We start from the raw sequence: 72,089 nt of genomic DNA on the forward strand, positions 1-72,089 counted from the left end.
CAGATAAGCTGCAAAGCTTGGCTGAGAGTTGGCAAATGAAGTTTAATGTGGAAAAGTGTGAGGTGATTCACTTTGGAAGGAGTAACATGACTAAAGAGTACTGGGCTAATGGTAAGATTCTTGATAGTGTAGATGAGCAAAGAGATCTCGGTCTCCATGTACATAGATCCTTGAAAGTTGCCACCCAGGTTGATAGGGTTGTTAAGAAAGCATACAGTGTGTTAGCTTTTATTGGTACAGGGATTGAATTTCGGAACCATGAGGTCATGCTGCAAATGTACAAACGGCCGCACTTGGAGTATTGCATACCTCATGGTTCTGAAATTCAAACCCTGTACCAATAAAATCTTAACATACTGTATGCCTTATTAACAACCCTATCAGCCTGGGTGGCAACATGGACACCGAGATCTCTCTGCTCATCTCCATAAGCAAGAATCTTACCATTAGCCCAGTACTCTTTACTCATGTTACTCACTGCATTATAGGAATGATGTGGAAGCTTTGGAAAGGGGTCAGAGGAGATTTACTAGGATGTTGCCTGGTATGGAGGGAAGGTCTTATCAGGAAAGGCTGAGGGACTTGAGGCTGTTTTCATAAGAGAAAAGAAGGTTGAGAGGTGACTTAATTGAGACATATAAGATAATCAGAGGGTTAGATATGGTGGACATTGGGAGCCTTTCTCCTTGGATGGTGATGGCTAGCAAGAGGGGACATGGAGAGGTGATAGATATAGGACAGATGTCAGAGGTAGTTTCTTTACTCAGAGAGTAGTAGGGGCCTGCAACAGTAGTACACTTGCCAACTTTAAGAGCATTTAAGTGGTTATGGGATGGCATATGGATGAAAATGGAATAGTGTAGGCTAGATCGGCTTCAGATTAGTTGCACATGTTGGTGCAACATCGCGGGCCAAAGGGCCTTTACTCTGCTGTAATGTTCTATGTTCTATTTAGGGCAATATGATATTTAGAAACATTGTGAACTGTGAGGAGGACAGTGTAGAACTTCAAGAGTTCATACACAAGGTTATAGAATGGGTAGACAAATTGTAGATACAATTTAAAGCAGAGAATGGAGAATGAATTCATTTTGTAGGAGGACAATGGAAATCAGCATAAAATAAAGGGTATGATTCCAAAGGGGATGCAGGTCCAGAGGGACCTGTATGTTTATGTGCATAAGTCAATAAAAGTGACAGGACATGTTGAGAGAATGGTTAATAAAGCATAATTATCCTAGACTTTAATAACAGCTACCTGTGGCCTCAGTTGATGCATTGCATCTAGTTCAGGACATTTTAGAAAGGTTACAAAGGCATTAGAGAGTTTTTCCTCTTATGGCAGAGACTCGAGCTAGGAGGCTTAGTTTAAGAATAAGAGGTCTCCCTTTTAAGCGTTTCTTTTGCTTTTGGTGGTTCATTATTATGTGGAATCTCTTCCACAGACAGCAGTGGAGGTGAGGTCACTGAATTTATTCATGGAAAAATTGATTTTTGATTGCCTGGTGAGCCAAGCATTATGAGGGTGGACAGGAAAGTGGAGTCAGGGCCACAACCAGATGAACCATGATCTTATTAAATGGTGAAGCAGGCTTAAACGGCAAAATAGCCTACTTCTGCTTCTAAGTCCTGTGTTTCTAGAGTGCAGGAAAGTTTCATGAGAATGGTTCCAGGGATAAGGAACTTTAGTTGCATAGACAGACTGAAAACGTTGTGACTGTTTTCCTTGAGAGGTGGAGGTTAAGAGGAGAACTGATAGAAGTGGTCAAATTCATAAGGTGTTGAGGCAAAATAGATAGATCTGTTCTGCAGAATAGATCTGTTGCCATTGGTGGATCTGTAGCTGGTGGAGTACTACAGGGATCAGTGCTGGGGCCACAATTATTTATAACATATATGAATGACTTGGACAAGAAATTGATTGTATTATAGCCAAGTTTATAGAAAATACAAAAATAGGTGAGAAGAGGAATGTTGAGGATGACACAAAGAGTATACAGAGGGATATAGCAAGGTTAAATGATGGGACAAACATTTGGCAGATGGAATACAATGTAGGAAAATGTGAGGTCATGTACTTTGGAAGAATAGAGGAGCTAAGTGTTATTTAAGAGAAAGCTGCAGGGCAGACGGATTCAGGGGTCTTTGTGCCAGAATCACATAAAGCTCATATCTAGTTTCAGTGGGTAATAAGGATGGCAAATGGAAAGTTGGCCTATATTTTAAAGGAAATCATGTATGCAAGTAGGGAAGGTTTTGCAAAATTTGTAAGGCACTAGTTAGACAGCAGCTGGAACACTATGAACAGGTTTCCCATTTTTCTAAGATACTGACATTTGAGGCAGTCCAGAGAAGGTTGTAAAGGGATCTTTGGACTTCCCTGTCCCAGAGGGTTGTGGTCTCTGAGGGAAGCAAACGACAGGGAAAGTGGATGGGAAAGTGAAATTGTGATCAACCAGAAGCATACTGAAAGGTTGGAGAGACCCAACGTTCTATTTCTGAAATGTTTATGTCTCAGAGGTGATTGTGCCCACTGAGTCAGTGTTGACACTGACCATTAAATAAACTGAATAAGCCGAATAGTCTTTTTTCAATCTTAATTATTAATTTGGCTTTAATGAATATTTCAACGTGTTTTACACTGGTTTGGAGACAGTGTAATAGTTGAAATATTGTGCTGTGATTACTGGCTTGAAGTAACTCAGTAATCAGTGTTGTTGCTGACTCAATAGCTCGAAAGGAGGTAAGACATGACAGGAAGGAAAGGTGACTCGAATCGTTAAAAAAAAAGTAATTTTCCACTGGGTGCAGGGCAACATTTTCCATATCGATAGTGACTAAAGATTATAATTCACATCTTTAAATGGACGTTTATACTGCAGCTACCAATCTGTGTGAAGTTCTTCCAGTGTAAATATTTGAAGAGTGCAGCCACCATGGTAACACCTTTAAATAACGTCACGCAAGTTTGTCGAGTTTTAAACCCTGTTTGATCCGACACTGGTTGAGAGAACAAATTGATACAATGTCAGATTAGTGAGTAAAAAGTGAGGTCTGCAGATGCTGGAGATCAGAGCTGAAAATGTGTTGCTGGTTAAAGCACAGCAGGTTAGGCAGCATCCAAGGAACAGGAAATTCGACGTTTCGGGCCAGAGCTCTTCATCAGGAATGAGATGAAGGGCTTTGGCCCGAAACATCGAATTTCCTGTTTCTTGGATGCTGCCTAACCTGCTGTGCTTTAACCAGAAACACATTTTCAACAATGTCAGATTAGCCTTCTCCAGGGAGTCTCTGACTGAATCTTTCTAGAGTTTGAACTCTGGATCTATCCTACAGTTTCAGCAAGATGGCAACATGACACAAAATGTTCAGTGTAAATACAGCTTAAGCTACCAAGGCAGGCAGAGCAAACTGCTTATCAATGCTTGTCAGAGCAAGACCACATCAGGCACCTGTTGTGTCACAATTTTGCCTTTGTAGGATTTCTGTTTTTTTTTCAGATAATCTTAAAGGTTGGAGCGCATTGACTATTATCAAGAATTCAATCAAAACTTTCTATAATGTGGCAGGTAACTCATAAATTTAATAAATGACTTTCGAAAATACTTAAATCTGAAATATCATTACCTCAAAATATATTTTTGTATTCTTCTGTGAAAAGGTTAAAAATTAGGTGGCATAGTGGCACAGTGGTTAGGACTGCTGCCTCATAGCACCAGGGACCTGGGTTTGATTCCTGCCTTGGGCAACTGTCCATGTGGAGTTTGCACATTATCTGTATGGGTTTGCTCCCACAGTCCAAAGATTTGCAGGTTAGGTGGCTTAGCCATGGTTTTTAACAAAAACCCATGAGGGGTTATGGGGATGGGTTTGGGTGGGATGCTCTTTGGAAGATTGGTGCGGACTCAGTTGGCCAAATGACCTCTTTCTGCACTGTAGGGATTCTATGAAAGTGTGGAAACACTTCCATTCATGAGTGTGTCACGAGCTTGAATTAAATACTATGAAGGGAGAGTCTATTGAGTTGAACTGTAGTGCTTTGTATTTATTTACATGTTAAAGCACAACAATACACTTCACAATAATAAGCATACTCTGGATATTATTTGGCAGCGGTGTGTCATTCAACACAAATGAAATAGAGAACAGACTGTGGGGAAGTGAAATATGCAGTAAGTTCCATAAATCAAGAAGACAGTTCACGGTATTTATCCGGCTTATGTAATGTTACCAACTCTGGTTGGATGTATTCCATGAAGTTTCATCATTGCCCATAATCAGCCTCCATGCCATCGGTTGGTTAGCACATTGAAACTCACATTGTATCTATTGCACTTAAATAGAAAACAAATCATTAACGAATTGGATAATTCCGAACTATTAGTCAAACAGCCATTATACCCATCATCAGTATTTTCATAATTAGTAAACCATTAAAAACAAACAAGAAAGTTTTAAAACACTGTTCATTTTGATGCCAATGTGCATTTTCTGTTGGGGTATTTATTGTAATGATTTGGAGAGTCATATTTAATTCCTGGAGTCTGCTCAGAAATGTCAATGTCCTTAGTTTTATGCATTACCTTTAGCTTAGTAGCAGAAGGGAATCACTTTATGAAGAATATAGCAGCAGAACTTCCCGACTCAGGTGACTGACTGTGTGGAGTTTGCACGTTCTCCCCGTGTCTGCGTGGGTTTCCTCCGGGTGCTCCGGTTTCCTCCCACAGTCCAAAGATGTGCAAGTTAGGTGAATTGGCCATGCTAAATTGCCCGTAGTGTTAGGTAAGGGGTAAATGTAGGAGAATGGGTGGGTTGCGCTTCGGCGGGTCGGTGTGGACTTGTTGGGCCGAAGGGCCTGTTTCCACACTGTAAGTAATCTAATCTTAAAAACTTTTTTATAAAATTTGTTCAAGAGAATATGAACTTTTCTGGTGAGGCTAGCATTTATTTTCCATCTTGAATTGCCCCAGAGAAGGTGATGGTAAACTGTCTTCTTAAACTGCAGCAGTACTTATGGTGTAGGTACATCCACAGTGCTGTTAGCAAGGGAGTTCCAGAGTTTTTGTTTTACCCAGCAACAATGAAAGGATTGTAGTATAGCTCCAAGTCAGGATGGTGTGTGACTTGGAGGGGAACATGTAGATGGTGTACTGTCATGAATCTGCTGCTGTTGTTCAGTTAGGTGATAGAAGTCATCAGTACAGAAGAAATTATAAATGGAGCTATGATGATTTGCTGCAGTGCATTATGTAGATAGTACAGCATGCTACCACTGTGCATTAGTGATGGAAGGAGTGAATGTTGAATGTAGCAGATAGGTTGCCAATCAAGTGAGCTGATTTGTCTGGTGCCAAGATTCTTGAGTGTTGTTGGAGCTGCACCTATCCAGGCAAATGGCGAGTACTCCACTGCATTCCTGACTTGTGTCTGATAGTGGATACACTTCGGGGTGGTTGAAGATGAGATATTTATGATTATTTAAATGGCTAGTCCAATTCAGTTTCTGGTCAACAGTTAACTCCTAGGAAGATGATAGGGCAGGATTTAGTGATGGTATTTCTTTTAAAAAATCATTCATATGATGTCAGTATTGCTGGGCAGGCCAACATTTATTGCACATCCCTAATTGCCCAGAGTGCATTTGAGTCATCGTCATAGAGATGTACAGCATGGAAACAGACCCTTCCATGTCGACTAGATATCCCAACCTAATCTAGTCCCACCTGCCAGCACCCGGCCCATATCCCTCCAAACCCTTCCTATTCATATACCCATCTAAATGCCTCTTAAATGTTGCAATTGTACCAGCCTCTACCACATCCTCTGGCAGCTCATTCCATACACGTACCACCCTCTGCGTGAAAAAGTTGCCCCTTTGGTCTCTTTTATATCTTTCCCCTCTCACCTTAAACCTATGCCCTCTAGTTCTGATCTGCCCAACGCCAGGGAAAAGACTTTGTCTATTTATCCTATCCATGCCCTCATAATTTTGTAAACCTCTACAAGGTCTCCCCTCAGCCTCCGACACTCCAGCCCCAGCCTGTTCTGCTTCTCCCTGTAGCTCAGATCCTCCAAACCTGGCAACATCCTTCTTAATCTTTTCTGAAGTTTCAAAACATATTTCCGATAGGAAGGAGACCAGAATTGCACGCAATATTCCAACAATGGCCTAACCAATGTCCTGTACAGACACAACATGACCTCCCAACTCCCGTACTCAATACTCTGACCAATAAAGGAAAGCATACCAAATGCCTTCTTCACTATCTTATCTAACTGCGACTCCACTTTCAAGGAGCTATGAACCTGCACTCCAAGGTCTCTTTGCTCAGCAACACTCCATAGGACCTTACCATTAAGTATATAAGTCCTGCTAAGAGTTGCTTTCTCAAAATGCAGCACCTCGCATTTATCGCAATTAAACTCCATCTGCCACTTCTCAGCCCATTGGCCCATCTGGTCCAGATCCTGTTCTAATCTGAGGTAACCCTCTTCGCTGCCCACTATACCTCCAATTTTGGTGTCATCTGCAAACTTACTAATTGTACCTCTTATGCTTGCATCCAAATCATTTTTGTAAATGACAAAAAGTAAAGGGCCCAGCATCAATCCTTGTGGCACTCCACTGGTCACAGGCCTCCACCAACACCCTGTCTTCTACCTTTGAGCCAGTTGTGTATCCAAATGGCTAGTTCTCCCTGTATTCCATGAGATCTAACCTTGCTAATCAGTCTCTCATGGGGAACCTTGTTGAATGCCTTACTGAAGTCCATATAGATCACATCTACTGCTCTACCCTCATCAATCTTCTTTGTTACTTCTTCAAAAATCTCAATCAAGTTTGTGAGACATGACTTCCCATGCCCAAAACCATGTTGACTATCCCGAATCAGTCCTTGCCTTTCCGAATACACGTACATCCTGTCCCTCAGGATTCCCTCCAACAACTTGCCCACCACTGAGGTTAGGCTCACCGATCTATAGTTCCCTCGCTTGTCTTGTCTTTACTGCACTTCTTAACAACATTGCTGTGAGTCTGAAGTTGAGAGTGTGGTGCTTGAAAAGCATAGCTGGTCAGGCAGCATCCAAGGAGCAGGAGAATCGACATTTCGGGCATAAGCCCTTCATCAGAATGAGGTTTGTGGGCTGGAGGAGCTGAGAGATAAATGGGAGGGTGGTTTGGGGTTGCGGGGAAGGTAGCTGAGAATACGATAGGTAGATGAAGCTGAGGGAAAAGGTAATAGTTCGGAGAGGATGGTGGAGTGGATAGATGGAAACATGATGGGCAGGTCAGGAGAGTGGTGCCACTTTGGGGCGTGGGTCTGGAATAATGTTGGGGGAGGGAAAATGAGGAAACTGGTGAGTCTAGAGTCACATATAGACCAGACCAGGTAAAGACAGTTTCCTTACTTAAATTGCATTAGCAACCTAGAAGTCTTTTCTTTCTCTGTGACAATTGATTATCCAAGAGGGATGGTAGGATTCTCTTTTGGTGGGAATGGTTATTGCCTGGCACTTTCTGCTACATGTCAATCTTGGATGTTATACAGGTCTAATAACTATTTGAAGGGTACCTGAAGGGTCATGAATGGTGCTGAACATAGTGCAGTCATCAATGAATATCCCCGCCTCTGATCTTACAATGCTAAGAAGATAATTGATTAAATGGTGGAAGATGGCTGGGCCAAGGATACTACCCCAAGGAACTCCTGCAGTGATTAGCCAAGTTGAATATAATGGGGCATATCCATCAAGATTCAGAATACTTGGAAGAGGATTACCTCAATCAATAAGATGTTGAATCTGCAACAATGTACACTGCTTTGGCTTATATGTATGAGCAAATGTAAATTAATATCTTGCCACCTTTGAATTGCACAGAAAAAAAGTGAATTTCTCCTACTATTTAAATATTGTACCATGTTGTAGATTGTAGATTCTACAACACTTGTAGATTCTCCATAGTACCCAAGCTTTGCTTACCTTTAGGCACCAATGCCAAGTGGACAATCTATCTCAGCCTCCTCCAATGATTCCCAGTGTCACACATACCAGCCAATTCAATTCACTTCGCGTGATATCAAGAAATGGATGGAGGCACTGGATACTGCACTGACTAGGGGCCATAAGAACATTCCAAAATAGTACTGAAGGTTTGTGCTCCAAAACTTGCTGCTCCCCTAGCCAAGCTCTTCCAGTCCAGTTACAATGCTGGCATCCAACCAGCAGTGTTGAAAATTGCCCAGGTATGTCCTGTACACAAAAAGGAAAAATCCAACTCAGCTAAATACCACGCCATCATCTCTAAAGCAATGAAATGTGTCATCAGCATTGTTAACAAGCAGAGCTTGCTCAGCAATAACCTGTTCACTGATGCCTGGTTTAGATTCCACCAGGGCCACTCAGCTCCTGACCTCATTACAGCCTTGGTTCAAACGTGGACACAGTCAAAAGGTGTGGCACTGGAAACACACAGCAGCTCAGGCAGCATCCGAGCAGCAGCATGCCCAAAGTGTCGACTTTCTTGTCCTTAGATGCTACCTTGAGCTGCTGTGCTTTTCCAGTGCCACATGTCTCGACTCTGACTTTCCAGCATCTACAGTCCTCATTTTCTCCTGGACAAAAGAGCTGAATTCCACTAGTAAAGTGAGAGTGACAGCCTTCAACATCAAGGCTGCATTTGGCCAAGTGTGGCTTCAAGGAGCCCTAGAAAAACTGGAATCAATGGGTATCAGGGGCAAAACTTTCACTGGTTATACTCATACCTGACACATAGGCAGATGGTCATGGTTGTTGGAGGTCAAACATCTCAGCTTTTGGACATCTCAGCAGGAGTTCTTCAGGGTAGTGTCCTAGACCCAACCACCATCAACTGTTTCATCAATGACCTTTCCTCCAACATAAAATCTGAAATAGGGATGTACAACAATGATTGCACAATGTTCAGCACCATTCACAACTCCTCAGATACTGAAGCAGTTCATGTTCAAAAGCAATAAGATCTGGATAATATCCAGGCTTTACTGACAAGTGGCAAGGGAGAAGTGGGCACTGCAGATGCTGGAGATTAGAGTCTAGATTAGAGTGGTGCTGGAAAAGCACAGCAGGTCAGGCAGCATCCAAGGAGCAGGAAAATTGTTGATTTGGGCAAAAGCCCTTCATCAGGAATGATTCCTGATGAAGGGCTTCCTTCATCAGGAATGATTCCTGATGAAGGGCTTTTGCCCAAAATGTCGATTTTCCTGCTCCTCAGATGCTGCCTGACCTGCTGTGCTTTTCCAGCATCACTCTCATCCTGACAAGTGGCAAGTAACATTCACACTGCACAAATACCAGGCAATAACCATCACCAATAAGAGACAATTTAACCACTGTCCCTTGACATTCAATGGTGATACCATCACTGAATCCCCCATGATCAACATCCTGGGGATTACCATTGACCAGAAATTTAACTGGACTTGCCATAAACGCAGTGCCTACAAAAGCAGGTCAGAGGCAAGGAATACTGCAGTGAGTAACTCACCTCCTGACTCGCCAAAGCCTGTCCACCATCCACAAGGCACAAGTCAGGAATGTGATGGAATACTCCCCACTTGCCTGGATGTGCAGCTCCAACAACTCTCAGGAAGTTTGAATCTAACCAGGATGAAGCTGTCCACTTGATAGGCACCACATTCACAAGCATCCAACCCTCCACCACTGATGCTCAGTCGCAGCAGTGTGTACCATCTCCAAGATGCACTACAGAAATTTACCAAAAACAGCAACTTCCAAACATGATTACAAGGGTAAGCAGACTCATGGGATCACCATGACCTGTAAGTTCCTCTCGAAGTCAATCACCATCCTAACCTGGAAATGTATTGCTATTCCCACAGTGTCCCTGGTTCAGAATCCCGGAATTCCCTGCCTTAAGGCTGTTGTGGGTCAACCAGCTCACTATCTCCTTCTCAAAAGCAACTCCGGACAGACAATAAATACTGGCCAGCCAGCAACACCCAAGTCCCACGAGTGAATAAAAACGTCTCGATTTTAAAAGCTTTGTTGTTCCCTCATTAAACCCGGCAAGTACAGCATTCTCCCTCATTAACCCGCACTGACCGGGTGACTATTCATTCTGCAGGCGACAATTTAAGGAGGCTGAAATGAAATTCTCTCCACAGATGCTCTCGCAATTTCTGTTTTAATTTGAGGAAGCTGCTTAAAGAGTAAGAGGATTCACACATTTATCCCACCTCCCACTGACCGAACCTGTATTACATGGTCGCAATAAGGACACGCAATCCAATAAAACCAACCAGTAACCCCTCTCCCGGATTTATCCAGCAAGTGGCGACCCTGGCTTCCACAGTAACAGGATTGCATGTTATATTGACCAGCGTCAGTGCGCGGCGAGGACAGGACCTTTGCTGCTCACACGCGTGTGAAGGTGGGTGGCGCTCTATTTACTTGATAAGGCTTTGACCAGAATTCCTTATTCCGCCGTGCAGTTATCAGCACCGACCCCCAGCAACCAGTCTCCATATTTCGCAATGTCCCCTCATCCTGTTTGATTTACGTCCCCCCCCCCGTACTTCGAGGAAATTGGAAAGGTTTTCTTGAAAGCGAAAGGTGGAGGAACGAGAATTGCTACAGAAATGATAGACAGCCAATTCCCGCGATGAAAGAGAGAGAGAGCTGTAAACGCGAGCCAATGCCATCAGGACCTAGGTACACCATGGTCACTATCGACGGCAATCAGTCCGTTATTGACACTCATTGAGCAAGCGAAAGTGGGTACTGCAGATGCTGGGACTCATTGAGCGCGGGCTAGGGGTGTGACCTCATTTTTTACTTACAGCCTGAAGAATCATTCAGTTTGTCAGTCTTCATGAACCGAGGCAGGAGGAGCTAAAACCCCTCGACATTTACGTTCAGAGCTGCCCAAGGCGATCACCACCAGGTCACCTGTGTGAGGAAGTAGTACCGATCGCGTCCTGCTTGTAAAAACCTCAACGTTGACCCACGTGTACATTGTCTTTTTCTGAAAAGTGCCAGGGTTAAGTAGCTCTGATTTGATTTCCCTTTGCTGTCGCCTCTCTAGACCGCTGCAGGGCAAGGGGACATGTTTGCATTGACCAGAATTGACTTTATGGGAGATCGTGGCTGGAATCAAAGGGCATGTCATCCCATGTAATAGTGCGTGGTGATTCTAAACTGCACTGCACTGCACTCAGCGTTACTCAAATACAAACCACAACCAAAACGCTATCGATTTTCAATCAGAAACTGTTTATTCGATATCGACCGAGACATTAGCTCTATTTCTGAGCAAAATACTACAATTTAAAACATCTGACTAGGGGAAACTAAGGCAAGGTCCCAGGGACTGCCGAGGTTCCCGAGTAGTTTTTACACACACAACCCCACAAGTAAGTTTCAACTGAAGCTTCTAAGTTTTGCAAGACACATTCTGGAATAGAAAGAGTTAGGAAACCTGGCGTCGTCCTCCAAATTAGGTAACCCAAATCCTTTATTTTGTTTTGGAGCGTGAGCGTTTGAATAACATCCCCAAACGTCGAAAGGAGACAAACACCACACAAAATAAAACCAATCTCTCGTGAAATCTCGCACACCGTTCGCTCCCCTCGTCCGTCAAGGTTGGAGCTCACCTAAACAGAAATTGCTAGAGAAATTCAGCAAAAAAAAGGCATCTGGACGGGTACGGAAAGGGTTTAGAGGGATATGAGCCAAATGCTGGCAAATGGGACTAGATTTATATTGGATATGTGGTCGGCACGGACGAGATTGGACCGAAGGGTCTGTTTCCATGCTGTATATCCCAATGACCCTAAGCCTGTGAAGAGAGGGACAGAGTTAACTTTTTGGGTTAATTTGAAAGATCATTGGACATGCTGAATTTCTCCAGCGCATTTTCTTTTAGATTTCCAGCCTCTGCAGTTCTTTATTTTATTTCAGATTGCTGTGAGTTGTTGGGGCTATTTTTGCTTAATTGATGTTTTGGAAACCCGAATCCCCTTTTGTTTTTGGTTTGGTTTCGGGCGTTATGGGGGGGGGGGGGGTGCGGAGGGGAACCCGATTGGAAATACTCTTCCCAAGGGAGTAACTGTGCCCAGGAGTGTTCGGTTGATCCCTCGCTTGTCTCTGGAGCGAGTCAGTTCATAGGTGGAACTGCCCACGTGGTGCTGCCGTTTGTATAAAAGTTTGCTGCTAGTGACTGGAATGTCGTTATCGCTGGCAGCGCCGCCTGGGAGCGGGGAGTGTTCCTGCTGCTGAACTTAGGGAAATGCAGTCAGCGCCACGGTCACTTGAACTGCCTTAACGCCGGTGGAGGCCCAGGATCATAACGCAAAGTGACCCATGCTGGAGTACTACTTTAAAGACAAGGGGAACTCCTGTCCTGGCCAACCATAGCTATTTTTTTTTACAAACAAAATCCTCTCTTGCCCACTCTTTTTGTCCACCCCACCCTCCCCCTTGCGCTTCCAACTGGATACTTGGCATCTCTCTTATAAATCTCTCTATACTGGGCCGCTAGAATGGCTTAAAGTTGGGACTGGCAGAGATGGAATGTTACAGCGTGCAGATTAACTTCGAGCAAGCTCGAAACGGCGTTCAAAAGTGAAATAAAAGAGTTAGAGCTTTTCAGTGTGGATGCTAATTTTTTTTTGGTATCCCAGTGGCCCTTCAGTTTTGTTTCTGGGGTGAAGGGGGGGAGGGGGGGGGGGTGGGGGAGAAAACGAAACGTTATTTATCGCAAGGAGCTTGATGCTATCTGAACACCTTCCCAGTCGAAAGCAGGTTCCTGTCTGCTGATATAATGCTAACCGAGGCGCTACCGCAATACAGTGGCGACCCCAGAACGAATATTCAGCCACTTCTAAGTCACATTTGATAGGGGATTTTTTTTCCCTCTGTGAGGGGGGGTGGGGGGGGGGGAGGGAGGGGAGGGGGGGGGGCTGGGGGAGAGATCTCGTTGGCCCTGAAAAGATGAGCGTCTTTTGCCTGAGCGGAGCGTGGCTGCTGGCGATCGTGGTGTGTGGCGGCGGCACGCCAGCCCCGGCCGCCGAGGGCTCCCTCCCGATCACCGGCGCCAGCTCCTGCGCGACCTGCGGGCTGGCCCGGCCGGACGAGCCCGGCCAGACCGACGCCCTGCTCCTGGAAGCCGTCAAGAAGCACATCCTGAGCCGCCTGCAGATGCGGGAGAGGCCCAACATCACTCACCCGGTGCCCAAAGCGGCGATGGTGACCGCCCTGAGGAAGTTGCACTCCGGCAAGATGAGGGAAGACGGCAGGCTGGAGATCCCACACCTGGATGGCCATGCGACCAGCTACAACAGGAAGGAACTGCAGGAGCAGACCTCGGAGATCATCAGTTTCGCTGAGAGAGGTCGGTAAACTTTCACGGATACCAAAGTCCCAACAATGAGAGTAAAATCATTGGAATAAATTGGAAAGAACCCCCCTCCCCTCCCTTTAGTAATACTGTCAGTGACTTTACTCCAGTCCACTCAGTACCTAATGCCTGGGTTTAAAAGACTTCCCCAAATTTCGCGTTTGACTGAATATTGGGAACAGCTCCCGACCAGAGCTTTCGATTAGAACGGCTAGGATAATACACGAGTTAGAATCTCCCTTTCGCCAGTATACAAAGTTAACTGTAACGCAGCTCAGACACCACTAGAACTGAAACCTAGTCCCAAAGCATATGACAGCCTTAGAGGTGGAAGGGGTGTTTAGATTGCATTCCGTAAGTCTCACCTCCGATGTGAGAGCAGTTTACCAGGCACTACAGCCACCGCTAAAGGTGAACACTGTAGTTGTTGTATGACTGTAACATGTGCAGAATCAAACCTAAAAAGCAGAATTGCGGGGAAAAAAGACAGCTTGGAAAGGGTTCCGGTCAAAAGGGACGTGGGAGAGAATTATATTGGGCTCAGTTATGTGGCGACCAGTGTTATTCAGCAGTGTCTGTGTGTGTGTGTGTGTGTGAGAGAGAGAGCAGTTCCAATTTATACCCAATACCCGAGAAAAGTAGTTTGATGTCACGTTTGATCACAAAAAGTACCTGGCAAAAGCAGGTACTCTCTCGCAGCAGTTTGATGGTGTGTACACACACCAGCAATAAACAAAGCGTGAACTGATTGGACAGTTCAACTGAGGTGTTCAAAGTGTGATCTAACAGAAAACCAAACCAGGGAACTTCTGGATAAAGAAGGATTCCTGATTTTGTTTATGCGATTGGTTAAGGGAGATGTGTAACAAATCGGTAAAGGGATAGCAGTTATTCAGGATGTACTGTAGTGTAAGGGAAATCTGAGTATGGTGGCTCAATGGTTAGCACTGCTACCATGAAGCGCCGGGGACCCGGGTTCGATCCCAACTTCGGGCGACTGTGTAGTGTTTGCACATTCTCCCCGTGTGTCTGCGTGGGGTTCCCGTCGGTGATCTGGTTTCCTCCCAGAGTCCGAAGACGCGCAGGTTAGATGGATTGGCCGTATTGGCTATGGGAAATGTAGGGTCCCAGGGATTGGTTGGGATGCTCTTCAGAAGGTTGGTGTGGACTCGATGGGGCGAATGGCCTGCTTCCACACTGTAGGGATTCAATGAAATCGTTAGATCTATTCGGAGGCGATATTTGATACAGTATAGTGTTAAAGATAACCATAATAAACGCACGATTCCTGATACGTATGGGAGGCGGTCTCCTTTCAAAGGAAGCAAGTTCTCGGGATTAAACCTAAAATGGTGTTTTCCTGCCGGGTTACAGCGTGGCTATAACTTTCCTTTTCGAATAAGACCCATTGGTTTGGCAGCTTCATGAGGAAAGTAAGGATCAGAGAGTGCCAGCGTTTCATAGTTTGTATCGTGCGCACACTTTCCTGATTACTTTCCTTGCAAGTTAGGTGAAGGACCTCCCTCCCAGAGAGCTCCCGACAGCCGGCAGGTCTTTGAAAAGAAAATGTTGCATCCCAGTCTGCAGTCAACTCCACAATAGCGGCGCGAATGTGGTTTTCAGGGCCTTGGAATAACGCGCTACCACTTTTTACAGCAGCCTCTGTGCGGCTGCTGTGTGTGGCAGAGTCCCAGTTGCTTCTCCTGCCGTGACAATACGAAGTATTTGAAACCTGTCGGCCTAAACCATACCATCTTTACATCAGCCGACTGTCTTTTCTGCTCGGAAACGTATTGATAGCAAAAATGCTTCATTCACCCCAGGCAAGAATCTCGATACAATCTCCTCAACAAGTTATAATCCAGACATTCAATTCTAACTTCAACCGAGTCTGTGCACAAAAGTGCATTTGGGGATTGATGATCTGGGCAGGGTCAGCTTGTAGAAATGAAAGGTTTTGATCATCCAATCTGTCGCATCCAGCTGGATTCACTTGCACATGGCGACTGAACGCTTTTGCCAATGTGTAAGTGTGCCAGTATTATAGGGGTGAAAATGTGTTGCTGGAAAAGCGCAGCAGGTCAGGCAGCATTCAAGGAACAGGAGAATCGACGTTTCGGGCATAAGCCCTTCTTCAGGAATCAGGATTCCTGAAGAAGGGCTTATGCCCAAAACATCGATTCTCCTGCTCCTTGGATGCTGCCTGACCTGCTGCGCTTTTCCAGCAACACATTTTCAGCTCTGATCTCCAGCATCTGCAGTCCTCACTTTCTCCTCCAGTATTATAGGGAGTAAACTGTAAAGCTGTGCTTGAATGAGCCAGTCACATTGAAATGTACTGAATCCTGCAGTATTTCTGGCAGATCGTGATAATGATGCGCGAGAACGCATATCAAAGTGTGCCCCGAAGACCAAGCGTAGAAAAGGAAAGTTCTTTTTTTATTCTCATGTTTCAGTCTAAACGCGCGTAAAACAAATATCCCGCCAGGGCTTTGCCATTGACATGACCATTGACTCTGTACCGGAGTGAAGGTCGCGAATTTCCCTGGATTAACCTGAACAAGCCTTCTCTGGCCATCGTGATTCCCAGAAATAGAGAGATAGAGTGTGGTCTTTTCAAGTGAGGACGACAGATGCTGGCGATCAGAGTCGAAAAGTGTGGCGCTGGAAAAACACAGCAGGTTAGACATTATCGGAGGGACAGGAGAATCGACGTTTAGGGCATAGGCCCATCAGTTAAGAATGTGTAGAGGTTGGGGTGGGGGGGAGGGGGCTGAGAGATGAATAGGTGCTTGGGGGTGAGGTAGCTGGGAAGGTGATAGGTAGATGCAGGTGAGGGGGTGATGGTGATAGTTCGGAGGGGAGGGAGGGGAAGAAGATGGACGGGTAGGACAGTTCAAGAGGGCGGTGCTGAGTTGGAGAGTTGGAACTGGGATAAGGTGGGGGAGGGGAGATGAGGAAACTGGTGACGTCTATGTTGATGACCTGTGATTGGAGGGTCCCAAGGTGGAAGATGAGGCATTCTTCCTACAGGCATTGGATGGCTTAGATTTGGTAGAGGAGGAGGCCCAGGACTTGAATGTCCTTGGCGGAGTGGGAGAGGGAGTGATCAGCCAGAGGGTGATGGGGTTGTTAGGTGTGTGTGTCCCAGAGATGGTCTCTGACATGTTTGAGTTGGTGTCCTGTCTCCCCAATGCAAAGGAGGCCACTTTGAGAGCAATGGATGCACCACCTCAACTCCCCTTCCCACTCTGCCAAGGATATGCAAGTCCTGGGCCTCCTCCACTGTCAAATCCAAGCCACCTGACGCCTGGGAGTAGAGTGTCTCATCTTCCACCTTGGGACCCTCCAAACATACAGCATCAACATCAACTTTCCCAGTTTCCTCATCTCTCCTGCCCCCACCTCATCACAGATCCAACCCTCCAATTCTGCACAGCCCTCTTGACCTAAGTTACCTGTCCATCCTCCTTCCCACTTATCCAGTCCACCATCCCCTCAGACCTGCCACCATCACCCACACCTTCCCAGCTACCTCACCCACACCCCTATCCTCCTATTTATCTCTCAGCCCCCCCCCCCACCCCCCAACATTCCTGATGAAGGACTTATGCCTAAAACATCGATTTTCCTGTTCCTCAGATGCTGCCTGACGTGTTGTGCTTCCAGCACCACACTTTTTGACATTTTTCAATATCAGCCCATCCCTGATGGCATGTGTGGATATCTCTGAATGTGACACAGTGTGACTTCCAGCCTGCAGCACCAATGTGTGAAGCTGATGGGGAGGCTTTTGAGCCATTTCTTTCATCTGTTTATTTGGAAGAGGTGTTTTCTGTTTTAATGAGAGGTGCTTGTTAACAAAGTTCCCAAGGCTTATTGGTGTGAAGTTACAGAGAGACATATTCCGAAAGCCCCCACACCCGTTAATCCTGAGTTAGTGTGTCCCCCAGTGTTAATCCCGAATTAGTGTGCACCCCCCGCCATGTTAAACCTGTGTTAGTGTGCCCCCTGGTGTTAATCCTGAATTAATGTGCCCCTCCATGTTAAAGCTAAGTTAGTGAGCCCGTGTTAATCCTCAATTAGTGTGCACCCCATGTTACACCTGAGTTAGTGTGCACCCCTATCTGTGTTAATCCTCCATTAGTGTGCCTCCCACTCCGTGTTAATTGTGAGTTATTGTGTCCCCCCTTTTTAATCCTCAGTTAGTGTGCTCCTCTCAGTGTTAAACTTGAGTTAGTGTGGCCCCCTCTCCGTGTTACGCCTGAGTTAGCGTGACCCTTTCTGCGTTAAACCTGAGTTAGATTACATACTTACACTGTGGAAACAGGTCGTTCGGCCCAACAAGTCCACACCAACCCGCTGAAGCGCAACCCACCCAGTCCCATTACCCTACATTTACCCCTTCACCGAACACCACGGGCAATTTAGCATGGCCAATTCACCTAACCTGCACATTTTTTTTGGATTGTGGGAGGAAACCGGAGCAACCAGAGGAAACCCACGCAGACACGGGGAGAATGTGCAAATTCCTCACAGAGAGTCGCATGAGGCGGGAATTGAACCCGGGTCTCTGGCGTTGTGAGGCAGCAGCACTGTGCCACCATGCTACCCTAAAGTTAGTGTGGCCCCTTCTCTGTGTTAATCCTGAGTTAATGTGCCTCCTCTCTGTATTAAACCTGAGTTAGTGTACCCCCCTCTCTGTGTTAAATCTGAGTTAGTGTACCCCCTCTCCGTGTTAAATCTGAGTTAGTATACACCCCTCTCTGTGTTAGACCTGAGTTAGTGTACCTCCCTTTCTGTGTTGGACCTGAGTTAGTGTATCCCTCTGCCTGTGTTAATCTTGAGTTAATGTGGCCCCTTCTCTGTGTTAATCCTGAGTTAGTGTGCCCCCCTGTCCATGTTAAATCTGAGTTAATGTGCCCCCTCTCTGTGTTAAACCTGAGTTAGTGTACCCCAGTGTCCTTGTTAATCCTGAGTTAGTGTGCACCCTCCCATGTTCGACCTGAGTTAGTGTGTGCCCCCATGTCAGACCTGAGTTAGTGTACCCCCCCGTGTTAAACCTGTGTTAGTGTGCCCCCCTCGCTGTGTTAAACCTGAGTTAATATGTCCCTACTCCCTGTAAAACCTGAGTTAGTGGGCCCCCTCACTATGTTAAACCTGAATCAGTGTGCCACCTCCCCTGTGTTAAACCTGAGTTAGTGCATCCCCTCTAGAATAACTCTGCAGAGGTTGGTATACCCCATCACCAAATCACCCTTTATTTCCACGTGAATAGTAGTTGACACAGGTTTGACTTCCTCACAGCCAGCTCTCAGAGTGAATAGGATGTCCAACACTCCTGTTATATCTGTCAGCCAGAGCTCCCTGTTTGCATCAGTTTAGCTTCCCCAATCAGAAAACTCATATTCTGTAAGGTCCACCTGGTTGACCTCATTACAATCACTCCACTTCTCCCACTCTAAGCGCTGCTGCATCTCCTGGGGCATTTTTGTATCAGGTTCAGCTCTTTTGACTTGGCCAAATTGTAGCCTCCCTCTTGTGCCTGAAGCATCTTGCAAAAAATTCATCCTCTTCTTCAGGTGGAAAACGTTTTGAGGCTCTAACATCTGATGTGTTTATCTCAGTCTCCAAGCTTTCTTTGATGCAAGACAGGGGGTAAGCAGCCATGGATTTTGACAGCCTTCTAGCTGTTCTGTGGGACTGAGTAAGATTTGCTTGTGCCCTGGTTGAGAATTTGCAGCTTTCATGTGGTCCTCGTGCTTGTTCAGTCCCACCTTACCTACCTGAATTTTGTATATCATAGGACCTGATCGCAAGTCAACCATGCCTCTTAGTTATGCAGGGTCATTTTTGTGGTTTTGGCACTAAATTTCTGTTTCCTGAGATAAACTGTCTCTCTTGTGTAGAGGAGTCTTGTGCCCAGCATTCCTGATGCCATTTCAATGCCCTTCACCTACCCAGGTCTGGGGAGGTCAGATTTAACCTGGAGTCTTCTCCCCATTAGCAACTCTGCTGGAGCGATCCCTCGAGCTGCATGAGGGGTGGTCCAAAAATCAAATCGGAACCGGAACAGTTGTTGTGTAGTGTAGCTGCAGGCTGTTTCTTTAAGCTTACCTTCAAAGTTTGGACTGTGCTCTCCACCAGACCATTGTATGACTGTTGGTTGGAGCTGTCCTTATTCTGAATGCTAATTCAACTTTAAGAAATATTTGAATTCCCTGCTGGTAAACAATGACCCCTTGTCTGCAGGCTGCTGCATTTTGGTAAGGCAAATCAGGGAAGGATTTATACACTTAATGGTAAGGGTGTGGGGTGTGTTGCTGAAAAAAAGACCTTGTGATGCAGGTTCATCCTTGAAAGTGGAATCACAGGTGGACAGGGTAGTGAAGAAGATGTTTGGTATCCGTGTCTTTGTTAGTCAGTGCATTGAATGTAGGAATTGGGAGGTCATGTTGCAGCTGTACAGGACATTCGTTAGGCCACTTTTGGAATACTGCATTCATTTCAGGTCTCCCTGTTATAGGAATGATGTTGTGAGATTTGAAATGCTTAGAAAAGATTTCCAAGGATAATGCCAGGGTTGGAGGGTTTGAGCTATTGGAAGGTGGCTGAATAGGCTGAGGCTGTTTTCTCTGGAGTGTCAGACACTGAGCAGTGACTTATATGAGGTTTATAAATTCATGAGGGTCATGGATAGGATGAATAGCAAATAGCCAAGGTCTTTTCCCCACGGTAGGGGAGTCCAAAACTAGAGGGCATAGATTTAAGGCAAGAGGGGAAGGATTTAAAAGGGATCTAAGTGGAAACATTTTCACACAGAGTGTGGTGCTTGGATGGAATGAGCTTTCAGAGGAAGTGGAGGTGCTGGAGGCTGGTACAATTAAAACAGTTAAAAAAGCATTGGAATGGGTACATGGATAGAAAGGGTTTAGAGGGATATGGGCCAAATGCTAGCGAATTGGGGTAATTTATTTAGAATATCAGGTGAGCATGAATGAAATGGACTGTTCCCATGCTGTACATCTCCATGACTCTATAATACTTCTGGGAGCCCATGTATCACAAAAGATGCTTGCAGCTTTTCTGTTGTCATCCCCTATTCAATGAATGAACTCAATGCATGCCCAACCATTTTGACTGGGTATCCACAATGACGAAGAATGTTGAGTGCATAAAAGGGCTGGCACAGTTGATGTTTAACCAAGTCCAGGATGTACCCAATCATTTCTATAAATGGGGGGGAGCTGCTGGAGGTAATTTTTGTCATTGTTGGCACTCTGCACACTGCCCCACAAACATGGCTATGTCCAATCCTGGTCCCCAGAGATAACTTATCACCATCTTCATTTTGGAAACCCATGGATGACTCTAGGTGGAGTTAAGTAGGCAAAAGTGTGGACTGCAGATGCTGGAGATCAGAGTCGAGATTAGAGTGGTGCTGGAAAAGCACAGCAGGTCTGGCAGTATCTGAGGTGCAGGAAAATCGCCGTTTCGGGCAGGAGCCTCCTGATGATGGACTTTTGCCTGAAATGTTGATTTTCCTGCTCCTCGGATGCTGCCTAATCTGTTGTGCTTTTCCAGCACTATTCTAAGAGTCTAGTGGAGTTAAGTCAGCATTTGATGGCGATCTTTGTTTGGGACAATCACTCTTGCTCCCTGTAATAAAACATCGTCCTCCATGGTGATCTGGTCTCTCCAGGTCCAAAAATGTTTCAGTTCTGGTTGTGATGGCCCTTTTGTTTCCCCCATCATCACCAGCTGTTTTAATTTTGCCAGGACCAGATCTTTTTATGTCCACAGTTTCATATTGTCAGCATTGACAGGAAGGGTGTTCAGAAAGTTTAAAAGCAGTATGGACTCTCCCAGTGTCGGCATCAATGGTGGTGTATCTGCTAGCAGGAGGCAGCTCAAGGCATCCTCATTTGCTACTTAGCCTCCTGGACAATGTTCCAACTTGCAATTGTAAGCACTTAGAATGAGAGTCCACTGTTGAACTTGACCTGAAACTATGGGTTGCATGATCTTGTCCTCTCTGAGCAGCCCTAGCAGGGGTTTGTGGTCTGTTACTATTACAAATTTACATCTTTATAGGTATTGGTGGAACTTTTCCACACCAAAGATTACCGCCAAACCTTCCTTCTCTATCTGGATGTATTTGCGCTGTGCATCAGCCAAAGGCCAGGAAGCATAAGCTATTGGTCATTCCTGCCCATTGGGCATCTGTGAGCCAACACTATTCCGATACCTTACAGGGAGAAATTGCATGTCAGCACCAGATCTTGCACGGGATCATAGTGTTTCAACACCTTAGATGATGAAAGATGTTTCATTACTGCCCTAAAGGCTATGCCTTGACTTTGAGACAATTTCCAAGGCTAACCCTTTTTCAATAGCAGACGGAAGGGTTCCAGGATAAAGGCCAGGTTACTTATGAACTTTCTGCAATAATTCACCAATCCAAAGAAAATCCTAAGCTCCAGTTCAGACATGAGAGCCAGAACACTTTGATCACCCTCACTTTATCTTCCAATAAGTGTAAACTGGTCTTGTCGAATCTGTAGCCCAAGTAGGTCACTGGGATGCCTGGAACACACACTTTTCCCTTCTAAGGCATAGATCTGCCTTCAGGAAATATCTAAGGACTATGTCCAAGTTCTCTAAGTGCTCTTTATTGGTCTTCCCTGTTATTTGCATATCAACCAGATAAATGATGACCTGGGGTTGATCTTATAAAATGTTCTCCATTGTTTACTGAAAAATCACAGGCTCATGATGTCCCAAAAGGCAGTCTCATATATTGTTACAAAGCCTTATGGGTATTAATTGAAGCATACTTCTGGGAATTCTCAGCAAGTGCATGTCCAGCTTCATAAAGGACAGCTCTCCACTCCCCCACCCTCGCCAGCTTTGTGTATAAGTTCTCTATGCAAGGAATTGGGTATTTTTCCAGTTGCGAGAAGTGGTTTACTGTTCATTTGAAATCCCCACAAATGCGAACTGATCCATCAGACTTCACAATTGGTACAGCAGGTACTGCCCATTCCTCAAACTGGGCTGGTTTGATGATTCGTTCGTTTTCCAGCCTCCTGATTTCTGCCTCTGCTTTTGCACAATAGGCAAATGGTACTGAGCAGCCTTGCAGAATTGCTTCCTGGTCAACATGTAAAGTGGCCTTGGCTCCTTTGAAAGTTCCCAGAGTTTCTTGAAAAACCTCCTGTTATTTAATCAGTACTTTACTCAGGCACCCAGTTTCTAATCATAGGATGTTGAGCCAGTTAAGGTGAATCTTTCTTAACCAATTTCATCCCATCAGGCTTGAGCTTGAGCCTTTTACTACAATCAGTGGTAAATGAATCAGTGCTGCTTCTTATGAGGCAGGAGCTGAAGTTGTACCCTTAATCAGTAGGGCTTTCCTGGTATAGGTACTCAGTTTAGCTGAGGTCTTACACAAACCTAAGGGTTGGGAGTCCAAAGCTAATTTGTTGAAGATTGATTCTGCACTGACTGATTTAGCTTGTTGGTATCAACCTACATTAAAATCAAGTGACTATTTAACCAGACGTTTATTTTGATTGGTTCTGATTTGGGTGTTACTGAGCAATTTAACTGACCCAAATCAAATGTAGGTGGGCTGTCCTGATTATTGGCCTATGAGTTTGCTTGCTCAACTCAGGCCTAGTGGGATTCTTTTCCTACTTGGAGTCTGCATACCAGCAGCAAGTACAATGGCTTGCTGGCTGGACACTGAAAATGTTAACCATTCGGCCAAGGCTTTGGCTTCATTTTGGAGTTTTGTCGTGGACTGATCTAGAGTCTGTCTGTTCAGGATGTCATGTGAGACTATGCACTTGCTTTAGCTTAAGTAGTAATCCCCAAGCTTAGTTGGCTTGGTGAGGGTGTCCACTTCCATCGACATACCCTCTAACTCATATTTTCTTCTTGCTAAATTTTTAATGATAAGGCCTTTTGTAGTGCGTGTTTGAAGTCCAGTTGATTCAGGTAGTAGGAATTCTGCATGGTCATATCATTAAATCCACATACCAAGGTTTAAACCAAAGTCACATGCCTCTGCCAGTCATCTTGACATTGTCAAAAATCCCAACACAAACTCCCCTGGTTCTCAAACTGCCAAGTAAACCGTGGGATCAGCTATACATTTACTATGCTGGTTGCTCCACAGATTCAAGATATTAGTCATTGTGGATGCCCACTCAAGGTGGTTAGACATGCATTGATTTCATTAGTCAAACAGGAGGACAATGAGAGAAATGCTGCAACACACTTTTGCAACACACATACTCCCAGAAGTGTTAGTCGGATCACGGGCCATCATTTACCAGCAGAGAATTCAAAAGTCAAATAGCATTCAACATTTCGGGGTAATTTCATATTATCTGTGGTCTGGTCCAAACTTTAATGGCAGGCTTAAACAACTTGCAGCTCACTTGATACCAAATTGTCCTGGTTCTTATTTGATTTTCAGACCACCTCTCATGTAACTACAGGGATAGCTCCAGTTGCTAATGGAGAGAAGAACCCACACCAGCTTAAATCTGATCTTCCAGGGTGTGTGTGTGTGCGCGCGCGCATGGATGGAGGGTGGGTACTGCATCAGGAACTCCAAAGCAGATACAAGATCCTCAAAATGAGAGAGGCAGTTTAGTTCAGGATGTATTTTTTTCCTCTCATCACCACTGAAATAACTTCACAGACGCCAGTATCCTGTCACCAAGTCACCTTTTATATTCACGTGAAAAGTAGTTCACACTGATCTAGCTTCCTGAGCTAACTGTCGAGAGTGAACAAGTCTTCTGACCATCCTGTTTATTATCCAGCGTTGAGTCAGTCCCCTGAAGTGAGGAGATTCTGAATCCTGTTTTCTTTTTGTCTTGGTATCTTGTTGCTGCACAGTAGTGTTGCTTACTTTTCCCCACAGCTCCCATGTTACGTGCGCTAATTGCAGGGACTCCATGAAGACAGCATCATGCAAATAATTTTATTCAATATTTCCACCACCAGGAAAAACAGTTGTCTCCAGGGAACCAGCAATGCTTATTTGAAAAACATGAAGGGTAGGGTAGTGATTAAATCAAAATAGAATTGGGACGGTGGGGGGCAAAAAATAAAGCATGCCATCCTCCCGTGGTTTGCATCTCTTCTTAAAGGTGTCAAAAGTGGTGGATGCCACATGCTCCCTCTCACTCACTTTTATATATCTGTCAGCCAGGGTTCCCAGATGGACCAGATTAACAGCCCCAATTAGGGAATTAATATTCAATGAGAACCAAAAAACAGAAGTTGCTGGAAAAGCTCAGTAGGTCTGGCATCATCTGTGAAGAGAAATCAAAGTTAACGTTTCAGGTCTGGTAATCCTCAGAGGCCTGTAAGGTCCATCTTGCTGACCCTGTGACAATCACTACATCCCCGCCCGAGTTAAACCTGAGATAGTGCGCCCACCTCTGCGTTAGACCTGAGTTAGTGTGCTCCCCCCCATGTTAAACATGAGTGCTTTTCTCTCCATGTTAAAGCTGAGTTAGTGTGCCTTCCTCTGTGTTAAAGCTGCAAATGTGTTGCTGGTCAAAGCACAGCAGGCCAGGCAGCATCTCAGGAATAGAGAATTCGACGTTTCGAGCATAAGCCCTTCTCGAAACGTCGAATTCTCTATTCCTGAGATGCTGCCTGGCCTGCTGTGCTTTGACCAGCAACACATTTGCAGCTGTGATCTCCAGCATCTGCAGACCTCATTTTTTCCTCTGTGTTAATAAACCTAAGTTAGCTTTCGCCCGTGTTAAACCTGAATAAGTGTGCCCCTTCTCTGTTCAACCAGAGTAGGCGTGTGCCCCCTCTGCGTTAGACCCGAGTTAGTGAGACCCCCATCCATGTTAAAGCCGACCCGAGTTAGTCTGCCCCTTTCTGCGGGTTAGATCTGAGTTAGTGTGCACCCCCTCTGCATTAAACCTGAGTTAGTATGCACCCCTTCTCCGAGTTAAATCTGAGTTAATGTGCACACCGTCTCCATTAAACCAGTTAGTGTACACCCCCTGTCTGTTAAACCAGAGTTAGTGTGGCCCCCCTCGTGGTGTTAAACCTGAGTTAGTGTGACCTCCTCCCAGTGTTAAATCTGAGTTAACATCAGTGTAAACTTAAGACACAGAGGATGATGGTAAATGTATTTCTGACTCCAGGCCTAGTAACTGTTACTTATTCTCTCTGTCCATGCAGACGAACCGGAATCCTCCAAAGCGCGCCTGTACTTTCTGCTTTCCAACGAGGGTAACCAAAACTTGCTGGTGCAGCAGGCCAGCTTGTGGCTGTACCTGAAGCTGCTGCCGTCGCCCTCCTCCTCCTCCAAGGGAGGCCGGCGCCAAGTGACGGTGAAGGTGTCCCTGCGGGGCTCGGGCGCCGGGGCGTCGACCCGCTGGTCGTCGGTGGAGAAGCGGCTGGAGCTGAAGCGGAGCAGCTGGCACACCTTCCCGGTGTCCGAGGCGGTGAGGGCGCAGTGGGAGCGGGGCCTGAGGCGCCACGAGCTGGAGGTCGAGTGCTCGGCCTGCGGGGCGGCGGCCGCGTCGCCGGTGCTGGTGGAGCGCGCGGACGAGGCGCACCGGCCGTTCCTGGTGGTGCGGGCGCGCGCTCCGGACGCCAAGCACCGGATCCGGAAGCGGGGCCTGGAGTGCGACGGCCGCACGAGCCTGTGCTGCCGCCAGCAGTTCTACATCGACTTCCGGCTGATCGGCTGGAGCGACTGGATCATCGCGCCCGCCGGTTACTATGGCAACTACTGCGAGGGGAGCTGCCCGGCCTACATGGCGGGCGCCCCGGGCTCGGCGTCGTCGTTCCACACCGCCGTGGTCAACCAGTACCGCATGAGGGGCATGAGCCCCGGCTCCATGAACTCCTGCTGCATCCCCACCAAACTCAGCACCATGTCCATGCTCTACTTTGACGATGAGTACAACATCGTGAAGAGGGACGTGGCCAACATGATCGTGGAGGAGTGCGGTTGTGCGTGAGGGCGTTTCAGCAGTCAACCCCCTCCAAACCATTTTATTTTCTTTTGTTTTGGTCGACAAACACTTTTTTCCTCCCCCCTCTCGAGTGGTTATCCTCCACGCTTGTATTTCTCCAACCCCTCCCTTCTCTCCTTCCTCCAATCGTTGACTTTTCGAGGGTCAGATTTGGTCCATTTGGAGCAGGCTCAGCGACAGCCAACGTCTGACTTGGAACCATCTCGGGAGCAAAGGTTGGACACAGTTCAACGCGCAGTGATGTCGCTTCTCTCCAAGTGCATTAAAGACAAAACTCGGTGGAAGCACTCAAATCCTTTTGAAGCACTGTAAAACATTTTTTTTTAAAAAAGCACATCAGCAATGTATTTAAATGGTACCAGAGTCACCTTTTTTAAAAAAGGTTTTTTTTTAGTGTGTGGGGAAAGGATTGTTACTTTGCAACTTCGACCAGGAGTTGAAACACAATTATTTATGCCGCCAAGACTTTTGTTTTAGGCTGTTGTGAGCTGGTGTGGAAATGGTCGGACCTGAAGGAGCCAGCCTTGTGTTTTTGTTTTGCTTTCTCTCCCTCTGTAGAGTTTACACACGCACTTCTGTTTGAACCGTGGACGCACAGAAGTGGAAAATAAAAGAGAAAAGCATGTCGATCCAACCGCTGAGAAACTTTTGAGAAACTGACCGTTACTCGCCAGTGAACAAACTACCCCTCTTGGCCGCCCCACAGAAAGTAACTTCTGGTCAACAATGCAGTCAGCTCAGAACACTGGGGTCTCTGTTTTCTGTTCAGTCAACCTGGCTGTGTCTCGGACATGGATAGGGGCGGTTTGAATGACGACTTGGCGAAGATTTCAAACGTTTCAACCAACTTCCAAATAACGAATCGACTCATTTTAATACAATTATCCATCATCTGTGGAATGCAACACGTTTAGCCCCCTTCCCCCGCCCTTCCCGAGTTTGTGTTTTCTCTTTTCCTGCAGTGTGTTTTAATCGTATCTTCCATCCCCTTCTAGCCTTCTTTCTTTTACCAACTGTTTTCAGATGACGAATGAATTCACAGTGGGCCAAATGGGCGATTGTATTAAAAAGAGGTCCTTCAGCGATAGCACGGTCCAAGATCACTCCACAATGAATGGATGCAATGTGCATTATTGATCATATCTTGCGTTAAGACGCTGGAGCTGCATAGCACTTACAAAGTACCGAACGCACATTAAGCACTTGTTCTGAACGTCTTGACGATAAAAAAAGGTACTTAAAACAGTGCACTTGTCATGAATTACCCAACTCCGTTCGTTTCTTAATAAGTGCCGGTTGGGAGCTATGCAATGGAAGCGATTGGCAGTAAACAGGTGAATTTGTCGGATTTAAAATTTTTCCAATTACTTGAAGCTAAATCTTTCGCTTCCGGTATACGGCGAATGATTGTTTTATAATAGTTCTGTTCGCGTTTTCTATTTGCACTGAGAAGTTGCGTTGATTAGTTTTTAAAAAAAACTGCCATTTTTAAAAAAAAGTGAAAATATTATTTTTATAGAAAGAAGAAGAATTCTGGGGGGAGGGGTAATCGAAATGTATTATAATATCAATGGATTAAATAACGGAACCAAAGAGGTCAAGTATTTAGTATTCTGTAAATGTCATTGGACGGCAAGGCCGTTGAGAAGTTTAGTGTTAAGTGTGGCTGATTAGCAAGGAAGATGAATATTTTGTCAGCTTCATGTTATTTCAATGTCTCAATAACCCGTGCAATTTAATCACAAGCTAGCACATTCGTATATCCATAGTACCAACCTGTCCCATTCTGGCTACATCATACCTTTATTGTTAACTGTGTGGTCATTTCAAACTGGTTCAGATTCATCTCCATTTACAAGCTAACAGCTGGACTATTTGACATTTCTGTACAGTTTGGCTACAATAAAAAAAAGAAGCAAGGCTACATGGATGGATCTGTGTCAGTAGTTATTTCTTCCAGGCCCAGGGTGGAGTTGATCTCTGATACACCCTCTGATGGTGTGTTTTCTCCAAATTATCAGTTCTTTTGCCAGCGAGTTCTTGGCAATACCGGATATCTCTCAGACCCCTGCAAGTCCCTAATCTGTCCTGTCCAGCAGTTGTTTATTTTCAAAAAAAGTAAGCAATCTAGTTATATTATAACACACCTCCAGGGCAAGCAAGACTTCAACCTGGGGCTTCTGGCCCAGAGGTAGAGGCATTATCACTCTACCACAAAACACAATTACTCATTGGTACCCTGTTTCAATTATTCTCACAAATTGGGGTTGTACTGGGGAGTGCAGACCTCAATAAATATCACAACGCAATGTATATTTCTGGTACATATTACAATAAACAGATTGCAATTGTAACAGGCTAATTTAACTTTCCGAGCTCAATTGGTCTGTTTAAACAGTCAACTGTATTCACAGAATCACAGAACTGGTATGGCTCCAAAATAGACTATTAGACTCAATATGGCAGCACCAGCTCTTCAAACGAGCATCATTATCTAATGCAATCTCCTGCTTTTTCCCCATATCCTTTGTGTTTTGAAGTTGTTTTAGCTCAGTTGACTGGACAGTTTGTTTGCAACACAGAGTGATGCCAATAAGATGGGTTCAGTTCCTCTGTTGGCTGAGGTTATGATGAAGGGTTTTCCTTCCCAACCTCTTCCCTTGCCTGAGGCATGGGAACCCTCAATGACCTTAAACCACCACCTGACATCCCTCTCTAATGAGAGAGCAACCCAATAGTCTGATCAGACATTGGTAACCTTAAACAATCTTTCTACCTGAGTAGTCATTGAAGACCTCAAGTGAACCTATCTCCACCACATTTCTAGGCAACGGAATAGACTTTTTAAAATTTCAACAATATACTTTATTCGTTAAAGAGAATTATATACATACGTAGTAACTGAAGCAGTTTGGTTCTGCACAGTAGCATATGAAGGAACAAACAAATATCAAAGTTTGACTCTGTCCAACAAACAAATCAAAGGCATCTCTTAACTTACTTACATGCATTTGAGGCATTGAGAAGGTCCAATGAACAGACTCCCATTTAAAACTTTGGTGGAATACGCATATCCTGATGAATGGCTTTTGCTTGAAACGTCGACTGTCCTGCTCCTTGGGTGCTGTTTGACTTGCTGAGCTTTTCCAGCACCACACTCTCGACTTAATCTCCAGCATTTGCAGTACTCATGTTTGCCTAGATCCTAACTGATTGCTCAGTGAAAAGTTTACTTCTCATATTGCCCTTGCTTCTTTTGCACATTAAATATACACTGTTTTCTTGTTACTTTTATGAGGGGGAGCAGGTCTTCCCTATTCTATCCAACCTGCAAATGATTTTTGAAACCTGTATCAAATCTTGGAGTTGTTTTCCTTTGAGCAGAGGACAGACATATGACAGATCTAAAAAATTATGAGGCACCTAGTTGAAGTAGACAGGAAGATAATTTTTCCATTGGTGTAAAGGTCAATGGCTAGGGAGTATAGATTTAAGGTATGGAGCAGAAGGACTAAGGGAAATGTGAGGAAAACAAATCATCCAGAAGATGGTGGAAATCTGAAATTCACTGCCCAAAAGTATGGTAGAGGCAGAAGTCCTCAGAAAAGAAGTATTTAGAGTTACACTTGTGATGCCAGAGCTTCCAAGACTATGGGGCATGTGCTGGAAAATGGAATTGAATGGTTAGGTGGTTGTTTTTGACCAACACAGACTTGACCTTTTTCTGTTTTGTAGATTTGTATGATTCTTTTCTCAGCATCTTCTCTCTAAGAACAATCCCAACTTCTTCAATCTATCCTTATAATTGATGTTTTTCATTCCTAGAACCATTTTTGTAAATCATTTCTGCACTCTCTTCAGTCATTCACATCTTTCCTATAATTTAGCATCCACAACTGTATACTATAACTGAGGTCTAACAGATGTCTTGTATAAGTTTAACATCATCTCCTTGCTCTTATTCTCTATGCCCTTATTAATATAGCCGAGAACATTATATGCTTTATTAATTATTCTCTCCACCTAACCTACCACCTTCAATGATCCGTGCACATGTATACCGTCTCCTCCTGCACATCTTTTAGAATTGTACCCCATTTTAATTTTTCAATGTTCTTCCTACCAAAGTGTATCATCGGACACTTCTCTGCATTGAACCTTTCTGCCTCCTATCCAACCACTCCACTAACTTGTTAATTTTCCTTTAGAATTTCACACTGTCCTCCTCCCGGCTCATGATTCTTCTAAGTTTAGTGTCGTCTGCAAACTTTGAAATTGTCCCCTGCACACCACGATCATTATTGTATACCATTAACATATATCAGGAAAAGCAAGGGTCCCAATGCCAACCTCTGGAGAATATCACTACAAATCTTCCTCCTGCTTGAAGAATATCCAATTACTCTATTTTCCAACACCCAACCAATTTTGTATTCACATTATTACTGTCCCTTTTATATCATGACCTACAACTTTCCTAACAAGTCTGTTGTGAGGCACTGTAGCAAATACTTTCTGGAAATTGTTGTACACTACATCAACAGCATTACACTCATCGAGCCTTTCAGTGCCAGTCTCTCACATCCCTTCGTAGATGCATTATCATCAATAATTGACCATGCTGGAAATCTAAAATAAGAACAGAAAGTGCTGAAGATACTCAGCAGGTCTGGCAGCATCTGTGGAGAGAGGCATGAGTCATTTCCAAAGAAGTGTCACATTGGACTGGCATTTTAAATCTTGCCACTGATAGGCTTATTTTCTTCAGCACTTGCTGGTTTTGTTTCAGAATTGCAACCCTAAACAATTACAACACGATTTGCAGGATTTATGTTTTCTTATACATGTCAACAAATCTGTGTCAACCATTCCAATGTACATGGGGATGGGAATGTCTGTCAACTCATTGAAGAAAACATTCTACCCAGTGTTAGGCCAATCCTGTTATTAAGATCCATCTTTTCTTGCGCCTACATTGCAAGAGTCCCAGCTTCCTGGACCAGTGCAACTGGCTCTCTAAGGTATGATTTGGAGACACCGGTGTTGGACTGGGATGTACAAAGTTAAAAATCACACAACAGCTAGTGCTTCCAAATAAACCTTTTGGACTATAACCTGGTGTTGTGTGATTTTTAACTCACTAAGGGAGATGCTGAATTTTCCAAATTTACCAGGTCCCGCAGTGTCAGTTAATGCTTTCACGCTATCATGAAACAAAATTGCTAAGTTTTTCTCTCCCCTTAGTTTTCTGCTAAGTGTTGATGCTACTGTGGATCCCTTTCAGTGGTTTAATTCCACGCTCAATGATCCCCACTGCCCAGACACTCACACACTGATGTTACAATATTACAACTTCAATGGGGACCAGCAAAGGAAAGGTGGGTCAGCAAAGAAGGGGACTTGCTGTGATAAATCCACTTGTCCATAATTCCCCAGTGACAAATAGGTGAGTGTTGTCAAGAATGAAATATAAGCGAGAGTTTCCTTAATATTAACATGCACAGGAGTTTGGCAAAGCACAGTCCAGGTCTGGAAGTATTGGATAGGAAGCTCACAAGTCCAGTTAAGACTTGTCTGCACAAGGAGCATTAGTTATGGCTATTGTTAAAGGTGTTTGTTGCAAAAGAGCTGTTTTTATCTACTTTAAGGTTTAAAAAGCACTTTGGGGAATAAGGCTCATGTTGCTGCACTGATGTTTGTATCATAGCTTTAGCCTCATTTGGTCCTTAGTCTATCCTATACTGAAACTCTTTGTTTGGACTGGACTGAACTATTCTACTCTTTACTTGCAAGTTTGCCTCCCAGCTACCACCTTCCTTAAAATTTCACCCCAAACTCTGCTGTCTCTACCTTAATTGGTACCTGATCCAATTTACCCATCACCCATGTCCTTATAGATTTTCATTGGCACTGAGGAAAGCAAATCTTCAAAATTCAACAAGTTTTATCCTTGTTTTCAAAACCTTCTTCACCCTCCCATATCCCAACTTTGTAACCTGCTCTACATCTTTATGCGTTCTCTGTACTCCTCCATATCTGGCCATCTCTGCATTCTGTCACTCTGCCCTCCTCCCCAACCCCAATTCACTGACTGGTCACTGGAGGCCATACCTTCTGCAATGTGGACTTTACACTGTAGAATACAGGATTGAGTTGAGGAGGAATGTCTTCACCCAAGGGGTTGTGAATCTGTGGAATTCCATGCCGAGTGAAGCAGTTGAGGCTACCTTGTTGAATGTTTTTAAGGTAAAGATAGATAGATAGATTTTGAGCAGTAAATGAATTAAGGGTGATGATGAGCAGGCAGGCAAATGGAGTTGAGTCCATGAAAAGATCACAAAAAATGATCTTATAGAATGGCAGAGCAGACTTGATGGCGTAGATGGCCTACTCCTGTCCCAATTTCTTATGTTCTTATATTGTTATGAATACCACCTCTTAACATTTCTGACTCTCCATCTCTCTTTCTCCTTTAGGATACTTTTGACCAAATTTTGATCACCGACATTTCCTATTTGGTGTAAAATGTTATTTGATAACTCACTTGCAAAACACTTTATGATGTTAAAGCACAACTCAGTCTTGAGCTGGTGTTAGGGTGGAACATATGCAGTGCAGCATCAACATTAGTGCTGAAGTAATTAGATGGAAAAATTTGTGATTAAAAAAAAATTTGTTCACAGAACGTGGGCATCACTGGCTAGGCCAATATTTATTGCTCATCCCCAACTGCTCAGAGGACAGTTCGAAGTATGTCTAAAACAATTCTGTGGCTCTGGAGTCACATGTAGGTCAGACCAAGTAAGGATAGCAGAATTTTTTCCTGAAAAGGGCATTGGGAATTAGATGGGATTTTTTAATGTCTGGATTAGAGTGGTGCTGGAAAAGCACAGCAGGTCAGGCAGCATCCGAGGAGCAGGAAAATCAACATTCTGGGCAAAAGCCCTTCATCAGCAATGAGGCCTCATTTTCCTGCGCCTCGGATGCCACCTGACCTGCTGTGCTTTTCCAGCACCACTCTAATCTAGACTCTGATCTCCAGCATCTGCAGACCTCATTTTCACCCTGGGATTATGTTTAATGACAATTGTAATTAGACTAGCTTTTTATTGAATTCAAATGTCACTATTTGCCATTTGGGATTTGAACCCTTTTCTCCAGACCATTAGGCTGAGGTTTTAGGATTATTAGTCTCCTGACATTACCACTACTTTATTACTCCACTATTTCCTCTTGGTGATGTAGTCAAAAGTTGACAAGGAATGGATGAACTCTATGAGGTGCAAAACCACATTTAGTAAGAGATTAGGACTTTTATTGGAACTACTGGGTATTTTATAAATGCATTGAGTATGCAATCTTGCTCCAGTTTTAATATTTAACAGATGGGAGCTGAGCTCCACATAAGCAAGTAAAGAACACAGGCACAGCTCTTTGTGGACCTGTCAGTCTGTATTACAACTGGATTGCAGAAGCAATGTCCTGTTGGCTGTAATGTTTATTGTTGTTATTTGTTTTGAGGGTGCATTTACACAGGGGTGAGACCATTAGCTGCAGTTTGGGTTCCAACTAGGTAGTATCTTCTTCATAAAACCAGAAATGCTTGAAACACTCCACAAGTAGGGCAGCATCTGTGGAGAAATAAAATAAAACATTCAATTAATCCTGCAGTTCCATACAAGTGTAATAAATGTCGAACATTTTGTGAAGTACTGTCCTGTGTTTACCATGAATGAGGTGTCAAACCACCATAGACTAAAATACAAATATCAATAAAAACAAAGTGCTGTGGACGTGTAAATCTGAAATGAGCACAGATACTCAGGAGGTCTGGCAGTATTTGGAGAGAGAGTTAATGTTTTGGGTCTGATGTGAGTTCTTCCTCCAGGGTCCCTGAAGTCAAGAGTCAAGTCTAGATTCACACTAATTTGTTCAAAGCAGAAATCACATGCAATGTAAATGCACCCCTGTTCATCAATGGGTGCGGAATTGCACCCCATGAAAGTTTTTGTACTAACATTGAGAGTAAAATGTCACAAAAAAAATCTGACCCGTGTTAATTAATTATTGATGCAACAAGACAGAAATTGGTAAATAAAATGAAAGTGCATTGATCGCCAAATTTTCAAAGTCAAATGTTTGCATTGGTTAAATAGTTTATCAAATGCCTTATCACCTGAAATATTGAGTTATACAACATGTTTCATAGAATAGTCACAATTTTGGGGGTAGGTATAGCATGTAAACTTGTTAAAGCTGTACAAAAATAAGTTATTATAACTGGTATATTGATACTAAATGGATGTCAAAAATTAACACTAGGTAACTAAAATTTAATGGTTCTCACTCAGTAAAGGTTCCTGAGATAACAGGCTTATCTAATTAAAATTACTGACTAGCCACTGAGTAGATCAAGCATATTGCTGATGGTGTAGAACAAGATGGCATTGTCAGTGATAAGGGACATGCAGAGAGGCTCCATGATCTTTTAGACCAGTGGACTGGATGGACAAATTCATGGCTGACGCTGTGTAGTATGGTTAAATGAGAGTTTATCCACTTTGACAGGCAAAGCAGAATGACAAGCATTATTTAAACAGCGGTGACCAGGAAGACCACTATCATCCTGCTGTCAAACAAAAATCAGGCAATATGCCCTTATGACTACTGTCCAGTCACTCTGTCAACTATCGTTATGATGTGCTTCAGGAGGTTAGTATTGGCATGGATCGACTCCAGCCTCCCAGATTTCCATGATCCACTAAAATTCACTGATTGTTGTAATAGGTCCAAGCAGACGCTATTTCCCTGGCCCTACATCAGACTCCTATTTATTGATTTTTACCTCCACCTTCAACACCATAATTCCAAACAAACTCATCTCCAGACTCTGAGACCTCGGACTCTGCTCACCTTTCTGCAACTGGATCCTTGGCTTCCTGACCTGCAGGCTGCAATCAGTAAGAATAATCCTCAGCCCCTTACTATACTCCTTATACACTCACGACCGTGTGGTCAAATTCAGCTTAACTCAATTTTTAAATTTGCTGATAAGGCAGAGTATGGGAAAGAGATAAACAGCTTAGTGGCACAGAGTAATGACAATAATTTCTCCCTCAATGTCAATAAAATGAAGGAGCTGGTCATTGACTTCAGGTAGCGGAGTGTCAGTATTAATGGTGCTAAAGTGGCTGTGGTCAAGAACTTCATGTTCCCAGGAGTAAATATCACCAACAATCTATCCTGGTCTATCCACATTGATACTACGGTTAAATGGTATTGATACTACCACTTCCTCAGAAGGTTAAAATTTGACTTATCAACAATGACTCTTGCCAATTATCATAGATATACCATAGAAAACATCCTATCTGGATGCATCACAGCTTGATAGGTAACTGCGATGTCCAAGACTGCAAGAAATTACAGAATTGTGCTCGCAGCCCAGTCCATCAGAAAAACCAGCCTTCCTTCCATTGACTCTGCCTACCCGGGAAAGCAACCCCACTGTTATTAGAATTATGAACGGACCTTCAGTATTTTAGAGTTGATCTTTCTCTGCACCTTCTCTGCAGCTGTAGCACTACATTCTGCACTCTTCTATTACCCTGATGTACTTATGTAAATAATGATTTGCCTGGACAGCATGCAAAACAATACTGTCAGTAGATTTGACAATAATAAATCAAATCAAATCAAAATAGCATTCCTTCTAATAAGTTTTCTCCCTGCACAGATGTCTGTAGTCCATACATGGCAGCGGCCTCTGGAAACAGAAGTCATGCTGAAGCATAATGATCAACATGTGCTAGACTTCCCACAAATTGGCCAATTTTTTTGATGTGCTTTTGTAGCAGCAACCAATATATTACAATGTGTTACAATACATTTGTTCCTTAAACATTAGCTATTATTATTAACTTTTTTTAAAAATGAAGTTACTCAATCTATTGTAACCAACTCCTAATACCATTGCAGTTTCCCTGAATAGATTCAACGACTACATTTTTGACTGAACTGCTTCACTTTCCAGTTCAATGAAGAATTCTACCATGTTATGATCACTATTCCCTAAAGGACGCCACATTGCACAACATCAAATCTAGGATAGCCTGTTCCCTAATTGGCTGCTCAATGTATTGGTCTCAGAAGCCAGTTTGTACACATCCCAAGAATTTATCCACCACATTATTATTGCTAACATGGTTTGCTCAGTCCATATGTAGATTAAAGGTGCATGATTAATGTGACCAGCCTTTTCTATGCTTAGATTTTCTGAGCCAATAATCCTTTCTCAAAATTGCTCTGAATTCATCTGAACAAAACAACCAAAGAAATGTGGATGCTGAAAATCAGAAACAAACACAGAAATTGAAGATCTGCCATCATCTGCGGAGAGAAAGCAGCGTTAATGTTACAGATCCGGTGCCCATTCTGAAGAAGGGTTAATAAGTATGTAAGTTAGCTCGCTGAGGTTGAAGGTTTGTTTTCAGATGTTTTGTCACCATAAGAGGTAACATCATCAGTGAGAGTCTCCGGTGAAGCACTGGTGGTATGTCCCGGCTCTCATGGTCATGGTCACAGGTCATGGCTTCTTAAGGTGGGTCATGTAATTTCCGTTTTTATTTCAAGGGAAGTAGAACGATCTAAGTTGATGTGTTATTGATGGAGTTCTGGTTAGAATGCCATGCCTCTGGTGTTTCCCTGGTGCCAGGATCAAGGATGTCTCAGAGAGGGTGCAGAATGTGCTCACGGGGGAGAGAGGCCAGCAAAAGGTCATTGTCCACAGTGGAACCAATGGTATAGGAAGGGAAAAGGTTGAGATTCTGAAGGGAGATTACAGAGAGTTAGGCAGAAATTTAAAAAGGAGGTCCTCAAGAGTAGTAATATCTGAATTACTCCCAGTGCTACGAGATAGTGAGGGCAGGAATAGCAGGATAGAGCAGATGAATGCATGGCTGAGGAGCTGGTGTATGGGAGAAGGATTCACATTTTTGGACCATTGGAATCTCTTTTGGGGTAGAAGTGACCTGTACAAAATTGCTCCTAAATTGGAAGGGGACCAATATACTGGCAGGAAAATTTGCTAGAACTGCATAGGAGGATTTAAACTAGTAAGGTGGGGGTGGGGAGGGAGGGGGAGGGGGGTGGGACCCAAGGAGATAGTGAGGAAAGAGACCGATCTGAGACGGGGACAGCTGAGAACAGAAGTGAGTCAAACAGTCAGGGCAGGAAGGGACAAGGCAGGACTAATAAATTAAACTGCATTTATTTCAATGCAAGGGCCCTAACAGGGAACACAAATGAACTCAGGGCATGGTGAGAAACATGGGACTGGGATGGGCAGGACTGGCTGCTTAATGTTCCAGGATACAAATGCTACAAGAGAGGAGGAGGAGTGGCATTTTTGATAAGGGATAGCATTACAGCTGTGCTGAGGGAGGATATTCCCGGAAATACATCCAGGGAAGTTATTTGGGTGGAACTGAGAAATAAGAAAGGGATGATAACCTTATTGGGATTGTATTATAGACCCCCCCAATAGTCAGAGGGAAATTGAGAAACAAACTTGTAAGGAGATCTCAGCTATCTGTGAGAATAATAGGGTAGTGTTGGTTGGGGATTTTAACTTTCCAAACATTGAGTGTTAAAGGTTGAGATAGAGAGGAATTTCTTAAGTGTGTACAAGATAATTTTCTGATTCAGTATGTGGATGTACCTACTAGAGAAGGTGCAAAACTTGACCTACTCTTGGGTACACCTGATCCGGTCCAGGGGATCTGACCTACTCTTGGGAAATAAGGCAGGGCAGGTGATTGAGGTGTCAGTGGGGGAGCACTTTGGGGCCAACGACCATAATTCTATTTGTTTTAAAATCATGGTAGAAAAGGATAGACCAGATCTAAGTTGAAGTCCTAAATTGGAGAAAGGCCAATTTTGACAGTATTAGGCAAGAACTTTTGAAAGCTGATTGGGGGCAGATGTTCACTGGTAAAGGAACGGCTGGAAAATGGGAGGCCTTCAGAAATGAGATAACAAGAATCCAGAGAAAGTATATTCCTGTCAGGGTGAAAGGGAAGGCTGGTAGGTATAGGGAATGATGGATGACTAAAGAAATTGAGGGTTTGGTTAAGAAAAAGAAGGAAGCATATGTCAGGTATAGACAGGATAGATCGAGTGAATCCTTAGAAGAGTATAAAGAAAGTAAGAGTATATTTAAGAGGGAAATCGGGAGGGCAAAACAGGGACATGAGATAGCTTTGGCAAACAGAAGTAAGGAGAATCCAAAGGGTTTTTACAAATATATTAAGGACAAAAGGGTAACTAGGGAGAGAATATGGCCCCTCAAAGATCAGCAAGGTGGCCTTTGTGTGGAGCCGCAGAAAACGGGGGAGATACTAAATGAATATTTTGCATCAGTATTTACTGTGGAAAAGGATATGGAAGATATAGACTGTAGGGAAATAGATGGTGACATCTTGCAAAAACTCCATATTACAGAGGAGAAAGTGCTGGATGTCTTGAAACGGTTAAAAGTGGATAAATCCCCTGGACCTGATCAGGTGTACCCATGAACTTTGTGGGAAACTAGAGAAGTGATTGCTGGGCCTCTTGCTGAGATATTTGTATAATCAATAGTCACCGGTGAGGTGCCTGAAGACTGGAGTTTGGCTAACGGGTGCCACTGTTTAAGAAGGATGGTAAGGGCAAGCCAGGGAACTATAGACCAGTGAGTCTGATGTTGGTGGTGGGCAAGTTGATGGAGGGAATCCTGAGGAACAGGCTGTACATGTATTTGGAAAGGTAAGGACTATTTAGGGATAGTCAGCATGGCTTTGTGCGTGGGAAATCATGTCTCACAAACTTGATTGAGTTTTTTTGATGAAGTAACAAAGTGGATTGATGAGGGCAGAGCAGTAGATGTGATCTATATGGACTTCAGTAAGGCGTTCGACAAGGTTCCCCATGGGAGACTGATTAACAAGGTTAGATCTCATGGAATATAGGGAGAACTAGCCAATTGGATACAGAACTGGCTCAAAGGTAGAAGACAGAGGGTGGTGGTGGCGGGTTATTTGTCAGACTGGAGGCCTGTGACCAGTGGAATGCCACAAGGATCAGTGCGGTGTCCTCTACTTTTTGTCATTTACATAAATGATTTGGATGCAAGCATAAGAGGTACAGTTAGTAAGTTTGCCAATGACACCAAAATTGGAAGTGTAGTGGACAGCAAAGAGGGTTACCTCAGATTACAACAGAATCTGCACCAGATGGGCCAATGGGCTGAGAAGTGGCAGATGGAGTTTAATTCAGATAAATGTGAGGTGCTGCATTTTGGGAAAACAAATCTTAGCAGGACTTATACACTTAATGGTAAGGTCCTCAGGAGTGTTGCTGAACAAAGAGACCTTGGAATGCAGGTTCATAGCTTCTTGAAAGTGGAGTCGCAGGTAGATAGGATATTGAAGAAGGCGTTAGGTATGCTTTCCTTTATTGGTCAGAGTATTGAGTACAGAGGTTGGGAGGTCATGTTGCGGCTGTACAGGACATTGGTTAGGCCACTGTTGGAATATTGCATGCAATTCTGGTCTCCTTCCTATCAGAAAGATGTTGTCAAACTTGAAAGGGTTTAGAAAAGATTTACAAGGATGCTGCCAGGGTTGGAGGATCTGAGCTAAAGGGAGAGGCTGCACAGGCTGGAGCATTTTCCCTGGATCATCGGAGGCTGAGGGGTGACCTTATGGAGGTTTACAAAATTATAAAGGGAATGGATAGGATAAATAGGCAAATTCTTTTCCCTGGCGTCGGGGAGTCCAGAACTAGAGGGCATAGGTTTATGGTGAGAGGGAAAAGATATAAAAGAGACCAACGGGGCAACGTTTCACGCAGAGGGTGATATGTGTATGAAATGAGCTGCCAGAGGATGTGGTGGAGGCTGGTACAGTTGCAACGTTTAAGAAGCATTTGGATGGGTATATGAACAGGAAGGGTTTGGAGGGATATGGGCCGGTTGCTGGCAGGTGGGACTAGATTGGGTTGGGATATCTGCCTATTTACCCTACCCCTCATAATTTTGTAAACCTCTATAAGGTCACCCCTCAGCCTCCGACGCTCCAGGGAAAACAGCCCCAGCCTGTTCAGCCTCTCCCTATAGATCGAATCCTCCAACCCTGGCAACAATCCTTGTAAATCTTTGCTCAACCCTTTCAAGTTTCACAACATCATTCCGATAGGAAGGAGACCAGAATTGCACGCAAGATTCCAACAGTGGCCTAATGAAGGTCCTGTACAGCTGCAATATGACCTCCCAACTCCTGTACTCAATATTCTGACCAATAAAGGAAAGCATACCAAACCCCCGCTCCCTCACCACCAGACGCCTGGAGGAAGAACGCCTCATTTTCCGCCTTGGAACACTTCAACCCCAGGGCATCAATGTAGACTTCAACAGTTTCCTCATTTCCCCTTCCCCCACCTCACCCTAGTTCCAAACTTCCAGCTCAGCACTGTCCCCATGACTTGTCCGGACTTGTTCTACCTGCCTATCTCCTTTTCCACCTATCCACTCCACCCTCTCCTCCCTGACCTATCACCTTCATCCCTTCCCCCACTCACCTATTGTACTCTATGCTTCTTTCTCCCCATGCCCACCCACCTCTAGCTTATCTCTCCACGCTTCAGGCTCTCTGCCTTTATTCCTGATGAAGGGCTTTTGTCCGAAATGTCGATTTCGCTGCTCCTTGGATGCTGCCTGAACTTCTGTGCTCTTCCAGCATCACTAATCCAGAATCTGCTTTCCAGCATCTGCAGTCATTGTTTTTACCTTGTTGATTTTAACCCTACTGCGAATCCTCTTGCAAGAATGCCTGCCTTGAAGAAGTCTTTCTCCTCTCTCTACAAGAATCTCAGGGAGTCCCTCTCCCACTGCAACTCCCAGGTCATTTCCTCTGCCCTGAAGCTCTTCAACCATGTCATGAAACAAACTCGCTACCACAGCCACATTTGCTTCCTCAGTGCCTGCCTCCATAACCAACTCATCCTACACGGACTCCGAACCACCCTTAAACCAGCAGAGTTCGGATCTGTTGCTCCCGATGCGGTCTCCTCTACATTGCGGAGACTGGGCGCCTCCTAGCAGAGCACTTTAGGGAACATCTCTGGGACACCTGCACCAATCAACCACACCGCCCCGTGGCCCAATATTTCAACTCCCTCTCCCACTCTGCTGAGGACATGGAGGTCCTGGACCTCCTTCACCGCCGCTCCCTCACCATCAGATACCTGGAGGAAGAATGCCTCATTTTCCGCCTCAGAACACTTCAACCCCAGGGCATCAATGTGGACTTCAACAGTTTCCTCATTTCCTCTTCCCCCACCTCACCCCAGTTCCAAACTTCCAGCTCAGCACTGTCCCCTTAACTTGTCCAGACTTGTCCTACCTGCCTATCTCCTTTTCCACCTATCCACTCTACCCTCTCCTCCCTGACCTATCACCTTCATCCCCTCCCCCACTCACCTATTGTACTCTATGCTTCTTTCTCCCCATCCCCACCCTCCTCTAGCTTATCTCTCCACGCTTCAGGCTCTCTGGCTTTATTCCTGATGAAGGGCTTTTGCCCAAAACGTCGATTTCGCTGCTCTGTGGATGCTGCCTGAACTGCTGTGCTCTTCCAACACCACTAATCCAGAATCTGGTTTCCAGCATCTGCAGTCATTGTTTTTACCTATATTGCAGATAGTCCAGCAGTTTTCTTATGTTGTTTCCCACTGTATTTCCAGTGCTCACCATTTAATAAATATATTCCCCTAAAAAGTCAAGAAAAATATAGAGAAGATCTCAAAGAATAAACAAACCTTTTCGGTTTATTATGGACCAGACAAACCTCCTCAAAATGTATTAAGGAGATAGCCTAGATCCTAACTTTTCTCATTTCAAAGACAATTGCCAGGTGTTGCATTCTGGATGTAATTTGATTGGTCAAACTATCAGGTTTGAAGCAAAACATACTTTATTCATGCACTATAGTTAAAATACACCAAAAGAAAGAAGAATTTGGAATAATTCCCTCCACTGGAAGTGTATCGACAACTGAACAACCAGGAACACTACAGGCAACTACCATCTGATCCGACCAAAGAACACACCCGAGAATTAAACACACTGATCAGAACTTTGGATCCAGTCCTTCAGAGTTCCCTACGCGCCCTCATCCCACGTACTTCTCATGTAGGCGACTTCTACTGCCTTCCAAAGGTACACAAAACCAACACACCGGGACGTCCCATCGTGTCGGGCAATGGGACCCTATGTAAGAATCTCTCTGGCTATGTGGAAGGCATCTTGAAACCTATTGTACAGGGGATCTCCAGCTTCTGTCGCGACATTACGGATTTCTTACAGAAACTCAGCACCCACGGATCAGTCGAACCAGGAACATTCCTCGTCACAATGGACGTTTCTGCACTCTACACCAGCATCCCCCACAAGGATGGCATCGCGGCAACAGCCTCAGTACTCAACACCAACAACTGCCCGTTTCCAAACACCATCCTACAACTCATCCGCTTTATCCTCGATCATAACGTCTTCACCTTTGACAACCAGTTATTCATCCAGACACACGGAACAGCCATGGGGGCCAAGTTTGCACGCCAATATGCCAACATTTTTATGCACAGGTTCAAACAAGATTTCGTCTCTATGTAGGATCTCCAACCAACATTGTACACCAGGTACATTGATGACATTTTCTTCCTCTGGACCCATGGCGAGGAGTCACTGATAAAACTACACAATGATATCAACAAGTTTCATCCCACCATCAAACTCACCATGGACTACTCTCGACTGTCTGCCTCATTCTTGGACACGTGCGTCTCCGTCAAGGACGGACACCTCAGCACCACGCTCTACCGCAAACCCACAGACAACCTCACATGCTACACTTCTCCAGCTTCCACCCAAAACATATTAAAACAGCCATTCCCTATGGACAAGCCCTACGCATACACCGGATCTGCTCAGATGAGGAGGAACGTGACGGACACCTAGAAGTACTCAAGGATGCCCTCACAAGAACGGGGTACGATGCTCAACCCATCGACCGCCAGTTCCGCCGTGTCAAAACAAGGAACTGTAATGACCTCCTCAGGAGACAGACACGTGCTGCAACTGACAGGGTACCCTTTATTGTTCAGTACTTCTCAGGGGCTAAAAAATTACGCATGTTCTTCTTGACCTGCAACACATTATCAATGAGGATGAGCACGTCACCAAGACCTTCCCCACACCTCCACTACTTGCCTTTAAACAACCGCCAAACCTCAAACAAATCATTGTTCGTAGCAAACTGCCCGGCTCTCAGGACAACTCCATACAACCCTGTCACGGTGGACGCTGCAAGACGTGTCAGATTGTGGACATAGATACCACTATTATGCGTGGGAACACCTCCCACCTTGTACATGGCAGGTACTCATGTGACTCAGCCAACGTTGTCTATCTTATACGTTGCAGGCAAGGATGCCTGGAGGCATGGTACATTGGGGAAACCGAGCAAAGGCTACGACAACGGATGAATGGGCACCGCACAACAATCAACAGACAGGAGGGTTCCCTCCCAGTTGGGGAACACTTCAGTGGTCCAGGACATTCAGCCTCGGACCTTCGGGTGACCATCCTCCAAGGTGGACTTCGGGACAGGCAGCAGAGGGAAGTGGCCGAGCAGAGGCTGATAGCTATGTTCGGTACCCATAGGGAGGGCCTCAACCGGGACCTTGGGTTCATGTCACATTACAGGTGATCACCATTGCACTACACACACACATAGATATTCCTACACACACACATTCTCACATACACACAGACACAGGTACACACAGACGCGCACACAGACACCCACACACGCTTATAGACACACACATTCCCACGCTCACACATGCACCCCCCTCGCAGACTTAAGACACTCTGCACCCACTACACACACACACACACACTTTCCCACACTCAGAACCCCCACCCTAGACAGACAGACAGACACACACAGACAAAGACCCACATGCACACATACATTTTGTGGGGTGAATTTGTATTGCAGAGTTACATTGCACTTTGCTCAAAAACTGCATATATTCATGTAGAACTCTGAGCTCAAAAACTGCAGGAATTTATGTAAAACACTGTTATCTCACTTATTAGATTAGAATCAATCCGAACATCAGGGACACAGGGGGCTAACACCTTCAACATATTGTCTAGCTATCACCATTGTTAGCAGCTAACCCGAGAATGAAACTTTAAAAAGAAGGGTTTTGTGATTTGCACATGAAAGAAGTTAAACTATCATTGTATTCTAACAGATGAAAGGCTTAACAGACAATCAATTTTTCAATATATAATTTCAGTTACATCACACTGCAAATTTTTGCTATAAATTCTGTTTTGCGATCAAGCCCTTCACTATCACCTGATGAAGGAGCGTTGCTCCGAAAGCTAGTGTGCTTCCAATTAAACCTGTTGGACTATAACCTGGTGTTGTGTGATTTTTAACTTTCAGTGTAGGCAGGCTCAGCAGGCTGCCTTTGCACACTCCTACCCCTTGTGTCCTGGCTTTTACTGATCATAGCAGACATTGTACACGTACAATAAAATAAGTCATTTTAAGTTGCATAATATTGACACTATTCAGTGACTTCAAAATACTGGCATGTTAACAAAATCTGAAAATATAACAAAGATGTATTTCCAATTAGGCTGTATTGGACAGCTCCTTTGCAGAAAATAATTTATTGTCATAAATGTACCTCATCTATATGAGCAGAAGTGTGTAGAAAAAGTGTAGCTTCAATCCAGTGCAAGGTTCATAGATTTAGCAATTTTGGTTGCACAACAAGGTTTTTTTCTTTTTTTTCATTTATTCAGAGGATGAGGAAATCTCTGGCTAGGCCAGCATTTATTGCCCATCCTTAATTGAGCAGAGGACAGTTAAGAGTCAATCATGTTGCTGTGGGGCTGGAGTCACATGTAGATCAGAGCAGGTAAGAATGGTAGTTTCCCTCCCTAAGGGATATTAGTGAACTAGTTAGGTTTTTCGACAAGAGACAATGGATTCCTGGTCAACATTATACTTTTAATTCCAGATGTTTATTGAATTTAAATTCCACCATCTACCATTGCAGGATTTAAACCCGGATAAAAGCTATCAAAATTAAACAAGTGCAAGGAATGAGGGGAGTTTTCTGAGTTTAATTGTTAAAACAGAATCAGTCCTCACTCTCAAATACACTCTTGGGTTAACTCCACCTTGCACTTGTATCTTCCTCCAATACTGTTTTAGTTTGGTATCTCCACTTTTCTGAACCTGGGCCTTGTCATCCTCTACCTTACTGGTGATAGGCTTTTAGCAATTTCACCATGCTATCTCAGAGATTTATTCCTAAACCTCTGCCTGAAGCACCATCACAAATCCACCTTCAAAATTCTCTGTAAAACCTACCTCTTTAATCACACTCTCTGTCACCTCCCTTAGCTCTTAACTCTGCACAGTGTCTGGTGTCCTCTCCATTTACTCTTTTGCAAAGCACGTGATTTATTTTAAAATATTAAAATAAATCTTAGTGTAATTTGGTGTTAGATCCGAAGCACATTGTTAGGGTAGAGTAAGGGGGATTTTGTTTTTCATTTCAACATGCCATACATGATTCCTGAGTGCTTGATCAGGTGTGTAACAAGTAAGACATCTTATTTCCCAACATGAATAGAAAATTTGCAAAAGAAAATCTGACCTTAGGCAACATTATTGATAATATGCATCACAAATATGAATGAAAAATGGGAAAGGTAACCTGCAAACCTCATTTAACCATCAGGACAATGGCAGGAACTTGTTGAGACTTTAATATTGAGACAATAGCTCCTTGACTTTGGCATTGGTTGATTCCTTTCAACTCTTTTTATTACTCCTGTTCGTTGCATAAGTTTTTGATAAATTATTTTTTTAAAAAAGCTATACTTTATGCAAAACTGTAAGTGGCAGTATAATGAAGGTATCAACACTTTTCCATCACAAAGAAAAATTTCATCTAAAGTGAATTGTGTTTTTGGATGACAGTAGAAATTCTAGCCTTATAATAAGGAACAATATTGAGTTGTGTTATTATAGTACCTTGACTATTAATACATATGTGCACATTATAGACAATAAAAAAATAAAAGTTTGGTCAAGAATCTTTTTGATTAGTGTGCTGTATTTTTACACACTGAAGATGATTTTAAATAGACAATACAAAGTAATCTTTTGTAATTAAATATTTTAAAGAAAAATTAAAAATCATTAAGGAGAAATACAGGAAATTTTCTGAGCAGCGTCATTGTTAAACATAACTGTTTAATGTCCTGTTTATGAAAATTGTTTAAATGTGTGTTCGCCTTCAAACTTCAATGTTAAAGTTGAGTAAGCAAAATGATGTTAATTCAAATGAGTAGAGTTGGAAGTTAAACTTTCAACAGTTAGAGTTTTGAGACTCAGAGTAATTGTAAGCTGCATAGTAAGTATGCAATCTTGTGTGGTTCAAGTTCCAAACTGCAAATGTGTTGCTGGTCAAAGCACAGCAGGTTAGGCAGCATCTCTATTCCTGAGATGCTGCCTAACCTGCTGTGCTTTGACCAGCAACACATTTGCAGCTGTGATCTCCAGCATCTGCAGACCTCATTTTTTACTCTGGTTCAAGTTCCAAAGCCTATAGAATAAATGGCAAGGGAGGAAACAATTAAAATATAGTGTTTAACCTTTTCTGAATGGATTGCCACTCATTCAGAAATAAACAATTATCTAATTTTTTTCTATTTAAATTCATTTTTGGAATGTGGATACTTATTGCCCACTCATTATTACTCTGGAAAAACTGGTGGTGAGCTACCTTCTTGTATCACTGATGTCCTTGATGTGTGGGGAACCAGTGCTGCTGGGAAGGGAGCTGTAGAACTTTGACTCAGTCACATTGAAGGAGCAGCAATATTTTTCGAGGTCAGAATGATGGGTTGCTTGGAGGGGAACTTGCAAGTGGTGTTGTTCCTATGTATCTGCTCACCTTGACCTTCACTGGTTTGATTTAATTGTTGGAAGAGCCTTGGTGAGTTACTGCAGTGCACCTTGTAAATGTGCTGCCATTATTGTCAGTGGTGAAAAGAATGAATGTTAAAGGTGGCGGATATGTGGTGTCAATCAAGAAGGCTGCTTTGTTCTGAATGTGTCAAATGACTGGAATGTTGTTGGGCTGCATTCATCCAGGTTTATAGGGAGAATTGCATTACACTTTTCACTTGTCTTTTGTAGATGGTGGACATGGACTGGGGAGACAGGAGGTGAGCTACACACCTCAGAATCCCTAACCTCTAAACTGCTTTTGTAGCCACACTCATATGACTGGTCCAATTTAGTCTGGTCAATGGTAACTTGCAGTATCCTTTGGAGCCATTATCGTTAATTTGAATTTTGTCCTTGTTTAAGAAATTGATTATGTTTGGGGAAAGGAAGCAACTGCCGTAGCAACTGTTACATGAGGTCTCCTTCTATACAGGAAATACTCGAAAAATTCAATTTTAAATGGAATCACATTTTCCAACAACTCCTGCAACAATTTACAGTTATACCACTTTATTTCATACTGTCCCTCCATGTTCTTTCCACCAAAATGTATCACCTCACATTTGTGTGCACTGAATTTCATCTGCCACCTGCCTGCTTACTCCATCAACTGGCCAGTTCCCTTTTGAAGTTCTATACTGTCCTCCTTATGGTTGTCATCCTCATGGCTTCTGAGTTTTGAATCATAAGGACATGAGAACTAGGAATAGGAGCAGGCAATTCAGCCCTTCAAGCCTGCTCAATTACCTAATATGATCATGGCTGATCTCATCTCAGCCTTAACTCCACTTTCCTGCCTGCTCTCCATAACCTTTCAACCCATTATGAATCAATAATCTATCTGTCTCCTCCTTAGATTACTCAGTATCCCAGCATTCACCTCACTCTGGGGATGCGAATTCCACAGATTTATGACACCCTGAGAGAAATAATTTCTCCTCAGCTCTGTTTTAAATCTGCCACCTCCTATTCTAAAATTAAGATTGTTCTGGATTGCCCCACATGAGGAAACATCCTTTCTATGTCTACATTTTCAATCCCCTTTTGCATCTTATATACTTCAATTAGATCACCTCTTATTCTTCTAAACGTCAAAGAGTATAGGCTTGTTCAATTTTCCTTCATAAGAGAAACCCCTCATCTCTGGAATCGAACTAGTGAACCTCATCTGGACTGCCTACAATACAACTACACCTTTACTTAAGTAAAGGGACCAAAACTGTACACAATATTCCAAGTGTAGTCTCATTAATGTTGAAAAATTCATTCCTGAAGAAGGCCTTATGCCCGAAACATCGATTCTCCTGCTCCTCGGATGCTGCCTGGCCTGCTGTGTTTTTCCAGCACTACATTTTTCAACTCTGGTACTTCAGCATCTGCAGTCCTCACTTTCTCCTAGTAGTCTCACTAATGCCTTGTACAGTTGCAGCAACACTTCTCTACTTCTGTACTCTGTTTCTTTAACAATGAATGCCATCTGCAGATTTTGAAATTGTACCCTGAACACCAAGGTATAGCTCAATAACAGGAATATCAAAGTTTCTAATGGACTCCTGGGAAATTCAACTGCCAATCTTTCAACAGAACAAAGGCCATTCATTAACCACTATTTTCTGTTTCTTGTCACTCAAGTTCCAATGGGATTATTAAATCAGGCCTCAAGATTAATATTTCAGTGACTTAACTACTGGACCACTGCACTCTTGCCTTGTTACATATTTATGCATTAGCAGATTACCTGCATTTATGTAGCATCTTTTAACAATGTAAAATGTCCCAAGGTATGTCAAAGGAGTGTCATCAAATCAGAAATAATGAGAAACTATTTTTATTTTGTGATGGGATGCGAGCATCACTTGTAAGGTCAGCATTTATTGCCCATCTTTTATGGCACTTGAAAGACAGTAGTGGTCTGCCTTCTTGAACTTCTACAGTCTGTGTAGAATCCCTCAAGTCCCTTTTAAATCTTTCTCCTCTCACTTAAACCGATGTCCTCTAGTTTTGGACTCCCCTACCCGCGGAAAAAGACCTTGCCTCTCATAATTTTATAAATCTCTATAAGGTCCCTCTCAGCCTCCAACACTGCAGGGAGAAAAGCCCAGCCTATTCAGCCTTTAATTATAACGCAAACCCTCCAGTCTCGGCAACATCCTTATAAATCTTTTCTATTCCTCTCATGTTCAACAACGTACTTGCAATGGAAGGGCAATCAGAATTGTAGGCAGTATTCTAAAAGTGGCCTCACCAATGTCCTGTACAGCGGCAAAATGACAACAGGGATATAGTTCCCTATAGGAAGATAGATATTATGATAGATGACCAAAATTCTGGTCACCAGTAGGTTTTAAACTTGGTTAAGGAAGAGAAAGAAAGAGAGGCAGGAAGGTTTAGAAAAGAATTCTGGAGCTTATGCGCTAGGCAGCTGAAAGTCAAGTGATCACTAATGCACCAATGAAAATTGAGGATGTGCAAGAACGCAAAGGTGAAGAGCAGAGATCTTGAACATTTGTAGGGCTGGAAAAGATTTCAGAAATAATGAGAAACTATTTTTATTTTGTGATGGGATGCGAGCATCACTTGTAAGGTCAGCATTTATTGCCCATCTTTTATGGCACTTGAAAGACAGTAGTGGTCTGCCTTCTTGAACTTCTACAGTCTGTGTGGTGCAGGTGCCTAGAGCCCTGTTGGGGGGGGGGTAATTCCATGAGTTTCACCCAGCAAAGGGAAACGAACAGGGATATAGTTCCAAGTCAGATATTGTGTATGACTTGGAGGGGAACATATACACATTTAGTATCAATTGTTACTTACCTTTCAACCTGTGGAAGTTGATTTCTACCCAGTTTACTTGCTGGAGTATGATTGTCTTGTTAAATTATAAAAGCTAAACAAAAGTTAATAAATGTTGGAAACTCTCTCTTGAAGTTTTAAAGTAATAAAATCAGTTGCAGGTATTCCTTTGTTCTATACAAATTTACTCCATATTGAGGGGCAAAACACAAGAAAAACTTGTTCTTGTGAGACAAAGGGTTAAGAGTTTTGACTCATTGCCAGCATCCAGATCATCAAAAGAAACACTATCTTTTTAAAACTCTTTATTATCTGGTAGAATAGAAACTGAAGGTTATTTCCTTTGAGGGGAATATTTTCAACAAAGAGTTGCATTTGAGAAGAAATGCAGAGAATTGTTTGAAAAAGAAAGAATTTATTCCTTTGTGATTAGCAGAGGGTGGAGATCCTTTGAACTATTAATGTGGTTAGTTAAATGTATGGCTGAGTATTCAGTCCTCCATGTCCTGCCTATTTCTGCTAACATTAAATAATTTTCAACAAAGTGGGCAATGTTCAGACAAAGGAGGCAAACAGGAATGAGTTTACAAAGATGACCATACCAAAAGGGGCAGATTTAGCAAATGGGCTGTTGTGTAGTTTTAAGTGTTCGTAGGATTTAAGCAATTGTGATAGCCATATAAAGCAACTATTTCATTATTCTCTCTGACAGAGAAAAGAGGACGTTAATGGCTATGTAATCTTCAAACAAAAAAATTGTCAGCTATAAGTCCCAATGCTATTTCTCCTAATATATTCCTTTATTATTCACAAACTAATTCATATTTTGATCGGTCACATAAGAGCATTGTGTGTAACTGTGTGCAGGAAAGCATGATGTAAGACATTGCATTATTTTCATCAAAGTTTTTGAAAAGTTAATTTTGGAATTTGATACCGTTGGCGAGGTCAACCTTTGTTGCCCCTCTGTGTTTGCTCCTGAGGAAATGGAGGTGAAATTTCTTTTGCATCATTGTAGCCTATGTAAAAATATTGCTTTCACCAGTTACATTGACAGTTCCAGAAGTTTGACATCGCGGCAATAGATAGGATAGCAAAAAATATTCATGGTGGGAAGCTTGAGGTTGATGGTGTTCCCCACATACTTACTACCTTTGTCCTTCTTAATGATGGAGGCAGTAGGTTGGTGGGGTAGGTCCTAAATCCACAGCCACAGGTATAGAGAAGTCAAAGAGTTATACAGCATGGAAACAGACCCTTAGGACTAAATTGGCCCCTCTGTCTAGGCATCCCAATCTGATATAGTCCCATTTGCCAGGATTTGGACCATATCCATCTAAGCCCTTCCTATTCATATACCTATCCAGATGCCTTTTAAATGTTATAATTGTACCAGCGTCCAGCACTTCCTCTGGCAGCTTGTTCCATACACGCACATCTGCATGGAAACGTTATCCCTCAGGTCCCTTTTAAATCTTTCTTCTCTCACTTAAACCGATGTCCTCTAGATTTGGACTCCCCTACCCTCGGAAAAAGACCTGGCCTCTCATAATTTTATAAATCTCTATAAGATCCCCCTCAGCCTCCAACACTGCAGGGAGAAAAGCCCAGCCTATTCAGCTTATAACTCAAACCTTCCAGTCTCGGCAACATCCTTATAAATCTTTTCTATTCCTCTCATGTTCAACAATGTACTTGCAATGGAAGGGCAATCAGAATTGTAGGCAGTATTCTAAAAGTGGCCTCACCAATGTCCTGTACAGCGACAAAATGGCATCCCAGCTCCTACACTCAGTGTGCTGACCAATGAAGGCAAACGTGCTAAAAGCTTTCTTCACTATCCTGTCTACCTAGGACTCCACTTTCAAGGAACAATTCACCTGCATGCCTAGGGTTTTTCAGGCAATGGAAGATATTACTGGACTATTCGGTATCAGTGACTAAAGCTAAACTGAGAGAGTTACCAGATAAATTGAAGGTATAAATAAAAGTAGGATCTCAAGACTATGAAATGCTTCAAATGATTGTCTAACACTTAGAATTGAAAGAAAGGAAATCTGAAATTTGACATCACAGTTGGAATTAGTTAAGATACAATTAGAAATGGAAAGACTTGAAATAGAAGAGAGACAAAAACAGAGAAATGGAAAATAAGATGGAATGAAAAAACTCACAAATTTGATTAAGTTTTTTGAAGAGGTGACCAAGAAGATAGATGAAGGCAGAGTGTTAGACAATACCTAAGTTGACTTCAGCAAGGCTGTTGACATAGTTCTGCATAGTGGACTGGCTAGTAAAGTTAGATCATATGGGATCCAAGGACAGCTAGAAAATTAGAGAAAAAACTGGCTTGATAATAGGAGGCAGAAGGTGGTAGTAGAGTGTTGTTGCTCAGACTGGAGGCCTATGACCAGTGGTGTGCTGTAGGGATCAGTGCTGGGTCCACTGCTGTTCTGCTTTTATATAAACAGTTTAGATAAAACTGTAGGAAGCATGGTTTGTAAGTTTGCGAATGACATGAAAATTGGTGGTATAGTGGACAGTGAAGAGGGTTATCTAAGAGTGCAATGGCATCTTGATCAATTAGGCCAGTGGCCAAGGAATGACAGGTAGTTTAATTTGGATAAATGTGAGATAAGTCAAATCAGGGCAGGCCTTACCCAGTTAATGGTAGGGCCCTGGAGAGTGTTGTTGAACAGAGAGACCTAGTACTGCAGGTACATATTTCCTTGAAAGTGGTGTCACAGGTAGACAAGATGGTGAAGAAGGCATTTGGCACACTTGCTTTATTGGTCAGAGCATTGAGCGCAGGAGTTGGGGTGTCATGATACAGCTGTACAAGACATTGGTTCGGCTACATTTAGAGTACTGAGTCAATTCTGGTTGCTCTGCTAGAGGAAGGATGTTATTAAACTAGAAAGGAAGCAAAAAAAAAAGACTTACATGGATGTTACAAAGAATGAAAGGTTTGAGTTATAAGGAGAGGTTGGAAAGGCTGGGATTTCTTTATCTGGAATGTCGGAAGCTAACAAGTGACCTTATAGAAATTTATAAAATCATGAGGGGCAGAGATAAGGTGAATAGCCACGGTCTTTCCCCCAGAGTAGGGGAGTTTAAAACTAGAAGGCATTGGTTTAAGGTGAGAGGGAAAAGATTTAAAAGGGACCTGAAGTGCACCATTTTCACATAGAGGGTGGTGTGTATGAGGAACTAGATACCAGAGGAAATGGTAGAGGTGGGTACAATTACAACATTTAAGAGACATTTGAATAGGTACATGGACAGGAAAGGTTAGAGAAATATGGGCCAAATGTAGGCAAAAGGGTTGTGGTTTTCACATTTCAGTTTAGCAAACCTGCTTGGCATGGATACGTTGGGCCAAATGGTGTGTTTCCGTGCTATATGCCTTTATAACCCTGTTACTCTATCTTGAACTCCAAAAGATAAGGAACTTAGACACCATGAACTGGCAAAAGAAAAGCTTATCGAGAAAAAGGAAAAGAGATAAACTCTTGGAGAATAATTTTGATTCCCATGAGGGATTTGATTTAACTATGAATCTGGGCTTAGTGCCTAAATTCATTGAGAATGGAGTAAAAAGGTATTTTATCTCACTTGAGGTAACTGGATAGATGTGGCCAAAAGCTGTTTGAACCTTAATGTTACAGAGTGGTTTGACAGGTAGAACTATGACTGTGTGCACCACTACGTTGAAGAACAATCTGGAGCGTACAAAGCTGTCAAAAAGGCAATAATTAATGCTTGTGAGCTTAAGTCTGAGGCTTATCAATTAATGTTTAGGACTACAAAAACCCTTAAGTAAACCTGTTACTTTAATTCCAACGCAGTTTTTGAAGTACCCTTTAACAGGATCTTAATAGTTGGAATAGAACTTGTACCTAAAAAAGAGTTGGTATCTTTTAAAGCTTATGGATTTTTCCTGAAGGATTCCTGAAAATGTACTGCAAATAGTCATGGGAAAAAGTAGTTCGATTTTGTTAAAAGATATGGTTTACCCAAAGAGATACAATCAGGTGAAAGTTCAATTTTATGTCTCCAATATTCAATGGAATAATGGGTAGTTTGGGAATAAAACATTTTTCATCTCTGCTTGTACCCGCAATCTCAATGTAAGAATTAGGAGACCATGACTAAATCTTATTGTCAAAAATGTGCTAATGAATGAAATAAATGAATTCCCTTGGTATGACTTGTCATTTAGTATGGTCCTCATTAGTCCACAATATTTAGTCCTTTTGAACTTTATGGACGTAAGAGGAAAGGACCATTTAAATTCATAAAGGAAAATTGATAAACCAATGTTCAAAGCCTATGTTTCTAGCCTATGTTTCACATTTCAGAGACAAACTGACTACAGCATATGAGCAAACTAAAAAAAAAATGAAGTGTGTTTAACAAACCATGAAAACTAAAACAAGTAAAAAGGCCAAATTTTTAAATTTTGTTGCTACAGACAAAGTATTGGTGTGTTCCCTGCCTCCAGGTAACTCTAAAAAGAAAGGCTCATTAGACCTTAATTAATTGAAAAAGAAACTCAATGATGTTATTTATGTAATGACAATCCCAGCAAATAAATTTTGTCACGATAATATGTTAAAGAGGTATTATGAAAAAATATGCAAGTCAAGGTAAACAAATGGTACTTATGGTTGTGAAAGAAGTGGGGAGTGAAATAGAAATATCAGAACGATTGCAAAATGAATCAGAAATTGAGAATTCAGAAATTAGGCCTCCAGCACTCAGATTGGATAATAAAGAGGTCCTTAAAGAGTTAGACAAAGTCATGATTTAGTTTTGGGAAGACTATTCAAGTGACTGAGTCATAGAGTCATAGGAATGAACAATATGGGAAGAGACCCTTTGGTCTAACTCTTCCATGCCAACCAGATAACCAAATCTAATCTGGTCCTGTTTGCCAGCTCCTGGCCCATATCCCTCTAAACCCTTCCTATTCATATACCCATCTAGATGCCTTTTAAATGTTGTAATTGTACCTCTGGCTGTGCATTCCATACGTGCACCACCCTCTGTGGTGGTTGCCCCTTAGGATCTGCTGTAAAGTTGCCCCTTAGGTCTGTTTTAATTTTTCCCCTCTCAAATTAAACCTATGCCATCTAGTTCTGGACTCCTCCACCCTAGGAAAGAGAGACATTGTCTATTTACCCTATCCATGCCCCTCATGATTTTATAAACCTCTATAAGGTCACCCCTCAGCCTCCGTGCTCCAGGGAAAACAGCCCCAGCCTGTTCAGCCTCTCCATATAGCTCAAACTCTCCAACCCTGGCAACATCCTTGTAAATCTTTTCCGAACTCTTTCAAGCTTCACAATATCCTTCCAATAGGAGGGAGACCAGAATTACACACAATATTCCAAAAGTGGACTCACCAATCTCCTGTACAGTCACAGCATGACCTCCCAATTCCTATACTCAATGCTCTAACCAATAAAGGAGGCTCTACCAAATGCCTTCTCCACTATCCTATCCATCTGTGACTCCACTTTCAAGGAACAATGAACCTGCACTCTAGGTCTCTTTGTTCAACAACACTCCCCAGGACCTTCCCAGTAAGTGTATAAGTCCTTCTCTGATTTGCCTTTCCAAAATGCAGCTCCTCACATTTATCTAAATTAAACTTCATCTGCCACTCTTCAGCCCATTGGCCCATCTGATCAAGGTCTCGTTGTACTCTGAGGTAATCTTCTTCGCTGACCACTACATCTCCAATTTTCTTGTCATTTTGCAAACTTACTGACTATACCTGCTATGTTCACACCCAAATCATTTGTATAAGTGACAAAAAGCAGTGGACCCAGTACCAATCCTTGTGGCACACCACTGGTCACAGGCCTCCAGTCAAAAAGATAATCCTCCATCACCACCCTCTGTTGTCTGCCTTTGAACTAGTTCTGTATCCAAATAGCTAGTTCTCCCAGTATTCTAGGAGATCTAACCTTGCTAACCAAGGTTATGAAATCCATTACAGAATCATAAATCAATTTGTGGAAATAGGCCAGGATAAAAAGTGCTCAATTGATACTTCTTAAAATTCATTTACAGGATGGGGGTGCCACTGGCTCCTGACTTTCCGCATAGGCCTACCATGGGGAACCTTATCAAATGCCTTACTAAAATCCATGTACACTACATCCACTGCTCTACCCTCATCCACATGCTTGGTCACTTCCTCAAAGAATTCAATAAGACTTGTAAGGCAAGACCTACCCATCACAAATCCGTGCTGGCTGTCCCTAATCAAGCAGTGTCTTTCCAGATACTCATAAATCCTATCCCTCAGTACCCTTTCCATTACTTTGCCTACCACCAAAGTAAGACTAACTGGCGTGTAATTCCCAGGGTTATCCCTATTCCCTTTTTTGAACAGGGGCACAACATTCGCCACTCTCCAGTCCCCTGGTACCACCCCCGTTGACAGTGAAGACGAAATGCTCATGGCCAACGGCTCTGCAATTTCCTCTCTTGCTTCCCACATAATCCTAGTATATATCCCATCAGGCCCGGGGGCCTAGTCTATCCTCAAGTTTTTCAAAATGCCCAACACATCTTCCTTCCAAACAAGTATCTCCTCTAGCTTACCAGTCCTGAAGAAATACTGAAGAAAAGTACTCATTCAAGACCTCTCCTATCTCTTCCGGCTCAATACACAGTCTCCCACTACTGTCCTTGATCGGACCTACCCTTGTTCTCGTCATTCTCATGTTTCTCACATACGCATAAAAGGCCTTGGGGTTATCCTTGATCCTACCTGCCAAAGATTTTTCATGCCCTCTCTTAGCTCTCCTAATCCCTTTCTTCAGCTCCCTCCTGGCTATCCTGTATCCCTCCAACACTCTGTCTGAACCTTGTTTCCTCAACCTTATGTAAGCCTCCTTCTTCCTCTTTACTAGACATTCAACCTCCCCTCGTCAACCAAGGTTCCCTCACATGACCATCTCTTTCCTGCCTGACAGGTACATACATATCAAGGACACGTCATATCTGTTCCTTGAAAAAGTTCCACATTTCAATGACATCCTTCCTTGACAGCCTATGCTCCCAATTTATGCTCCTCAGATCCTGTCTTGCAGCATCGTATTTACTCTTCCCCCAATTGTAAAACCTACCTTGCTTGGATCACTGGATTAACAGTTCAGCATTAATACCACTTGACGATACCATTCCCTTTGCATCTGTCTTCACAGTGCAAAGTGACAATGAGGGTGTAAGACTTCAGCATGGTGAACTGTGAAATATTAGAAGAAATTAATATAGAGTGAAGGTGAGATGGGTTCAGCAGTCTTGAAAGTGGATACATTTGTAAGGCCAGATGAGATGTCTCCCAAGCTGATGAGGGTGGCATAGGAGATATCAGGAACCCTGGCTGTAATTTTAAAATACTTTTCTGGCTACAGTTGAGCTGCCAGACGACTGGAGGACTGCTAGCATTATCTCATTAAGGTAGGAAGGAATGTATAGACTAGGATATTACAGGCCAGTCAGTCTAACCTCGGTGTGGGACAGAATATATCTGCACTTGGAATGAAATAAGTTAATTAGGGATAGTCAGCATGGATTTGTTAAGGAAAGATAATGTTTGACTAATTTGCGGGAATCTTTTGAAGGGACCAAAAACATCCAAGAATCTTGGTAAGAGTGATTCATTTGATATAACTTACATATACTTCAGAGAGGCCTCTGATAAGGCACCTCATAGCAGACTGGAAAAGCAAGAAAGAGTGCGAGGAAAACTGATATGTTGGATACAAAATTAGCTGAGAGGCAGCTGGCAGAGGGTGATGGTAAAGCAATGTTTCAGTGACTACATTTCTGTTTCCAGTGCAGGTCTATAGGGCTTGGTGCAGGGGTCCTTGCCATTTATGGTATCCATTAATAATTTGGAATTAAATAGAGGAGGGAAGAGCAAGACATTGACCGGTGCCATGAAAATTACTGAAGTGGTAATCAGTAATGGGATAACCATAAACCGCAGGGAGGGATATCATGGGCTCATCCCCTGGTATCGTCCTAATGCTCTGATTGTGACAAATAGATTTCAATGTGCACTTGGGAAAGAATAACAAGGTAAGGGATTAAACAATGAATTGCAGGACCCTGGAAAATACAGAAAATCAAAGGGACATTGATATGCATATCCACACATCTTGAAGGAAGCAGTGTGGGTAGGTTATGTGGTTAAGAAAGTATATGAGATAATTGCCTTTGTAATGCAGACATAGAATACATGTGCAAGAAGGTTATGTTGGAACAATATAAAATGCTGAGCAGACTACAATTGGAGTGCTGTATGCAGTTCTTGGTCACTACGTTATAGGATGTGACTGCACTAGAGAGGGTGTAGAAGAGAATTATCATGATGCTGCCTGGCCTGGAGGCTTTGAGCTAAGAAATAAAGATTAGATTGGCTGAGGTTGCTTTCCTTGGAGCAGCAAAGGTTAACAAGAGCTGATGGAGATGTGTAAGATTAATTGGGACAGTGGTAGTATGGTTAGGAGGACTCTCTTTACATTTAGTAGAAGCGTTAATAACCAGGGGATTTAAGATTAGAAGTAGAAGGCTCAGTGGAGAGTCGAGGAGAAATGTTTTCATTCAGAGGATCGTTAGAATCTGGAACTCACTGCCTGAAAGGGGAATGAGTCAGAAACTCTTCCAACATTTAAGCAATATTCAATATTCACTTGCATTGCTGTAGTTTCCGGCTATGGGCCAAAAGCTAGAAAATGGCGTGAGTATGGTTAGATCTTTGTTTACTGGTACACACATGTTGAGCTGAATAGCTTCCTACTACGCTGCAAATGTCTATGGATCTATGAGTTTAAAAAGCTTTTGATGATTCATGATATTAATGTGGGTGATATATTATAGAGTCATATAGCTATACAATATGGAAACAGACTCCTCGGTCAAACTCATCCTTGCTGGTCCAAGTGTCCTAATCTAGTCCCGTTTCCAGCATTTGGCCCATATTCCTCTAAACCCTTACTGTTCATATACCCAGATACCTTTTAAATGTTGTAATTGTTCCAGCCTCCACTTCCTCCAACAGCTTGTTCCATACACACACCACCCTCCGCGTGGAAAAGTTATCCTTTGGCTCCTTTTATATTTTTCCCTTCTTACATCAAATCTTTAAAACAACAAGTTCAATGCAGACAGAGATTAGCTTAAGTGAGGGAATAGATTAAGTTCATGACAGACATTGACAGTATTGAATTGAGTCATTGTAGCTGGATCTCTGTGATACTGATAATGCCAAAACTGGATGGGTCTCAAAACTTCTGTATTGGTTTTTGCAAAGGCAACATTGTAAACAAAAGCAGATTCATATCCTATTCTAAGATGGGAGGGTGGCATTGATAAAAATGGATGCACACAATTTGTTACAAAAATTGAGTTGCTAGAAATGCTGTTGGGGTTCGATTTGATGAGATTGCCAGGGGGAGTGTGAGTATGAAGATTAACCTAAACTGGAAGGAGTTAAACTGATAACAGGAAGTAGAAAAGCTGGGAGAGAGACTAGACAGGAGATACATTACTGAGTATCAAATATGCCAAGAATGTGGAATGTTGTCACAAAGATGCAAACAGCATTCACAAGATAGGTGATCTGCAGGAACAAATAGAGGGAAATAATTATGATGTAATTGACATTCCAGAAACATGGATGCATGGTCACCAGAACTGGAAAGTAAATAAACAAGGATATTCAATGTTTAGTGAGAACATATGAGAAAGAAAAGGAAGTGGACTTATGGTGATAATATGAGACTAAACAGTTCATTGAGGTGTCAATCCTCTTGCTGATCCTCAAAGCCAAAGTAATCAGGACTTTTCTTGGCCCCCACTTTGAGACTGTTGCGTCCCCTCCCATATCCCAATAGGCTCCACCCTACCATTTACAACTGTCCCCTCTGACTGTGACCATTTCTTCAGCCACTGAATACAGCCAGGCTAATCCACAGATCTAAGCCTCGACAATATAATGGATTGATTCAAAAGCCCCTCACATTGTGTTACTACCCATGCCCTGAATGACTATAGCCCAAACTCTGCACAGACTTTGATAGATAGCCATGACTAACTAAGGCTCACCTTGACATCCTCAGCTGAGTGACCAGTAAGGCCTAGACTTATTTTTCTTGGCCATTACAACTGACCATGGCCTAATTACTGGACTGTCATGGTATGGAGTGATTATGGCCAAACTGAAAATGTGTTGCTGGAAAAGCGCAGCAGGTCAGGCAGCATCCAAGGAGCAGGAGAATCAACATTTCGGGCATGAGCCCTTCTTCAGTGATTATGGCCAAACCCCAAACTAAAAGTTCTGGGCCCACTATTGTGGAACTGACTGACTGGAGTCCATCCTTGCCCTAGTAGGAATACCTTCCCTTTCCTTTTTACATATTGCCATGTTCTTCGAGCACATGCAATGTGTCTGTAATATATGCTGCTGCAAGCACTATATCTGACAATGACACAGCAGCATGCAGAACACTGATGTGTATTACATCCTTTAGACTGACCCTTTACTGTTTCCTATAGCCACATGATCCTACCTTTCCTTCAGTGCCACCTGAGAGACAGATAATGGTGTGTTCACATGGGCAGTTTGGTGGGGTTTAGTTCAGGGACATATCAACATGCCAATGTACAGTGTGTACTGTAATTATTCCAGTGGAAGTGAAGGAAAGAAACATTTTGAAGATGTTGGTCAAGGCTGTGAAAGTGGTCTATACATCCAGACTGGAGACTGTTAATCAAAGTTGCCAAGTCCACCTTTGGTTTATGCAACTGGGCTTCTGAAGAGTTGAGTATTGGGAAGAAGTCCATTGGAAAGAGAAAGTCATTTCTGATGTGTAGGATATTTAATAAGATGCAAATGCATACAGAGAGGCTCTTGCCAATTGCTGGAGAGAAAATGGTCTCACCATTGAAGAAGGGAGGACACAATTGTCCACTTTATCTCAAAGGGCGAGAATCTGACTTTTACAACTAGATTGAATTAAATGGTCTATGAGATATTGCTGGATCCACTGTATATTATTCAGATCCACTCACATCTTTTTGGAAAATTTAAGAACGGTTATAATGCACACTTTTTAAAAAGCTGCATGCACAGTTTATCTGAAAGTTTTTGCATTAAAGAGAAAAAAAACAGTAGTATACTGAATGATAGGATGGGGCAGAGGGCACACTGAATTTTGGGAAATGGGGAAATTTCCTAAGAGCCCACATGAATTGTTGTACTGCAGTGTGTCGGTGCCCTCCCTCCTTGACAATCCTGAAGAATCTTATCTCCTTTTAGGGGAGTCAATCCAATCCTGACTACAGCCACATGGTATTCCTTATTAACTCAAGGGGTATGGTTGAAGCCAATGGATACTGCAAGCACTATGGGCCCCAGATACCTACTGGCAACAGCACTGAAGATGTGTGCTCCAGAACTAGCCTCATCACAAACCAAACTGTTCGATTGCAGCTACAACACTGGCATTTGATAAATGTGGGATGTAACCCATGTATGTTCTGTTCACAAAAAACAGGATAAATATAACCGGCCAATTGCAGCCCCATTAGTCAACTCTCAATCATCAGAAAAGCACTGGAAAGGATCACCATCAGTGCTATCAAGTGGAAATTTCCCAGATGATGAAGCAATCCGTGTCTAAATTCTACAAAACCTCAACAATGTCTTTGGGGTGACAAGAGTCAAGTAATACCCTTGCCACACAAGTGTCAGGTAATGTCTATATACAAAAGAGAGAATCTAAACATCACCCATTAACTTTTAATGGTATAACCATTGAAGAATCCCTCATTATCAGCTGTGTATCTGTGTGACACCATTGACCAGAAACTGAACTGGATTACCCATATAAATACAATGGCGACAAAAGCAGGTCAAAAGCTAGGAATCCTGTGGTGTGTAATTCATCAACTACCTTTCCAAAGCAAAGCACAAGTCAGGAGTGTGATGGAATACTTCCCACTTGTCTGGATGAGTGGAGCTCCATCAACACTCAAGAAGCTTGACACCGTCCAGGATGAAGCAGCCTGCTTGATTCGCACCACATCTACAAGCATTCACTCCCTCCACCACCAACACTCAGTAGCAGCAGTGTCCATTATCTACAAGATGTGCTGTAGGAATTCACCAAAGATCCTCAGGCAGAATCTTCCAAACCCACAACCACTTCAATCTAAAAGTGTAAGGGCAGCAGATGTATAGGAATACCACTACTTTTAAGTTCCCCTCCAAGCCACTCACCATTCTGCCTTGGAAATGCATCGCCAATCCATTTCCCCAAAATTCACTGTCACTGTGTCAAAATTCTGGAATTCCCTCCCTAATAGCAGTTTGGTCAACTCACAGCAGGTGGACTACAGTGGTTCAAGAAGGCAGCTTGTCACCACCTTCTCAAGGGTAACTATGGACAGTCAATAAATGCTGGCCAGCCAGGGAAGCCCATACCTCATAAAAAAGTTAAAAAAAGAAACTTGATACCATCCAGGACAAATCAGTCCATATATTTGACAGCCACCATTATAAATGGGTTCTTTACACCCCACTGATGATAGTGATTCATAAAGTCTGCTCCCCACTGCATTCTCCAATACAGTTAGGGATGTGTAATAAATGATTGTGATGCCTACATGCAATAAACTAATACAGAAGATAGGAAATGTAGAAATGTAGAAATAAATTAGAATGGCTAGAAATAGTTAGTAAAATTATTCGCAATGCACATGTGACTTTTCTTTGAGTTTTGCATGTATGTATTTGTATTTTAGGATTGCATACTTATTCTAAACTTCAATTATGTCAAAGCACTATGCAATCTTTAATGTTTCAGAGGATGTGTTAGATCAGATAGATAATTCTTAACTATATTCAGGGAAATTGGAGCATTTATCTAAAACTTTCTTTCTGGATTTATCGCATATTGAATAGAAATCTTATAGGAGTTTGTGCTTGGAGCTTGCTGAATGGTCTTTTGACAGTCCATTTTTTTCCTATTTTTTATAAAGAAACAAAGTAAGTATGTTTGACATAGGACACCATGACGTAAGTCTCTCAAAGCATAATTTGTAATAAAAGAAAAGAATTATTAGCTTGGATTTTGTTTTATTTAATAGATTAAGGTTTGATAATATCTGACAGGTAAGAAGCAAGATTTGGATGTGTGAACAACTGATTATGTTACAAGCACTGTCAGGAGGCTACTTATCTTAGGATAGCACGCATATGTTTTTAAAAATGCTTTTATGAACAGATTGGGGGGTGGGGGTGGTGGTGGGTGAACTGGCTTTTTTTTTCCAACATGTTTGGTTGATCACAATAAATCCTCTTACAAGGATGCCTTCCTTGAAGAAGCTCTCTTCCTCCCTCTAACTCGAAGATTTTAACCTGATCACAATAAAGGTCAAGTTCTTTTTGTCATGAGGCTATACATCTCTCCAATTAAAATATGGCTAATTTTCACTGTAAACAGTATGGAGCTAATCACAAAGTTCTGTTGCATTGAAGAAAGAACAAGTTTATTATCTGTACCCTGAAAAAAATAATAAAGGCATAGTATTAAGCATATGACCTTTATGGAGTACCTTCACACACATATACTGTATACACCAACACTTATAAGGAATAGTGTTCAGTACACAAGACAATGATAGGATGTTCAGCTTCATTATCCTAAAGATGTAGGTTTTTAACCTGCGATCACAGTTGGTTAGTTGGTTCTTAGGTCAACTGCAATAGTGAATATTGTCATTATCTTTTAAGTTTTCTGTTCTCTGTTGCTCCATTCTACGCAGTGAAGTTGAACCAAGCATAAAACCTTCTGAAAGAGAAAGAAAACCTTGTGAGGCTGTGATCATTTCTGCATTCTAAAATTCACCTTCCCAACTGTGCTAAAACAGTCCCTTGAAATAGAATTCTGGGGAAGGGTCACTCAACCCAAAATGTTAACTCTGATTTCTCTCCACAGATGCTGCCAGACCTGCTGAGTTTTTCTAGCAATTTCTGTTTTTGTTGGCCTTGAAATAGGTTATGTTTTCAGGCTCAATTGTTGTGAAGGGATTTAGTCTTCTACATTAGAAATGTTCACAATGGCCTAATTCAAATAGGAGGTGTTTTTTACTCTTCTGGATGGAGGTGCTGACTGATATATTTCTTTGCTCCTGGATAAAATATTGCTTTCAGTACAAGCTGATTTGAGCTGTACCAAGTTTATTTTATAAATCTTGGCCAGCTTGTTTGGATCAGGTTATCTGTGAGTCCACTTTAAATTAGTGATTCCTTTTTAACACTATTTCAGCAATGAAAGCACAGCACAAGCTATTAGATTGACTAATGAAATTCAAAGATCAGTAACCTCTATTTTATGTCATGTGCCAGTTGATTGTGACATTTGTTCGAGAAAACAGCATTTACTGGGCTCATTGCAAGAGGGAGGAGAGAACTGGCAGTGAGTGGTATTGTGTACAGGGAATCAGAGGTGTGGAGAAAATTGGTTACCTCTTTCAAAAAACATGATGGGTTGTAATCTGTGCTGTTTGATACACTGTGACACCAAAAATAAGATTCTTAATTAGTTCTGAATGGATATATTCTACATGTTGCTTACTAACCTTTTTAAAATCATACATTTTTAGTAAACTCTGCAAGAGACTTTCCTTCCATGTTATTTAATTTAACAAAAATATATCAAGTTCAATGGAAGGTCAAAATAAAATTAATTAATAAACCACAAATTCACTTTTGGCTGGAGCTGCCTCATGGTTCCCCTTGAAAAAGTGTTCATTTGAGTCAGTGAATATGCCTCTATTTCAGTAATTGAGGATTTCTGTTAATGTAAGTAGGTAAGAAAGTGCATTTGCTGTTTTAAAGTGTCAAGTACTGCACGCAGCACCTTATTTCCACTTTAATGTTCCTGCTACAGCTTTGCCTAGGGCTATTACAATTATGATGCCAATCAATCAAGTACAAACACAAGTATATACAATGACAATGTTGAGTACATGGTTTTAAAAGTCTCATCTCACAGACTGTACAATCCTTCTCCCCTACGGTCAACTGAGAAGGGAGGTTCTGGGAAGGTGAGCTCATGTATGACATAACTAAAGACTGCGATTGCAACAGTAATCTTTTAAATCGTTATGTCCAGGTGACTTATGAAGCAGATGGATTATGTAGCAGTATCATTTGTCTATTAGTGAGTGGCTGATTTAATATTATGAGACAGTAGAAGTTCAGCTAAATGACTTCATTTCTTGTACTCTAACACTCTTGTTAAATGGGACTTCCACTGTAATTGTTCGTGACCCATATTACTCCCATGTGTAACTGTTCTGAAGCAACCCATTTGGCATTGAAGATGTGGTCAGTTTGGTTCAAAATTCATACCAACTGCTTTATTTTCATTAATGTAACCAACAAAGAATTAAAAGGGTAATATAGCTCTTCCAGCAATCAAGACCAATGTCCTTATAACTTAGCATGAAATAAAACTTAGCATCATTGAAGTTTGTCCATTAGGTCATAACTTAATTTAGAAATGCATAATGCTGAAACTGCTTGTCTATTTGATGCAGTTTAGCAATTCAGATTTGATTGTGTTAATCTCTCTAGCTGACTTATCTATAGCTACTTGTACAAATAGAAACTGATTAAACTTTTGTATCTTATCAAAAATAACACTTGGCAGCTGTCTGTTCCAACGCAGAACTATGATTTGGGGTTTAGATAACATTAATCGCCTGCTTTGGTTTTCCTTTGTTGGCTTATGAAACAATACAATCTCCTTGATGTTCCAGATTGTCAGGCACATAACTTGGGAGTTGGGGAACCGGTTGGCAAAGTGCCTTCTGCACATCTACCATTGGGATCTGGGTTCAAATCCATTTCAGACTGCTAGGATGAATGCCATTCTGTGTGCTTACCATGGGGGTCCTAAGTGAAATGTATCTTGGCAGCCTCGATCTAGTCCTTAGCAGGTGTGGACATGGGTCTAAAGTTTTGTTCTTTATTTGATACAAACTATACATCTCACTGGTGTGGAAATTGGAAAATATGTCACACTGATGCAATGGATCTTGGTCTGATGATTTTGAATCTGAGGTATGTTGCTGGGGCAGTGCAGAGAGTTCTTTGCTTTGCATTATGTCAAATCAATTGCTTGATACTTTAAATTGGAAGAAATCCACTTACAAACGGTAACATCCCTCGCCTGAATGAGAACCAACATATGAATAAAAATATAAGCATATGTTAAAAAAAATCAAAATTTAAACACTTGGCAATCCCTGTTATTTTGTTTGAATCTGCACATCTAGTGCTAGAAGGAAAAACACTGTTAGCTGGTTTAGAGCAAATTCTATTTTAAAACACATCCTGAATTTTTCAGAAAGAAAAACTGAAGTTCCTGGAAAAATTCAGCAGGTCTGGCAGCATCAGAGAAATCAGAGTTAATGTATCGGACATGGTGACCCTTCCTGGTTTCAAACTGGTTTGGAACCAAATCAGAGGAATGAACTATAAATCTTGGATTCAAATTCAATTTGATTATAATCAGTTACATTGTTAAATTATACTATTAAATTGAATTTTCTTTATTGGTTTGGATCTCTTCCTTGCAATTTTTAGGATTTCATAGAATCTCAGTCTATAAGAATAATGTGGTCAATACAATGTATTATTTTAGAAAATTTGATTATCAGTTGAAGTACGTCATAGTTTTCAAGTCTAAACTAGTTAAGTCTAAAAATTATCTCGGTAGAACTATCTATTCAAAATCCCATTCCTCATTTCTTTTCATTCATTGAACATCCTGTGGTTTTACATGGTTTATACATGGTCAACATTTATCAAGTATCACTGAATGTTCATATGTACACAATTGAGGCATTTGCTAAGTCGTATCACTGGATAGTTAAGAGGCCCGAATTGCATATAGGCCATATGGAGTCAAGAATGCCGATTACCCTCTTTAAAAGGCATTAGCAAGCTAGATTTATATTTACAATTCAGCACTCTCAAATAATCACTGCTACTGATACTTAAGTATCCAGAAGTGCTCTTACTCACAGCTGGAAGTTTGCTGTTGATTACCAAATCACCCATGGTATTTTTTCATCTATTAACCAGTAAATTACCTATGTTTTCCAATTGATTAATTTACGTGCAAAGCAGACCACTAAAGGTGAGGGAGAAGTAGGGAGAGAGGGTGCAGAAAAACTCAAAATGGACTTGGAAGGGGACAGTTTACTGATACTGGTTTTCCAGTTCAGATTTATATAATTTAAACTTTACATGTTAGGTATTTGAATGTATACTTCAAAGATCTTTAAGTGAACTCTAAATTACATACCGATCCAGTAAAATGACAATTATACCACCATTCCTCACTTTACAGTGGTGTATGGCTGATTCTAATCACCGGTTTCCCTACTCCTCTAATATAATGCTTTCTTGGCTTCTGCTTCCTTTTCTCTCTGCCCGCCCTAAAATTGGGCAAATGCGCAAATGTGTGCAAAGATCATGTGGACAGATTCTTAAGTACTGTGTGATCCCAGAAATTGACTATTAATCCTATGTCTTTTGAAGAAATAAATATTTCTGCCACCAAGAGAACAACAAATGCTGGAGATCATTGCGTGTCAGACAGCATTCATGGAGAGAGACCATTTAGAATTTAGATGACTCTTTCTCAGAGTTGACGTTAAGTTTGGAGGGGCCAGTATTTATGCAATAGTTGGGAGGGGGGTGGTGAGGTGTAGAGTGCTCGGGGAGCAAAGGTGTTGACAGTTCAGATTAAGTGATGAGAATGTTAGAATGGCAGAACTATGGTGTGTCTATCAGACTTGAAAGATCAAACAGTCCCGCTGGGGTGGGGGAAGAGAGAGAGGAAATGCCAATGCAGTTGCACAGAAAAAAAAACTGCAAGCACTGACAGTTCAGGGACAATTTGTATCATATTTTCTAGGTGCAAAACTCATAGCTGACTTTATAGCCTGACAAATGGGGACACTTTCAAGCTTTCATGCCCATCAAAAAATGAGATGCAATGTTTGTTTTACATCCCATGAAGTCGTTAAGCAATATTAATGTAAAATTAACATCTTATGAGCTTGATCCAGTGGATTCTGTTAAAATTGCATACAAAGCTTGCTAGTTACTAGAACAGAAAGTTCGAATGCACACTTTGAATAATGCATTGACTTAATTTACTTTTGGTGTAGGACAAAAGCGTATGCCCCTCTTGTGGGGATTAGTTAGCTCAGTCAGCTGGATGGCTGATTTGCATTGCAGAATGATGCCAATGATGTGGGATCCATTCCTGCTCCAGTTGAGGCTACATTGAAGGTCCTGAATGTACTGAATTTCTGTTTCCACTTAAGCATGTTTATCTAAGCTCACTTGTAAAAGATTTTAGTTTATTGTCCTGATTCTCCTACATCTACATCATGTCCAACTTATGTAGTACACCCATACATATCTCTACAGATTATCTCATACTTTCTCAGAAGTCTGACAAGGTCCTCCCATTGACTTTTCTTTAAATATGAGAACAGTGTCTAATGGCCCTGATATTTCTATGTTAGCTAGTGGAATTGCAGGGGGTTCACTTTGAGAACTGTCTACCACATCTTCTATTTCATTTTCATTATCTCCATCATTTTCTTCTTGAAACACTTGTTCCTCCTTATCCTCTTCTCTATGACAATACCTTTCTTGGCATATTAATGAGACATAATAATACTTCTTCCTAAATTCAGGAGTATTTATCAGTCAATTTACTAAGCCTTCTAAATGATTTTGCTTTCAAAGATTCACCATTTGAAATCCAAATAGTATATACTGGGTAAGAATGGTTGGCTTAGGATTCCAGTGTGCAATTCAGGACCTTGTGTGCACTAGATATTCAGTAAAATGCCACAGGAAAGACTCCTCGCAGGCTGAAACAATACCATTTTTGCATAGGCAGCTCTGAAAGAGCTCTGCTATATTTGGTGGAGCAGCTATCAAGATCTGTGGTGGTCTGTTGCATGCTGCAAACTCATTGTGAGGGCATAGCCCTTGATACTAGCTATTTAAGCAAGTAGCTGAAGAAGAGCAGGAAGAAGATGTAGAGGAGAGAGAGGAAGGGAGGAGGTGAGCTATAAAGTTCTTTGCTTGCCCAGACTATCTGTGAAGAACTTAGCTGAATATGATACCAATAACCACAACCCCAAAATCTCATTTACTAAATGTCCTACACATTTCCATCTATTTGTACTGATCATACAGAGTCCCCTTAAGAATCCTATGTATTTCAGTTAGAGTACCTCTCATACTTCTAAGTTCCAAAGAGTAGAGCCCCAACCTTTTTTACCATTGCTCAATAGACAATCCCTCCATGCCAGGGCCATCCTAGTGAACGTTCACTGAACTGTCTCCATTGAAGCAATGTCTTTTCTTGCATAGGGGGATATAAACTGCTCACAGTACTCCTGTTGTAGTCTCACCAGCATCTTGTGCATTTGTACTAAGACTTCCCTGCTCTAATACTCTAACCACCTTGAAATAAGGGCTGATATTCCATTAGCCTTCCTGATTACTGACTGCACGGTGGCTCAGTCGTTAGCACTGCTGCCTCACTGCACCAGGGTCCTATGTTCAATTCCATCTTCGGGCGATTGCCTGTGTGGAGTTTGAACATTCTCCCCGTGTCTGCGTGGGTTTCCTCTGGGTGCTCCGGTTTCCTCCCACAGTCCAAAGATGTGCAGGCCAGGTGAATTGGCCATGTTAAATTGCCCATAGTGTTAGGTGCATTCGTCAGGGGTGAGGTGGGTCGCTCTTCGGAGGGTCGGTGTGGACTTGTTGGGCCAAAGGGCCTGTTTCCCCACTGTAGGGAATCTAATCACGTGTGTGCTGGCTTTCTATGAAACTCCCATGTGTCTTTGTGTTGTAGTTTTTCTGCGTTTAAATAATACTCTGTTCCTTTGTTCTCCCTTCCAAAATAAATGACATCACATTTTATTTGCCAACATTTTTCCCTGTTTGTCTACAATAGTTCTGGTCTGAGTACTGATCACTGTCGAACTTTTCTGGTCATGGGTCACCAACCTGAAAAAGAATCACTTATTCCCTGCTCCTGCTCATTAGCCAGTTTTCCATTTACATCAATGTATGATCTCCAACACCCTGGACTCTTATCTTATGACTCAACATTTTGTGAGGTATCTTATTCGATGTCTTCTGGAAATTCAAATGCAACACAACTACTAATCCCCTCTATCCACTCTGGTTGAGACTTCCTAGAAAAACTCTAATAAATTAGTCAGACACGATTTCTGTTTCATGAAGCCATGCTGACTCTGCTTGATTGGATTACAATTTTCCATATATTCTGCAACTACTTCTGTCATAATTGATTCCAAGACCTTTCCAACAGTAAATTTTAGGCAAATCAGCCTATAGATGGCTGCTTCTTGGCTCCCTCCCTTCATGAATAGGGATGTCACATTTGCAGTTTTCCAATCCTCCGGTACTACTCCAGATTCCAAAGATTTTTGGAAAATTACATCAGCTATCTCTTTAGCTATCTTTTTAAGGGTTCAAGGATGCAAGCCATCAGGACCAGGGGACTTATTGCCTTTATCCCCATTAGTTTGTTTAATACTGCTTCTCTGATGATGGTGATAGTAATTAATTCCTCCCTTGTATTCTTTGGTATTAATGGAATTTTTGAAGCATCTTCCATCAAAAAGACTAATGCAAAATATCTGTTTAATTCCTATGCATTTAATGATAATGACCTCTTTAAGTTGCTGCTGCTGATTGCTTGTTTTTAAGAGTCAGCAATTGTGTCAAAGTTCAAATGCCAGTGCAGGTATACACTGACTGATGTTATGACCTGACTATTCTGCAGGTTTCCAGCCCCCTGCATTAATGCTTTCATCAGAATGGTGTTTGCATGGGTCAGGCTGGAATTGAGGGCAAGAGACATGGAGAAAACTATTGACCATATATGGAGGTGAAATTTGTGTCCTATGATCTCTTGCTGTGGCAAGTTGCTCGATGAAGGCATTGATGTAGTTTTTAAAAAAACCTTGGAAGTACACTGACATCACTGGTCCATGGTCCTGTGCCAACTTTCTGACAGAGACTCACTTGGCTGACTGTTGCTTCTGCTCCATCAATTTAGGACATTGCATGTGTAAAAAGCCCTTTGGACATATAAGAGAATGATCTGCTAATCTCTCCCTTCCATCTTTTGGCAATAATCTTAGTCATGGCCTCCAATTAGGATCACATCGACTGAACACAAATTGCCTCAAAACTTTCCAAAATTTTGTACGCCTCACACCACTAGTAAATCCATTCTTAGTCTTCACTATTTAGATCAAAGAGTTACTGGATCTTCAACATCACAACTGAAGCTTGGTAAACCTTGGCATTGCCTCGTGAACTTCATCTACATTCATTTCTGACCCTTACCCTGTTCTTCAAAGAGGAATGTCCAGAATTGTGCATGACCTTCTGACTGTGACAGAACCAATGATTTGTTTTGTTTAAGCATTAATTCTTTGACTTAGTGTAATATTTTCTACAAATAGAGCTTCAGATCTTGCATTTTTTAAAAGGTTTGTGAACTCATTCTTCCAATTCCAAAGAAAGATTTAGAAGTCTTAACCCTGAAATCA

General features: G+C 42.5%; 1 protein-coding gene across 1 annotated transcript; it reads left to right on the forward strand.

Moving 5' to 3' along the window:
* Window positions 1-12,974: 12,974 nt before the first annotated feature.
* LOC132817028 (inhibin beta B chain-like) lies at window positions 12,975-28,344 on the forward strand. The gene is made up of 2 exons (XM_060827036.1): window positions 12,975-13,393; window positions 25,625-28,344. The coding sequence occupies exons 1-2, from the start codon at window positions 12,994-12,996 to the stop codon at window positions 26,410-26,412; spliced, it is 1,188 nt and encodes a 395-aa protein (XP_060683019.1). The 5' UTR covers window positions 12,975-12,993; the 3' UTR covers window positions 26,413-28,344.
* Window positions 28,345-72,089: the final 43,745 nt, after the last annotated feature.

Source organism: Hemiscyllium ocellatum, chromosome 7 (genome assembly GCF_020745735.1).
Source record: "Hemiscyllium ocellatum isolate sHemOce1 chromosome 7, sHemOce1.pat.X.cur, whole genome shotgun sequence".
NCBI lineage: Eukaryota > Metazoa > Chordata > Chondrichthyes > Orectolobiformes > Hemiscylliidae > Hemiscyllium > Hemiscyllium ocellatum.

Coding starts and splice junctions, on each gene's coding strand:
- LOC132817028 (XM_060827036.1), top strand. CDS start 12,994: ATGAGCGTCTTTTGCCTGAGCGGAGCGTGGCTGCTGGCGATCGTGGTG. Junction 13,394..25,624: donor CATCAGTTTCGCTGAGAGAG/GTCGGTAAACTT, acceptor CTGTCCATGCAG/ACGAACCGGAATCCTCCAAA.